Source organism: Cornus florida, unplaced genomic scaffold (genome assembly GCF_030987335.1).
Source record: "Cornus florida cultivar Cherokee Brave unplaced genomic scaffold, ASM3098733v1 CherokeeBrave_3.0.0_Hap2_Chr10, whole genome shotgun sequence".
Taxonomy (NCBI): domain Eukaryota; kingdom Viridiplantae; phylum Streptophyta; class Magnoliopsida; order Cornales; family Cornaceae; genus Cornus; species Cornus florida.
The window spans coordinates 78,833,141-78,905,229 of record NW_026775580.1 but is presented as its reverse complement, the minus strand read 5'-3'; the positions used below and the strand labels follow the sequence as shown (position 1 = coordinate 78,905,229).

At 35.9% G+C, this 72,089-nt stretch overlaps 5 protein-coding genes across 7 annotated transcripts; 2 read left to right on the top strand and 3 right to left on the bottom strand.

Annotated features, from left to right (window-relative positions):
- The first annotated feature begins 17,814 nt into the window (after positions 1–17,814).
- On the top strand, positions 17,815–19,206 carry LOC132277922 (uncharacterized). Its single transcript, XM_059779762.1, has 3 exons — positions 17,815–17,838; positions 18,172–18,848; positions 19,056–19,206. Exons 1-3 carry the CDS (start codon positions 17,815–17,817, stop codon positions 19,204–19,206), a joined length of 852 nt encoding a protein of 283 aa, XP_059635745.1.
- A 1,363-nt stretch (positions 19,207–20,569) lies between these two features.
- LOC132277921 (alanine--tRNA ligase-like) lies at positions 20,570–31,993 on the bottom strand. Its single transcript, XM_059779760.1, has 6 exons — positions 31,938–31,993; positions 31,775–31,871; positions 21,375–21,573; positions 21,000–21,081; positions 20,681–20,801; positions 20,570–20,578 (listed from the first exon to the last, which is right to left on the bottom strand). The coding sequence occupies exons 1-6, from the start codon at positions 31,991–31,993 to the stop codon at positions 20,570–20,572; spliced, it is 564 nt and encodes a 187-aa protein (XP_059635743.1).
- Positions 31,992–38,227, top strand: LOC132277920 (uncharacterized). The gene is made up of 4 exons (XM_059779759.1): positions 31,992–32,151; positions 32,631–32,693; positions 36,304–37,923; positions 38,052–38,227. The coding sequence occupies exons 1-4, from the start codon at positions 31,992–31,994 to the stop codon at positions 38,225–38,227; spliced, it is 2,019 nt and encodes a 672-aa protein (XP_059635742.1).
- A 9,366-nt stretch (positions 38,228–47,593) lies between these two features.
- Positions 47,594–54,255, bottom strand: LOC132279099 (transcription factor IIIB 60 kDa subunit-like). Of its 3 annotated transcripts, XM_059781028.1 has the most exons (8): positions 53,226–54,158; positions 52,786–53,134; positions 52,570–52,688; positions 50,794–50,874; positions 50,554–50,682; positions 48,658–48,747; positions 48,382–48,435; positions 47,594–47,998 (listed from the first exon to the last, which is right to left on the bottom strand). In XM_059781028.1, exons 3-8 carry the CDS (start codon positions 52,621–52,623, stop codon positions 47,798–47,800), a joined length of 609 nt encoding a protein of 202 aa, XP_059637011.1. In that variant the 5' UTR covers positions 52,624–52,688; positions 52,786–53,134; positions 53,226–54,158; the 3' UTR covers positions 47,594–47,797. The 3 variants fall into 3 exon arrangements, with proteins under 3 accessions (XP_059637011.1, XP_059637009.1, XP_059637010.1); XM_059781026.1 differs by lacking the exons at positions 52,786–53,134; positions 53,226–54,158 and adding an exon at positions 54,170–54,255; XM_059781027.1 differs by having other exon boundaries at positions 52,786–54,158.
- A 4,156-nt stretch (positions 54,256–58,411) lies between these two features.
- On the bottom strand, positions 58,412–61,468 carry LOC132277919 (uncharacterized). The gene is made up of 3 exons (XM_059779758.1): positions 61,210–61,468; positions 59,519–61,092; positions 58,412–59,374 (listed from the first exon to the last, which is right to left on the bottom strand). The coding sequence occupies exons 1-3, from the start codon at positions 61,466–61,468 to the stop codon at positions 58,412–58,414; spliced, it is 2,796 nt and encodes a 931-aa protein (XP_059635741.1).
- Positions 61,469–72,089: the final 10,621 nt, after the last annotated feature.

Here is a 72,089-nt window from a genome sequence, read left to right as displayed (position 1 = left end):
TTTTTTTTAATAAACAATACAATCAATCCATTTAATCTTTCTTATGACATAGTTTATCATAGATATGATTTTATTAACTTTTTGTTAGGTTTTAATTATTAGTTGTAATAAATTTATCAATAGTTCCCCTTTGAGATTGAATTAGTTAATTTATTCTCCTTTTTTTTTTTTTTTTTTTTTTTTTTTTTTTAAGTTTTTCAAATCCGGATTCATACTTTCTAATTTCTAACAGACATATTCAACCGTACAATATGGTAAAAATAGTCACAACTCACAAACAAATATACAAATATATGAAAAATATAGATATATACAAATTTATAATAACAAAAGTTAGTTAAACTAAAAATAATTAAAGAAAAAGAACAATATAACCTGATTTAGAAAGTCCTAATTCAATGCTGCTATAAATTATGTAATACAAGAAAATTCATTTGAAGTGATAAATATTGAGTTAGAGAAAAAAAAAAAAAATTTAAGTTGTAATGAGAGAGAATTGAGGAGGGAGATGGATTGTAACTTTTGAGTTTGTTGAGAGAGGAACGTGAGGAATAAGAAATAAATAAAATAAAACAAAAACTAAAAAAATGAGATTATGGAAAGTTTCATTACTTTCCCATACCGCATCTAACATCTTTAATATTTACCGCGTGGTTCAACTTACCGAAAATATATATATATATATATATATATATATATATATATAATACTAGTGTAAAAAACGTTTGTAAAGAAAAGTGTATAAGATAGAAAAAAATGATAATAATAAATAAATAAATTATTATTATTTAAGAATATAAATATTTGGGCTCATATTAAGTTTGTGTATTGAATATTAAGTGTATGTATTGGTTATGGTTTACTAAACAACAGTAAATAAGGCCGAGAGGAATAAATTGTCAGGAAAAAAAAAAATATTTTAGGAAATAAACTTGGTTAAAGTTTAATTAAAGCGTGAATGATGATGAGGGGAGAAAATTTTTTTATTTTAATAAATTTTTTTTTAAAATTATTATTTAATAATATTAGAAAACAATTATAATATAATTTATATAAGAAAATTATACTGTAATATTTTAGGGCCTGCCGCCTAAATCTAAGGCTCAAGCCGCCCCTGCTTGCGACGACCCTAGCTTGCATGTGGTAGGGACCAAACCAGAGACAAAAGTTCCTCTGTCACTAGTCAGTGTTGATGTTTATTTATCCAATGAACAAGTCTACTATAAGGCCTTCTCATTGAGGTCACGAGGTCGCCCACTTACAAGTTACAGCCATTGGATTGAGAGACTTATGACGTCAGCCTCTTCGATCGTCTCACTCATGAAATGAGGGTGCACGCGATTTTGGTGGGAGTGTCTGCATAAAAGGTTTAGCCACTCACAGGCAAGTAAAGTAAAACTACTCATCTCTTATATGGTACAACAACAAAATAGCACATCACATCTTTACATTTAATAATAAAATAATTTACACCTAAAAACACGATATACATTTATTCAATAATTGATTCGAAAAAATAAAAAAAAGTATGAATTATTTTATTATTAAATGTGATGTGCTATTTTATTATTGAATCATATAAGAGGTGAGTAGCTTCACCTTATTCACCAGTGACTAGTTAAGCATTGTTCTTTTTCTTATGCAACACAGTGATTTATAGTTTGCTGATTTTTCATCTATAAAAGGAGGCCTTCCGCTGATTTTCCACATAAACATATCTTTAATTTCTTTGAGGTGTTTACAAGCTTGTGGGCGCAGATGCTGTTTTATATGTTTTAGCACCTATTCTTCATTCTTTTGTGTTAGCATATAACCTCTCTCTCTCTCTCTCTCACACACACACACACACACACAAATTAGGAAGAGCTCTCTTTTTTTTTTTCTTTTTTTTTTTTCTTTTTTATTTAAGTAAAGCAAACACATATAGCAGCATTGAGCCAAAGACCATTGGTGGAAGCTCTCTCTTTTGTCTTACATGATAAATTGTGGAAATTTGGGTGCAAAATATCTCCATAAGTTTATCATATCATATGGGGAAAATTTTTTTTTGCTTATGTAAGAGGAGATACGCATGCTCACGTGCATATATTATTGACATCTCTTGAGTTTTTGACAAATTACACACGGACAGAGTATTTGACCTCCCCTAAAAATGTGAAATGTCTTTCATACATTTATCTAATTTAATAATAGCTTAATGAAAAATCTATCAAACTTTACCTTTTTATTTATTTATTTTTCCATCTTGTAAACACCATATAACATTTTTTTTTTTGAAAAAAACAAATCTAATTAAACCCTAAAAAGAAACATAATCAAATATCATTAACCAAAAAAAAAAAAATGTTTTTATAAAATTTAATAATATAAAATTGGAAAGAAAATTCATATATATTATCTATTTTAATAACATTTCATGATATTTTTGTCATTTCATGTTAATATAACTGATGTTTTTTTAATTTGTATTAATTGTAGGAGAGTCGTTAAGCACACATGCCAATTTTAAATAAAGGTCAAACGATCTATTCGTATTGTATATAATTTACTCAAACTTAAAGAGAGATCAATATAATTTAGCCTAAATTATTTAGCAACTTTCGAAAATGAAATAAGAGGTAGGTCCACCCCCCACCCCCACTTAGATCACACAATTTGAAATGTCTTACTTTCAGACACGATAAATGATTTTTGTAAATTATTTCATGAGCCATGCAATGCTAGAAAGTATAAACACCTCAACAAACTAGGCATTGTGTAATAGGGATGGTGTTAGCTTTTTTTTTTTTTTTTTCGTCTTTTGCTTTTTTATTTTGGGAATCACACACCCACATGTCCCTATATCTATGAAGACTTGAATTTTGACCTTCTATTTAAAAAACCAGAAAGTCATATTGAAATTGATACGTTGGCTTTAAATATTGGTTCTCAATTTTTTTTTTGTTTCTCAGCCTCTTCATGCTATGGCTATCAAAACAACGGTGTGATGATCACGACGGCCAGTGATGTGATATGGGGCAATAGGGCTGCGTGTGGAAGAAATTTCAGAGTTAGATGCACAGGGCCTACAAAGCAAGGTGTGCCACAACCATGGAGGGGTCATAGCATGTCGTTAAAATAGTCGACTACTATCCTGCAAGATGCCAAGGCACCATCGATCTTTCTCAAGAAGCTTTTTCCCAGATTGCCGATCCTAATGCCGACAAAATCAAAATTGAATATAACCAGTAAACTAGCCACATTAATTAATTCATCATTGCCCTTTTTTTTTCTTTTCTTTTTTGCTTTTTAAAATTTTTCTGCAGCACAAATATATACATGCATATATATATATATATATCTATATACTTGCAATTTTTATTCGTGTTGTGACTTGCGGGGTTTGAAGTTCTAGCAAGCTTATATATGGAAGCATTGTGAGGGCAAATTGCTGTTGATAATAATAGTATATAAATAATCATGGCGTTGAAATTTGTATGTGAATATTAATGTGAGCCGAAAATGTAGCTTTATAAGCTACGTACCAAAACATTAATAAAAGATAGAATATTTTAACTTTATCTAATGTATGATGTATTGTATCCAAAACTAGTTCTAAATTATATCAGACCTAATAGAAGGAAACCACACCGGTTGTGTAATGTTGTCTCATTCATTATGAATGGGCAATCTAAGGAATGTTGAATTATTCTATTTGTTGAACTATTCAATTGGCATTCCATTTGCACAGGTTGATAATTAAAAGCCATAACATTGTTTTATAACCAATTTATCACTCCCAACAATGGCATGAGATCATCAAAATTTAAAAAAAACATATTATTGCCTAGATTATTATGACTCTAGGGGGGTGAATAGAGTTTTACGCAAACTCTACCAAATAATCGACTAAGCAAATACAGTTAAGTAAAAGTGAATTGATTGATAATTTAAATAATAAAATTAATCACAGTATAGAGTAGGAAGAGATAGAGATTTGCAAACACTTGACACATGATTTTAGCGAGGTTCGGTAACTCTTACTCTTCTATTCAAGATCCCTCTTGAGAAGAGAACAATACTCTCTTAGTTTTCTTCTGGGTTTATTCAACCCTACAAATGATGGTATGAAAATAAATGAGGCTTATTACAATCTCTCAAAGATGAAATATGAATATCAAAAGCTCACTATTTTATAGCAATGTAAGATACAACAAGGATCTAAGTTCAATAAGATTTTCATAGGTATAAAGAATTGAATAACTGATAGCACACTTTCTTTTCTTTTGTTTCTCTGTTGTAAATTGCTGAATTGTTACCTGCAAAAGATGACATATATATATATATATATATATATATATATATATATAATTCGGATATAGTGGTAGACAATTCCGTTTGAGAAGGATTTTCATATTTAGACAAATCCAATGAGTAGAGGGAGCATGTGAGACAGTCACTCATGAAAGAGTGAGAAGACCTACAAAGCATAAAGAGAAGTGAATGATATATGGTGTTTTAAAAAAAATCTGATTTGCGCAAAGTGAATCTAATCTTGTCGATTAGATAAGTCATCTCATCGGTTAGATGAGATCTAGAAAACCATCTTATCGATTACTTCCTTCATCTAGTCGATTATATTGCCTCATCTTGAGGATTTTATTAAGGATGTAGTGGGTTAGATTTGATCTGGTTTAAAAATATAATTTCTGGAAAAAATCCATCTGATCGATTAGATTGTGTGATCTAGTCGATTACACAAGTTTATCTGATCGAGTACTTGGCTTGATCTAACCGATTAGATTCGCTGGACCAAAACACACTCGCTGAGATCGATAACATGGTTGATCTAGTCGATTAGATCATCTGAAAGAATAACTTTAATGAATGTTATGCATGTGTTCTGGAAAATATTTTTTTAGAGCTTATATCTCCTGTTTGTAAGATAGTTACTTTACATAGATTCTAGTTCTTACCAGTCTAAGTAACCTCATTTATGTTGACATAATATGGCTTGGGTGAAACTTTTGTTTAAACATCTATCCAAATTCTGAGACGTTCCTGTTACTGCAATACTAAGGAGAAAATATTAAATTCCTTTCTTCTTTCTTTGTTATTATCAAAAGAACGAAGGAAAGCCTTTGTGCCGACATGCACAACAATCCAAGGTGTGGTGCATCCAAGGGCCACCAAGGAAGGTTTAAACTCCCCCTACCATTATAACTATACTCCGGGAATCATTAGAATAGGAGGTTTCGTTAGATGGATTACAGACCCATGCCTACTGAGTACGTCCCCGAGAGAAGAAACGACTGTCTTCTTCCATGCGTTCTTCAAGCCACGCTTCATGCTCTTCTACAATCACACGCTACCTTCTCTGAATTCAACAAATCTCTAGAGGCATTTTCAGCCTGATGAAATCTATATATCTGGTCACCCTCATATCATCTCTAGCAATATTATGGATCTTATCAATCTCATACTGGTTAAAATCACCCATGATGTCCTTTGCTGCTAGACCGGCAACGAAGTCCGCCAAACTATTCACTTCTCTGTAGGTGAATTCTATTTGGCATTCCTTGAACTTAGTTTTAAACCGGTTGATCTCACAATAAAATTCGATGTACGGATCATCGTCACAATTCAGTTCTCCGTTGACAGCATCGATCAGGTTCTTACAATCTCCTTCCACTATTAACTTCTTATCTTGATATCCGCACTCGTGGGCCTTGACTAGACTGTTGATACAAAGCCAACATTTCGGCTTCATATGATGAGTTGACATGGTCTAGAGAACCGTAAAAAATCTCTACGATTTTGCCATTCTCATCACGCAACACGCCTGCCCACCCACCACGGCCACTCTCCTCATAGTAGGAAGCATCAAAATTCAGTTTCAAAGAGCCCGGGGGAGGAGACCCCAAGACAATGGGAGTACAGGGTGTTCCAACAGATACTCTAGAGCATTCTCAACTATAAAAATAGACTTTCCACGAACATGCTCGTAAATATCATCTCTAGACCAAGGATTAGTAGCCGTGCGGTACCATCTCATTAAATCAAGGGGAGACAAATAAGTGTCAAACTCTGTAGAGGGCCCCCTTAAAACAGCATGGTAGATTAAATCCATCACAAATTTACCAGTGCTATCTAACCGGACATTGTGACGTTCCGAGAAGAAACAATGTGGAAGATCCTGCAGTTTATAAACAAAATAAATTATCTACCACCTCTATGCTTTAACTTTAAATGAAATGAAAATCAGGAAAAGTGCTTGGCGTATGAGTGCACCTGGGCATATGAGTGCATTACCACCGCACTCTGGGCTGGTATATGCAAGTAACGCCGGCTTTGCATTATTGTCCAATTCTGTGAAGAAATAATAAGGTGAATTGAAGAAGTTTAGTGGTGAAATTTACTACAAACTCTGCATGTAAGACTTTAATGGCAACTCTTTAGTGCAGCAAAGTCAAAAAAAATTTACAGGACAAGTGTAACAACTCAAGAAATTAACCATGATAACTGCCATGATTACACTAATGGCAATCATTGGAAAATTTTCCAGTTAACAAATATAACCACTGAAAAGTGTGTGCGCGTTTTGTGTATATGGTGTTCTGCAATAATATATATCATGCAACAATAAACAAATAATTTGCAGCAGAAAATGAAAATAACAATTCAATCATGATGGGAAGCTCTAAGACTGAATTAGGTCAACTCTAAATCTATATATGAAGTCTTTTTTTTTCTTGATAACAATATAGACAGCATGCTGAAAAACCAAAAGGCCATCAGAAGGGGGAAAATTATTATTCACCTACATAAAAAACTTTAAGATACATTTAGTTCTCTTTTCAAATATTTCCATAGCTTCTAATTGTAGATTCAAAAACCATACTAAATGTCATATTGCAAAGTTTGACGAAGTTATTCTGGTGAGTAAAAAAAAAAAAAAAGGGTTTGCAAAAGCGGGAATTCAGGCCAACATTATACCACCTACGGAACCTTGTTATTAAGTGGCATCTAAGTAACTTAGAAGAGAGTTCTTGCATCGATTAACTGCATAAATGTGTGATTATCTTCTAACAACACAATAAGGACTGAGTTTACTGTTAATCCCTCAATTGGCAAAAATTCAGCAGAAGAGAGTTCCTGCATCCATTAACTCCATCAATGTGTGATTTTTTATTTTTATTTATTTATTTTTTTTGATAAGCTATCAAAAAAATAAAAAAAGTTATCAAAAAAAGTGTGATTATCTTCTCCAACACAGTAAGGACTGGTTTACAATTAATCCCTCAATAGGCAAAAATTTCTTGAACTGTATGCCAAGATTCAGATATCTACATCAGATCTCAACAATGCTCTCTATGCCTCTCGCATGCATTTACCTACATTGATTCTTAAAATGCAAACACAACAATTCAATCCCCCATTTCATCATAAGCCAGTTAAGATGAAGTGGTTAAATTACATAGCAAAAAAGAAAAGAAAAAGAAAACAATGTGGCCACCGCACAATAAAATAAGGCATTTAACCAGCTAGTTGAGTATTATAATAGTAAACTTCCTATGGAGAATTTAAAATTTTGAACCAGAACTAAAAGGATCCAAAAAAATAAAATTATAATTATAACCAGAAAGATGTCAAACTATTGCATTGGCCAACCTAGTTTCAGTAAGGATTGGTCCAGATAGTTGATAGTCCCCCCAAAATTATATTAAGAACAAGAAATTTTATAATGTACTTCAAGGTACTCTGGAAGCATTATAATCCATAAGAGAGATTCAAAACATCAATTTATTTTACAGTGAATAAGTAAAGTAGCACACCTTCTCAAGAAACTCCAGGGCTTGCTCTTGTGTACATACATTATGGCATGCACATTCCTGAAATTGGAGCAACATGGTACATTGATAAAGATAGTACCAAAAAATGTATAAGAGAGATTATAATCTATAAGAGAGATTCAAAACATCAATTTATTTTACAGTGAATAAGTAAAGTCGCACACCTTCTTCTCAAGAAACTCCAGGGCTTGCTCTTGTGTATATACATTATGGCTTGCACATTCCTGAAATTGGAGCAACATGGTACATTGATAAAGATAGTACCAATGTTGGAAAATGAGGCATAAAAAAACCATTGCAAAATAAGAAGGGAGATAAAATAAAAATAAAAAAATCAAAAGTTCCCAAGGGCCGTATCGTAAAAATGACATGAAGTAAAGAAAAAAAATTTAATGATACAAGCAATCAAGAGGGATTCATCATTCATCAAGAGCATAATACAGCAATGCCCCAAAAGAAACTTCAGCAAACAAAAAGAGGGCACGAGTTTATTTTAAAAAAAATACAATACAGCTACAGAAATATTTGACTTCCAAATGGTATAGTTTAAAGTTTTCAATTTCATATGCAAAATAGTAAGTTTTATAATTATCAATTCTTCTAATTTGGACCCACTAAACTTGTATGCAAGTTAAACACTGTTCTGCTGCGAGCCTGCAACACATTTTTTTTTGCCTATTTTCTTAACAAGAAATGGGATAATGGGTGGGAGAAATGATATATTTTTTATTTCGAAAAAACAACAAAAAAAAAAAAAGAAAAAAAACAAAAAACAAACAAACATACACACACAGAGAGAGAAGAGAGAGAAAAGAAAAGGGAAATGGTCTCCTCAAAAAGAAACAAAGATGAAACAGCAGGACAAACACAAATTAGAGCTAAACTTGGAGAGCTTGCTTAAATAGTTGTAACATATCTATGTCCATCTCAATAGAAGCAAGGGCGGAGGGAGGGGTGGGCGAAGGTGGGCTTCAGCCCACCCCAAATTTTTTTTTTTTTTTTTTTGTACTACACTACTTTCATCCCACCCCAAAAAAAAAAAATTTAGCCCACCCAAAATTAGCCCAATCCTAAATTAGCCCACCCCAATCAACAATCCTGGATCCACCCACCCTGGAATAGAAGCCAGCTTGGAGCCATAGTTGGTGATTATTTTATTCATTAAAACTTAATGGAGCCACGTGCAGAGTGTGTCCCTCATCTCATGGTAACCTTGATTCTAGCCATTTAATTATTATTCAGCATTCCAATATAGTTATTTTCACCCAACAGGAAAGAGGTGAGATTGAAAAGGATGGATCAAGTGGATGAGTACTTCTAGTATATCGTATGATAGGGTATATCTTTAAAAAATAAATGTAATTTCATGAAACATCACAACGCCAGCCATACTTTACGGGACAGGCGGTTAAAAATAACAATTTTATAAAATGAGCCTAGGTAACTGTGTATGCCGAAATATAAGTGCAGAGAATAACAAAGGATAAAATTAAAAATGAACAAATTCGTGCTATGGCATGAGTGCGCACCTGTCATAGATAGAATGAGATAGAACAAATCAAGGTCATATAGCAATGTACAAAGAAAACTAAAATTACATCACTCAGGAAAAGTGAATGATCCGCCATAATTGTTAAGGGCACGCCTAGGCTCCAAAGAAGCCCTAGGCTTGTCAAGGCTCAGTTAGAGCGTCTCAACCTAGTACACGTCAAACCCCTTTAGTCAGGCTCACATATAGCCCTCCCACTAACGTTTTTTATTAGGCTCCAGGCTAAAAAAAAAACGTGCCTTGTATTTTTTAATCATTTATTTATATCATTTTTACTTTTATTTAATGACTGCTATATTAAAATGTTCTATATCATATATGGTATTTGTAACGACCCTTAACTGATACCATTTTTTATTTATTTATTTATTTTTATTTTAAAAAAAAATTCGGCATAACCTCCCGAAATATGGACCTACCGCAACCTGTTTAAATGCATTCTTAACCTGTCATGCAACTGATTTCTGAATTCACGGCAACAGTATATGATCATACATAGTCAAATAACACCGATAATTACTTTAACTAAAATTATCATTCCCATTCATCAACAAGGTTACATGCTATCAAATTCCCATCCAAAATACCATCAAATACCTTAGTTACATTACATGACAAAGTTTTGCAAAATATATATATATATATATATACCTTTACACTTTTAGTGCTTTGCAAAAATAATGGGGAATATACAAAAGACACAAAAGTGAGCTTCTAGTATCGCTCAAGCTTGAGGTGGGTTGTCGTTCACCAGTTCTTTTCCAAGACCTGAAAAAAAAATTGTATAAATAGTAGGGTGAGCTATATGCTCAGTAGGTGACACTTAAGACACAAGTCTTGTGTCCTTGTGAATTCAAGCAAAGAATAGGTTAATGGGAAATAGGGATCATTCAACGTAGGGGATCTTATACAACACACAAGTTATTTCCCAATATAATCAATGCAATGCAATGAATGCAAATGCATGCCAATGTCACTCCCCATTTTCATTCTCGAAACCATCACTTTCAAATGTTAATGTAACCCCCTTTGGTAACTCCGCCGCGACGAGAGAAGGATTGGCTACCGTCCCTAGGCCTTTGGTGACTCCGCAGCGCCGTCGAGGGGCCCGAATAGCTCAACCACGCTAGGGTACTCTCCTTAGTTCCCTCTAGGTTACATTAACCTACCGGCCCGTTAGTAACTCCGCAGCGACCGGGTTTATCAAAACCATTTCACAAAAACCATCATCTCCCAAAATTCCCCATTTCATTCCATTGACAAATTCACCCCTTTTTATGCATCCTAATGACATGAGCATGCATGTATGTATATGTGACATGCCTTCAATATTATAACATACAAAATTTTACTCCATAACTTAAACATATAACATGTCAACATATTCGAATGGAGTAACAACACAATTAAGCACAACATAATACATCTAGGCATATATCATGTTCATCATCTTCAATTAAATCAACAACACATTTAACATCACAAAGCTACAATCTAGACATACTTTTTACATGGAACCAATCAAAATGAAAGTCATGAAATTCTCTAGACCACATTTAAGAAATCATCAACACAAAAAAAATCTCAAGTAGATCATGTTAGCACATAAGAGATACATAATTCACAATGGGACAAGAAGTAGATGGATTAAGATGCCCCTACCCCGAAATCAAGCGAAATCTCTAGAAATGGGTTTCAAATTCGCACTCCAATAGGTGCCCAAAGCTGGAAATTGATGGTATGGATGTATAGAGCTTGACACGAGCTTCGTTTTACCTCAAACGGCCCCTCAATCCGATAAGCGATGAGTGAGAAATCAAAATCCAAAGTTTGGTTCACAAGTGAAAAGAAAAAGAAGAGAGAAAATGAGAGAGCAGAAGGGCTTACGGGAAAGAGAGAGTGAGAGAGAGAAATGGGTTTCTCACCCATTTTGTGGGTGGGTGGTGGGGCCCACTTACTTTAATTTTCTTTTCTCTTTTTCTTTTTGCTTAATTTACACCTTATACATATAAAATACTCCTCTAAATAAATGCTACATCATCACACAAATTAAATTCCACAAAATAAAATTGGACCCAACAACAATTCCGGATGATAAGTGAAAAGACGAAAATGCCCTTACGGCGAAAAAAATTCCCAGAAAAAATGAAAAATGCTAAAATTTGGAAGCATCACAATCTACCCTCCTTAAAGAGATTTCGTCCTCGAAATCTATTCTCCTTAAAGAAGAAGCATAACAGTCACCCATCCTCCAAGAATACCCTTCAAAACTCCGAGACTATGAATCCACCTACATTATTACCTTTGACGTCGAACGTCAACAAGCAATCACAATCTGTCGTCAGAAAAACCTAATGATTACCACCCTAGGAGGTACTCACCATTCACAACATTGAATACTAAACCTGCTGAATTCTATACTTGACTTAAAACTAACACTGGTTCTCTCTATACTATTATACAAGGCTCGAAAGAACAATGATCCTAAGACCCCTGGTCATGATCACATCCTATCTCAACTCGCCCATTTAAGGGACAACCCATACCCCAACGAGGATTAGACTTAATCTCAGATCATCACATCATTATCAAACCAACACCTGTCATCAATCATACGGCTATACAACTACATAATCATACGATAACCACCAATCACACTAATCAATAATTATCATACTAATCAACCTCAAGATAATTAAATAATAAATCTCTCAACAAGCATAAAATCGCGAGCCACCGAAATAATAAAATGCACCACCTTGTACTCTGAACACATGTCCTCAAATCGAAATCCTCAATAATCAATGATTGTACCATAAACCTGTTATCAAACACCCAATACCATTTAACACTTCTCGTCACCCAAAATAACTTATGAAAGTCCACACTGTCACATCAGCACCACACACTATACTATACTCTCACTCTCACTAACAAATCGGAACGATCATTGACCTTTGACCCGACATCGTGCCAAGAAAGGATCGATTCAGGAGAAATGGTTGGCCGGGCCATTCTCATCCTCACTCCAATCTTAACACCGATGTCATCCCTGTCCTCAAGTCTAAACCTCAAACACAATCTTCTACAGTTCACAAAACAACACAAGATCGACTCTTGAATCAATCTGTCACTCCACATGACCTCATCAACAATACAATCACATACTAGTTCTAAAAAACCCCAAGATAAATCATGCCTCAATCATATCAAGCCAAAGTAATACATCGCCAATATCTCGATCACCAATCAACCTAAAGCCTTTCAATTTCTTCATATCACCCTCAATCCGTAATCATCATCATAACATTATGCGATTCGATTCTGACCTCTTCAAAACACTCAATACGATCATTTCATGCTAAAAACCTCAAACCAAGGTCAATCGTTCCTATTATTCCTCAATGGAACACCATAATCATTTCCTAACTGCTTAGTATTCAAACAACACCAACACTTGTCCTCAAAGCACCGATCAATTCAGACATTAATAAAAACAGCCAAATACATGAGTCCTATCACATCTCTTAATTTTCCTCAAATTGCAATTCATGACACATCTCTTAGTCACCATCGTTGGTACCGATCATCAAAACATAATCCTTATTTGGCAACCCGTGCCTCACATCCCACCAATCAAGGTCATTCTCAAAACAAACACTACCAAAAACCAAAGACTAAACAATCCTCCTATGGAGGTAAGTCGACCACTTCAGTCAGAACCTCAATTGATGACCCCCAATGAAGCAACACCTGCTCACCAATCCATCTACCCACAACCGCGCACAACTCCTAGTCAGAGACAAGACTCATAACAACTATCGTCCTAGTCAGGACTAAAACAAACGAAAGGAGCTAGTGAGCCTCGAGTTCACAAGAGACTAATGACCCGCACCTGAACGCAACTGACACCCTATCACATGCTACTCATCAATCGTCTAGTTATAGACACCTAATCCCACCCGAGATGAAAAGAACTCCTTACGTACAAGGGAAAGAACTAACTGAAAACACATAAGAGATTGCGAATACAACCTAGGCGACCTCGCCACTAATAGTCTATAAACACACACACGAAGCCTCACATACGACACATCGCAATACTTATACCAACCAAAACCGACTGACAAGAGTACTCACTTTCACGATACACTAACGTTAGAAACAATCACAGCCTTTTGAACGTCAAGCCCCATTCTACTCAGATTCAATCATTCCCAAATGACAACCTTAAGGTTTTAAAATAAGATCTTACTACCTATTCCACCTTCTCCCTTCAAAACGACATTACCTCAAACATCGTGCACACAAGACCCCTGTCCACAGTCATAACAATCCACTGACTCCTCAAAAGAAAGGTGCCTATCCGGTAGCACCACTCCCATTGGTTCTAAAAACTCAATTATCTACAATCACCTCAACTAGTGCACAATTCCATCACCTACCTATCAACACACAACAACAGTTTATAATCTCTCCAATCCATCCGCGGATCATACCTTAAACTATACTGCTTATCCGCACTAAACATCATACCATAACACCATAACACCTCTACTGTCACGCCTTCCATCAACAGTTCAAACCTCTTATCCCATCGGATCATCTAATCACTATTAATGACTTTTCCTCAAACATCCTTAAAACAAATCATCGCAACAAAAGAACAAACATTACTTTCGATACTCCCCATAACGATCGCTATACATCACTAGAAAAGAATCTCCATACGGCAATATCATGCCAACAAATTCTCAAACAAAATGAGCACAAGATCCAGAATGCTCAACACCCACTTGTCTCCTTAGAATCATCAACAATACAATCATTCACAACGCTTAACCGACTACCTAATCCATTCCTTTTAAAGTAGTCGACATGCCTAATCAAGAAAATTTCGTGTCCTAAGTTCAACATCAATGCCACTACCATCACCATCTCCATTACTCGTTAATCCGAACACTCACTAAAAGAAAATACCAATGAAATACTATAAACAATTATAATTACATACCTTCGTCCACAGGAGGTCCCTCTGGTGACTCTCCAAGTTGAACACCAATCTGTGATACTGAAGGTTGAATCAGTTCTTGCCCTGAATTTACCCCGCCAACTGGAATTCCACTTATTTTGGGACAATCCTTCTTCCTATGATCAGACTGGCCACACACAAAATAGACTCCAGAACTGGGCCGATCCCAAGGGCACTTTACTCTCAAATGACCTATCTGCTTACACTTATAACAAGCCTTTTTGACCTTACGGGATGTCTCCAGCGGTGAAGCGAAAGTAGCTGGAGAATGAGGAGAATCACCCTTTAGCATTTTTCGTACATGACTCTTGGATAACATCTCCACCTCTTTAACCCGATTCCACAAGTCTCCATCTCCTGATCCGTCTCTAATCCCTGTCATCCCTGACTGTGTCACCGACCTCTGAGCTTCTATAACTACTGCACGCACAAAGTTTGTCATAGCCTCAACCAAATTCTTAATCAAAAGATCCCAATCAACAAGCTCATCCTGTTCCTCACCATCATCTGTTTCTCTACGTCTCTTTGGAGGCATGATTCTAAAACAGAAAGAAAAAGGATCAAACACAACATAATCATACAACCCTGACTCAAAGCTTTAAACACTCAAAGATAATAAGGGCATTTAGCTATGAATTAAGAACCCCGTTTTACGGTCGTGCTCTAAGCACCGCACAAAACACGATAAGAAGATTAAAATAATTGCACCTAAAATAACTCCTTCCACGAGCTAAAACCTACGCTATTAGTTTGACAAGAACCAACACCCAAACAACCCTGGAGCAACCGAGCTCCTCACCTTCTAAAGTCAAGACTCACTCGTCCCTCGATGCCATGGCAAATACCCCAACATGCTAACAATCACTCTAATGCTTAACCGTATAGCTACATAGGGAAATGGACACATACACGGATGCAAAATAAATGAATCCATGATACTATACGAAATGCCTTTGCATAGGCTCGTTGCTTGTCATACTGACACCAAAATCAGAACTGCACACACTGTGCCTACTACTCCTCGTTATCATAATCCTCATACAATCATTATACTTTTCTTTTCTTTCACCTTTCATTTACGCGGTTAGATTATCTATTATTCCTTATACATGATCATGCAACATAAATCTCAGCATTTAAACACATCAGCATATAGTAATTAAGCATATTCTCAAACTGTAAACATGTAAGCATGTATTTCACGTAAACAAGAAAACATTTAAGCAAATAAACAAGTAGGCATGCCTCTTAAAATGGTAAACACATAAACACAAGTGCACATTCATCACAAGTCAACTTTCTACTCCGTCTAGGTAAGCCACCACCCGTCGTCCTAAGGTTTTTCGAACCATGGCTCTCATATCATTTCTATAACGACCCTTAACTGATACCATTTTTTTTTTTTTTTTTTAAAATTCGGCATAACCTCCCCGAAATATGGACCTACCGCAACCTGTTTAAATGCATTCTTAACATGTCATGCAACTGATTTCTGAATTCACGGCAACAGTATATGATCATACATAGTCAAATAACACCGATAATTACTTTAACTAAAATTATCATTCCCATTCATCAACAAGGTTACATGCTATCAAATTCCCATCCAAAATACCATCAAATACCTTAGTTACATTACATGACAAAGTTTTGCAAAATATATATATATATATATATATATATATATATATATATATATATATACTTTTAGTGCTTTGCAAAAATAATGGGGAATATACAAAAGACACAAAAGTGAGCTTCTAGTATCGCTCAAGCTTGAGGTGGGTTGTCGTCCACCAGTTCTTTTCCAAGACCTGAAAAAAAAAATTGTATAAATAGTAGGGTGAGCTATATGCTCAGTAGGTGACACTTAAGACACAAATCTTGTGTCTTTGTGAATTCAAGCAAAGAATAGGCCAATGGGAAATAGGGATCATTCAACGTAGGGGATCTTATACAACACACAAGTTATTTCCCAATATAATCAATGCAATGCAATGAATGCAAATGCATGCCAATGTCACTCCCCATTTTCATTCTCGAAACTATCACTTTCAAATGTTAATGTAACCCCCTTTGGTAACTCCGCCGCGACGAGAGAAGGATTGGCTACCGTCCCTAGGCCTTTGGTGACTCCGCAGCGCCGTCGAGGGGCCCGAATAGCTCAACCACGCTAGGGTACTCTCCTTAGTTCCCTCTAGGTTACATTAACCTACCGGCCCGTTGGTAACTCCGCAGCGACCGGGTTTATCAAAACCATTTCACAAAAACCATCATCTCCCAAAATTCCCCATTTCATTCCATTGACAAATTCACCCCTTTTTATGCATCCTAATGACATGAGCATGCATGTATGTATATGTGACATGCCTTCAATATTATAACATACAAAATTTTACTCCATAACTTAAACATATAACATGTCAACATATTCGAATGGAGTAACAACACAATTAAGCACAACATAATACATCTAGGCATATATCATGTTCATCATCTTCAGTTAAATCAACAACACATTTAACATCACAAAGCTACAATCTAGACATACTTTTTACATGGAACCAATCAAAATGAAAGTCATGAAATTCTCTAGACCACATTTAAGAAATCATCAACACAAAAAAAATCTCAAGTAGATAATGTTAGCACATAAGAGATACATAATTCACAATGGGACAAGAAGTAGATGGATTAAGATGCCCCTACCCCGAAATCAAGCGAAATCCCTAGAAATGGGTTTCAAATTTGCACTCCAATAGGTGCCCAAAGTTGGAAATTGATGGCATGGATGTATAGAGCTTGACACGAGCTTCGTTTTACCTCAAACGGCCCCTCAATCCGATAAGCGATGAGTGAGAAATCAAAATCCAAAGTTTGGTTCACAGGTGAAAAGAAAAAGAAGAGAGAAAATGAGAGAGCAGAAGGGCTCACGGGAAAGAGAGGGTGAGAGAGAGAAATGGGTTTCTCACCCATTTTGTGGGTGGGTGGTGGGGCCTACTTACTTTAATTTTCTTTTCTTCTTTTCTTTTTGCTTAATTTACACCTCATACACATAAAATACTCCTCTAAATAAATACTACATCATCACACAAATTAAATTCCACAATATAAAATTGGACCCAACAACAATTCCGGACGATAAGTGAAAAGACGAAAATGCCCTTGCGGCGAAAAAAATTCCCAGAAAAAATGAAAAATGCTAACACAGTATTGTTGAACTTTATGAAATATTTGACAAAATTCATAAATTTAGTGCTTCACTACATACATTAACTGCAATTAGTGCTTGATGATTATGAATGTATATAATAATATAAGTTATAATATGCAATATAATTACATGCGTGCCTTGCGCTTAGGCTCCAAAAGGCCTTTGGCGCCTTAAGCCTTTAACAACTATGACAGATGCTAAAGTAGGGAAGGTGAAAAGAAGAACAGTGAACTTTGTTACCAGAACTAGGAAAAAGATACACAAGGAAATCCAAAGTGTATCATCATGATTAGCAAGCAACACAACATTTGGGGTTACATTTGTTTAAACCTATTAGGATAATCCTTACTTGCGGGAAAGAATGACATTCACGGCAATGACGGCATCATATAAACACTCATGTTTCTATTTTTTCCCCAACGAGTTCTGGTGGCATTTGTGAGAAAAGAAGTGAAGCCTGTAAAAGAAAAGGCATTGCCAAAAACAGTGGTGGAATCAACAACCTGCAGTAAAGGATTTAATTGCTGATGTGTGGAAAGTCCAGATTTCTGGGGATCCAATTAAGAAGCTTATCTATAAGTTAAAGCTGGTGAAGCAGGTAGTGAAGAAGTGGAATAAAGATAAATTTGGTTCTGTATTCGAACAGGTTATTGGATGCAGGAATTCTCTCGCAGATACACAGAAATTGTTGTACACTGATCCATTAAATGAAGATTTTATCAAGCAAGAGGAGGAAGGAAGGTGGAAGTTGGAGGCAACTATTTCTAATGAAGCTGTGGCGCTTGCTCAAAAATCTAGAGTTAGATGGCTGAAGGATCAAGATAGGTATTCTAAGTACTTTGTTCAGAAAATCAAGCAACATAGAAATAATAATAATGTCACAGTTTTACATGATGAGGGTGAGGTGATTACGGATACAACTAGGATTAAGGACAAGTTTGTTGAGTATTATAAGTCTGCTTATGCCAATGCTCAACTTGTTTCTTGTGAGCCTGAAGCTAAATACATCAGAAATTCTTTAGTTGCTGAGGAAGTGAATAGATTAGAAGATACTGTTTCAAGGGAGGAAGTGCAAAGCATTGTTTTCTCTATGGGTCCTGATCGAGCTCCTTGTCCTGATGGTTTCGGTGCCAGATTTCTTCAACAATTTTGGAGCATTGTGGGTGATCAATTCTCAGATGCTATCATTCATTTCTTTGATCATATTGAGACGTTATCAAGGTGAATTGCAGATATATAATTGGTAATGGGCAGAATATTAAATTGTTTTTGGACCCTTGGTGTGAAGGTAAGTGCTTAGGTGAGCTATTTAATCATAGAATGTTGAGCTCTTTGAGTAGAAATAAGCAATGTACATTAAATGATTTCATTATAGAGGGTCAGTGGGATGATGAGCTGCTGATGAATATAACTCAAGAACTGATACAGGTTTTTCATTCTTAAAGAATTGCTGGGGGAGAAAATAAACTCAAATGGATGTCTAATTTCAGCTTTAAAGCTGCTTGGGAGGCATGCAGAAGTCCAAATCAAGCGTTCAGGTGAAGGTGTCAACAATGGTGGCGGTGGTGGAAGGCAATGAAGGTGGTATTATAAAGCAATATTTTGCTGATACTGCCCTCAAATTAAGATTCAGTTTAGAAGCATTCAGGGAAAGGTTAATATATATGTAAAAACAAGTATAACATGACCAAGAAAAGTACATAAGAGTAAAGAAGACTAATGGCTGAATGGGTAACCTTCTTTCCTCGTCCAATACAATCACAAAAAACTAAGTGCCAAAGAAAATATAGGCCTCTAAAAGAAGCATCAAGTGATTCAAGTGTGATAATTTTATATTTTGACAAGCAAATTATTAGAACTTTTTTATATCTGTTTCCGACTTTAGGCAAAAACAATGAGACCAAGCACCTTACAATCAAGGCTACACCTGAATTTCAATCAGGTTGCTTGGTTGATGAACAAGGGGAAACGTCTTTCAATGCCTGACGTTCTTCCTTCCCTCTCTCCTTACTGGGCTAGGGTGGGTAACATTGTTGATATTGGTGATTTTACCAATTGGCCTGAGCTAGGCCCTTTACTTATAGAAAGCTTCCCTGCTTCTAAAGAATTATATAATAGGGTGAATTACCCTGACCTCCACCGAGGTTTGTCCGAATTACCCACAAATGACACTATTTCAAATTTTCAATATTCACAGTGACACCCCTGTCAGAGAATCCCGTTAGTTCACTTAACAGCAGTAGTGAAAGTACAATTCTACCCTCACTGAAAAACTTCTGAAGTGCATGTTGTGGCTGATGTCATCAAAAGAGAGCCAAATTAACTTTCTGCCCTCCCAAAGCTAATGTATTCTCTCTGTGTATTACGTGTTTGCTCTACTGCTACTACTACCTGTATATCAACACATCTCAAAGGGCAATTCAAATTCCTCCTCTACCATCAAAGCCACCAAAATGCTTGATCAACTTATACACTGTAGATAGTTGTTTTTTGATGCTGAATATGCCATTGTTGAAAGATGTTCAGAGATAGTTGAAATCTTATCAATTGGAAATATGATTTTGGTAATTAAGAAAGGGATTTTTTTTTTTTTTTTTTTTTTTTTTTTTTCAGTTGGGCATTTTATTGGGTAGTTTGTCAAGATTTGGTTAGTTTTCAATTGATTTCATGTGATGAAGGCTCTTCAACAATCAAAGTGTATAAATTAGAGAGGGAAAGAGGAGAAAACCAGAGAGTCATAGAGAGGATAGGTGAGACTTTCTGCAAATCAGAGAGGAGAAAACCCGAGTACGTTGTGTTAATATAAACCAGGGTAGTCTTGTCCAGATAAAATTAGTTGAAATGGTCATTTGTTATACTAATAAGGTCATTTAAGTCATTATACCTCACTTAAGGGTAGTCTCAACATTTAGAAATTATTCCGTGACTGATTATGTCTGCAACTAAGTTTTCTGAAGCATTTCATTGTTTAACAGCACAGCATATAAGAATACTACTGCCAAGCATAATATATGTATATATATGATAATTTTAGATACAAGGTTCAAGCTTACATAAAGAAAGATCTTGCCAAAACTTGCTTCCTTGTCTTCAATTGTATCCCTGGTGTGCAATTCATGTTGTTTCAGCTCTGGAAAAACATCACCCATCACTTTCACCACAATGTTTACAAGCCTGCTTATAGAAATCAAAATGATGTATGGGTATTAGGAATAACGGATGTAAACTTAAATATCCAAATTGCCCCTAGATAATTTTTTATGCAAGAAAAAGAACACAATTAAAATTACAACACAAAACTATAACAGATACATATAACAGATACATATACAGTGAACAATCACAAGAAGCAGGCAAATTTGTCATTCCTACCCACTGAAAATTTTGATTTTAGTCCCATAACGAACAGCATGGAGAAGAATACACCTCAGAAAATATTCACGCCCCTCATTGCCTACACAGCAAGTACGATGATCAATATTACTAAGCAGGACGACAAAAACGCCTTAAAAAATTATCTCACAATGCCGAGTGACAGCATTGTAGAGAAGTGAAGACAAACCAAGGAGCTAAAATGAGTATATACTTTATATATCAGTATAGGTTGTTGGTACTGAAAGGGAGGAGGGATGGACTGGGCACAAAAGTTACGATATTAATTTCTCAAAGTAATTATACTCAGAACTCAAAAACTCGCATCCTCAAGATTTGCAAAGAAGATACATTTATATACACACACACATATACATATTGGCAAAGCTATAAATTGTCCACATAGAGCACTAACACAAACACCTGGACAAGTTTCTGGCACTCCACCTGGACAAGAACCACCAGCAATAGCAAATGAAAGAGTTATGCGGTCAGCAACAACCCTGTACGCCATGCCAAAATTTTCAACATCACATTCTCCAACTTTACCCGAATATGGTTGAGCTCCGGTTGCCTACCAAAGAAATGAAAAAATATATAAATGTAGAGGGGCATAGAAGTTCATTTAGAAAATTGAAGAGCAATTGGACACATAATTTACTATTTTTCCAACAAAGAGGTGCTTCCAGAACAGAGAAATCTAATGGAAAATGTGATGATTCCAGACAGAACCAAGGTAAGGACCAGTTAAATTTTTTAAGACCGATTCCTTTCTACTGTGTCCATAAAATAAACCTCCATCTGCACTACCTTGATCATCAAACAAGAGTGTGCAAGTGTGAAGCCATCCCTTGGATACAGAAGGGACCAAACTTTGGTTTATTTTTGCTAGAGAGTATGTTCCTGATACAGACAAAAGGGCCAATACTCCCCTTTTATAAGACTCACCCAAGAAAAAAAAATATAAAACAATATTTAGAATTTGGTAACTGAATAAATTCAAAATGAAAATTATCCAATAATAGCTTCTTAATGAATAAGCATTTCTGCACCCTCAAAAGCACACACAATTCAGTACGGCCATACCCCTACGTGCAACATGAAGGTGCAACCCGCCAAACTGGATAAACAAAAATACTAACAGAACCGTCAGCCCAACACTTAATGAGACTCGAAACTTGACGCATAACTCAAGCCACTCAAAACAAAAAAGAAAAACATAAACACACTTGCACCATCAGACAACGAAGAAGGTGATTGGTGATCTCTCTGTAAGCTTTAGATGGCAATTAGTTTTACACTTCCCTCCCCAAATTATCGAGTCAGAATCACCTCCAAGGCAGCAGCACATGCATATGCGCACGCAGACACACACAAAAAGGCAATTATACATTCCTACTACCTTCAGAAAAACCAGGCCTGTGTCATGCAAATAAGAACCGGTAGAACAACCAAACTCCAAAAGGGCCACTGTCGTCTGAAAGCAACTCTTCATTCTAATATTACTCATTAAAAGATATTCATCGCATCATGATCTCACCTGATGGATAGCATCAAAGATGGGTAAGAACACATCATCATTATCATAACTCATCTTGTATCACCAGTTGCTCCACGATCTTTTGTTTAGGTGGTGTGAATGCAACGTCTAGGTTGCAATATGGGCCATGGTTGAAGACGACTGGTGTTCTTGGTAAGTTATGGAGGCCGAATCGTCAAGAAGTCTAGAACACACTCACGGATGCCGGGTCCGATCATGTCCGTACATTGACTACGCTATTTACCCTTTGACTATTGATTTCTAATTTCAAATAAAAGGGAGAGGCCCGGTCTTTACGTCCTATGCATCTTATCTTGTCCCGGAGCACAAGCCATGTATGAATGATTTTGCCCCTTCCCGATTGACTTTTTTGAGACTGGCAGGGAGAAATTTACTGAGATTGGGATATATGGTTAGCGCAAGGCTAGTGGCCAGGGAATCAAGCTTCTATGGGTAATAGGATATGTTGACTAGGAGCTCAGATAAAGTCGCTCAAGTAGTTGTGCCTGTGGTCGACTCTGTTATGAGTTCATTTCTATTCTATGAATGGATGGCAACACCCTAGATGCACTGATTCACGTATCTCTGCTGCACTTTACATGTCTGACAGTATAGGAAGGAAACCCACGAGCGGCTACAAAGCTGTAAGCCCGAAAGAGCTGTACGCTCTAAAGCTGTTTTGCGCTCGAAAGGAAAGGGAAAAAGATTCTAGCTTTCCATGTCAGATTCTTTAGTTGGAGCCTAGCCCGCCCGCCCGCCTACTTAAGATTCCACAATTTAGGTAAGGTTCAACTTGTCGACGGGAATAATGTAAAAGCCCCTTAGGGGAAGGGGCAAAACAAAGAATGCATTCAGATGATATCGACCATTTGGATAAATTCACAACTCTCAAGGTATATTCAAACAATTAGGTTGCTATTCAACGGATACATGTAAGAAATTTCCATATCAGTAAATCCAAAACAATTCAGCACTGAATCATGAAAGAAAGGAGACAATCTAGGTATACCACAACTGTGCATTCTTTGTTTTAAAATGAAAGAAAAAGGCAAATTATTATCCCACGTGTATAAAATGAAAGCATACAAGAATCATGTATAGGTATTTCTTTTATCAAAGACACCAATATAAATTATAAGTTGTAAGTTGTAACCTGGGTACACTTAAAAAACTAACATATGAAATCAATCTTAACATAATATGTTAAACATGAGTTGCATAAATTGACACAATGTTGTCTTGCATCCACTGATACAGATTACAATGATATTTGGGGACCTTTTGCCAGGCTTGAGCATCAAACGAAAAGAGTTGGGAAATCTTAAAGTTCTCCTAAAAGCGTCTCTTCACAAATCAAAAGATGCAACTCAAGCAACAATATGAAACCAACCTTCTTGTTTTTGGGTCAGAATCATTAATTAGATATGAATATCAGCATAACCGCAAGAATGTGTCCATGCATTTAGGCTTGGCTTTATAGGGTTTGCCCGGTTTTCATTATGTTCAATTTGTTGACTTGATCACTCCGAGTGTCCTCAGACACTTCAAGGATTCCTATCTTTTAGGCCTTTTATTGTTGTTTTGCCTTGATAAAGTATTTGCTTCTAATATATATATATAATTCTAAGCATGTGTGAATATTTAATGTACACAAGCAGAACAGACGTTTGCCTGAATATCAATAGTGCCATAGACAGCAAATAAGAGTGAATATGAAAGAGTTCAAAACATTTCATTAATTCAGTCAGTTTTGCGCGGCTATCAATGATGAAACAAAGAGTTCAATAATACAAAATTAAATAAAATTACCTAATGCCATTGCAACTGCATAAGGGTCTTTGGTTGCTAACTCAGATATAATATTCAGAGCATGCTTCACCGCAACTGGATTAGCAAATGAAACCCTAACCATATGTAAATGAACTTAAAAGCGACGAACTGTGGATTGCAGAGAGAGAGAGAGGATTAAAAAGATCTATAATTCTAGATATACCACAACTGTGCAATAAGCTACAAGATTTAGAGCAATGCAAGCAGCTATGAACAAAAAGATCAATGCAGTACTAATGATAAAAATGGTAATATTACAATTTATCCACCTGAATTTAGAGAATTTCTCATATTAGTCTGTGTTAGAACAAACACCATGAATCCAAAATCGCATTCAAGAAATTGACAGAAAACTAAACAAGTGCCACACACAAAGCACAAGGATTTACATGGTTCGGCATAAAGCCAACATCCACAACGACGATCTGGCAAAAAGTTTAACTATGCGAAAAATAGGATATTAAAAGTTTCAGCACTCCAAACCTTAGCTCTCTTTATAAGTCTTTTTCCTGCGGTTATCAGTGTTATCTCTCATACCACACCCCAAAACATAATCACTTATATACTGGACTACAAGAAAGTCCAAATTTGGGCCATAGCTTCATAATCTGTGTAACGACCCAAACCCGAGGGTCCGAATCGCTAACCGGGTCCTTATCCGAACCCGAGGTCAACTAAGGACACTACAGTCCTTTCCTACGTCAATGTATATAATATACATGTCGTCACAGGGTTTTAAAAAAAATAGCAATAGCAATAGCAATAATAATAAAATGAGATCATAGTTACGAAATATGTTAAAACAGTCCACTGACCCATCGAACCCTGTGGAGGAGTGTCGTCCGCCACTTCCCCTCCGTGTCCTGAAAAATGTTAATAATAAAGGGGTGAGCATAAGCTCAGTAGGAAGTGTCTAAGACACACTTCTTATGACCTTGTGAATACACATATAGAATAGAAAATAAGAGAACGGGATCATACTATACAGGAAATGTATACCATAACCACAACATCTAATATAAACACATATACCATCCAAGTCACAATCACGCCATGTATGCCAATAAAGTGCAATGCCATGCTCATGGCACTCCCCATTTTTCGAAACATTTCCGTTTCAACATCCAAACCGTTAGTGTTATCCGACCCATAGCACCTTTAGGGCGTCACGAGGAGAGGGTTGACTAACTATCCACGACCATAAGGCACTTCCAAGGCGTCGCATCCGGCCTAGTTAGCTCAACTATACTCCCCTCTAGACTACACTAACACCACGGACCACTAGGCGCCTCCTAAGCGTCCGGTTTTCACAAACACTTTTCAAAACCTTTACCCAAAATCATTTCATTTGCTTTCAAAACATTTTTCCCATTTTCCTTTCCCAATGGATGCATAAATGCGTCATGCTTCAATTCGTTAATTCAACCATACAACTTTCACACGTACTTTGCAATTTGAATCTCTAAAATAGGTAATCATGCTTCCCTTTAACATACATACAACACATAAGCAACTTGCAAGAATTCAAGTTAATTAGGCATACAAAATACAAATTCCATTACACATAGACATGCTTCTCATAATATCATCAACACATATAGGCATAGATTTTTTAACATAACAATCATGTCATTCTCAAGGCAATCAATTTAAATAGAGCATGTTTTTCATACAATTTTGATTATTTCACATGTTTATATATTTCATCTACACAAATCAAGTTACTTCAAAATACAATCAACATTATTTAGCATGTTAGAACATAATTCAAGTAAAATTAACTCACTAAGGTGCAAGATTGTATGGATTAGAGACCCCTACCTCAAAAGTAGCCAAAATACATCCCCGGCCGGGAAAGTCAACGCCGGTCAACGCGGTCAATGCCGGTCAACAAAAGTCAATGCCAGTCAATGGCGGCGGAACGGAAAATTGTTTAGTGGGAATGTAGCCGTCGACGAGGTGATTCTACTGTTCCAAAGGGTGAGCTCCGGAATCCGACTCTAAGTGGCCCAAAACCCCATCCAAAGCCTTAGATCCACAAATTTAAAAAATTCATAAAATAATCATCACTCCTCTGAAAAATAAACCCTTTGACTATGTGATAGAGAACGATGAGAGGAACGTTTTCCGTCAAGGAACCTAGACTGGAAACCCGACCAATTAGCCGGAACATGGAAGAGAAAATCAAAGTTTCAAGAAAAAGAAAAATGAAAAGAAAATGAGAGGAGAAAGAGAGAGCTGCGTGAGAAAGAGAGATTTGAGACCATTTGTGGTCTCTTTTCCCCTTTAAGGTGGTGGTAGGACCCACCACTAAAAATTAAATTTTCTTTTTGTTTTATCTTTATCTCTTTTTACACCACCCACATACATATACACATTTAATTCACAATCACTTAAAACACATAAAATAAAATGAATATGATGCAAATGGACCCAAGTAAAATCCCCTGATGCAACAACTCCGGTAGCGGGTCCCATACGAGATCGTCCGGCCCGAAAAAAATGAAAAATGTCGAAAATTGGAAATATCACAATCTACCCTCCTTAAAGAGATTTCATCCTCGAAATCTACCCTCCTTATGAAGAGAGCCCACAGCTACACACTTTTCAAGAACGCCTCACAAAACCCTAAAACCATGAACTCACCAACATTATTGCCTTTGACACCGGACGTCACCAAGCAATCACACACCATTGCCACTAAAACCCAATGCGGGTACTCCTCTCTCATTTCATCATAACATAAGACCAACTAAGCTCTACGCCCGACTCAAAACGAATATCAATCTACTCTACACAGTCACAAAAGACTCTAAAGCCCGAGACAAGAACAGTCACCAGACCACCAAGAAGACAATATTTAACCTCAACACATCCTTTAAAAGACACACTGAACCCCAAATAAGGAATCCTGTCCATCACTTAATCAATCTCAATTCTAATCTACACATCCTTGATAGACCAAACAGTTGCTATCTAATACGTAGCCACACCACCACATAACCGTACCAATGACTACTAATCACATTATATGATAATCATTACTCTTAACAACTTCATAATGATTAAACAATGAATCTCCCAATGATGGCATAAACATTAGTCACCGAAATAATAAAGTGCACTATCCCGTACTCAGGACACAATACCTCAAAACAAGATCTTCAATAATCAATTATTGTACCACAAACCCCTTTTTATTGGACACTTGGTCTTACCTAGCACACCTCGTCACCCGAGACAGACTACCTGAATCCACACCACTACACTGACACATTGCGCAATACTGTACTCTCACTGTTCCTGACAAACTAAAACAATCATGGACCTTTGACCCGACATTGTGCATTCTCATCATCGATCCGATCTCAACATAGACGTCGTTCCTGTCCTCGGGTCTAAACCTCAAATACAATCTTACACAGTCCACAAAACAACAATGAGATCCACTCACTATCAACCCATCGCTATACGTAACCTCAACAACCAAGAAATCACCTACCAACTTTAAGAATCTCAATCATGCCTTAATCACACATTTATAACAAGTTAAAAGCAACACGACACTAAACATCACAACCATTAACCCGTACAAAAGATTTCTAGTTTTCTCGTAACACCCCACTAGATAATCAACTTCACAGTATCATTCGATTCAATTCTTACCTCTTTAGAATACACAATACACCTGTCTCATGCCTGAAACCTCAAAACTAAAGTCAATCACTCCTATTATTCCTCAATGAAATCACACATTCTCTCTCTCTAGTTGCTTAGCACTCAAACAATACCAACACTTGTCCTCAAGACACTACTCGAATTAGACGCCTATAAAAACATCCGAGACATGATTCGTATCATATTACCTAACCATCCTCAAACTTACAATTCACGGCACATCCCTAGCCATCACCGCTAGTACCAGACACCGAAAACATACAATCCCTATTCGGCAACCCGCGTCTCACACACCACCTGTCAAAAACACTCTCAGAACAAGCACCATCAAAACCAAAGGCTCCACCTTCCTCCATGGAAGTGAGTCAACCTATTCAACCAAACCTTACCGGTGAATTTTAACAGCGCAACAAACTATACCCAGGTCCGTCTATCCGCAGACGCACACAACACCTAGATGAAAGACAATATATACGAAAAACGACGTCCTTGCTAGGACTAGAATAAATGGGAAGGGTAACGAACCTAACTCTCATAAGAGACGAAGACGAACAACTCGCACCTGAATGAACCAGACACCCTATCACACACTACTCACCAATCGTCCAACCCTGGACACCCAATCTCACCTGAGATAAGACGAACTTCCTAGGCACAAAAATGAGAACCAACTGGAAACACATACAGGACTATGACCTCAATTCTAGGCGGCCTTGCCACTAACGAACCGTCACACACTATTAACACGAAAACCTCGCATATGGCACTCTGCAACACCCATGCTAACCCAAACCAATCAGGTCCACACCACCCCTTCATCAAGTATAAAGATACAACACTAGAAATAATCATAGCCCTTCGGACACTGCGTCCCGTCACTCCCAAATGACAACCCATATGCCATAAAATGACACTTTACCACCCATTCCATCTATTCCTTCTAGATGATACTGCCTCGATCACCATGCACACAAGACTCGTGACCTCAATCGCAACAACCCATTAACTCGTCAAAAGAAAAAGGTGCCGGATCCTCACTAGCTCTAAAAGGCTAAATAGTCCACAATAGCCTCGACTAGCGCACAATCCCAGCACCTACCTGATAACACACAACAAACAACTCACAATCTCTAACCCATTCTTGGATCATACCAGAAACCATTCTGCTCATCGATATTAAACATCATGCCATAACTGTAACGACCAAGCTCCTCATGGATCCGGATCATTATACGGGTCCTAACCCGGCCCAAAAGCATCCAAGGGTAAAAAGGTAATTTCACGTTAAAATTAAATGTCGAGGTCCAAAAAGAGCAAGATGGTAATTTATCATAATTCAATAAATTGAGACTCAAGGGTACAACGGTCATTAACTTGTATCACATAGTAAAAAAAATAAGGTTTGGGGCAATATAGTCCTTTCGGGGGTTAAAATATAATTATCCTACTTTATTGGGTCATAATGTAATTACTTGCAACATCAATTGGGTACCAAGTGTAATTTAAGAACTTAAATTGGCAATTACATAAAAAGACAGAACCGGTCGACGTATATACCTTATACGTCGACTAGTTTGGGTGATGAACAGTGGGAAACCCACTGCCATGATACCGGTCGACGTATGGGGAGCTATACGTCGACTGGTTTGGGATCAGGATACCGGTCGACGTATGGGATGCCATACGTCGACTGGTTTGGGACGTCAACAACTCAAACATATACTGTGAAGATACCGATCGACTGGTTTGGGAAACTGTACGTCGACCGGTTCTAGAAAATCTTCACTCCCACTTTCCACTGTCCTGTGTAACCCCTATACACCAACTTTTGATCGTTCAACCACCCACGTCACAACAGTTATGTGCAAAATTAATACATTTCAACAATAAATTCGAGTACAACAACCACGTTATTAACGTAATTTACCACACGTTACTAAAATACACTAGAGGATTTAGTGTAATTAAAAGTTAATTACATTTTAACATCAAATAAAACTACAACAACCATCAACAACATGAATCACCACACGTTACTTAAATACACAAAAGGCTTATGTTTGAATAAAACTTAATTACATTATCCAATGGCCAACATTTGCAAACTTATTTACATTCTCCAAAAACTATGATTATATATGAAATGGCCGAATACAACATAGCAAAAATCATCTTCTAATAACTTTCAATTTTGAGATGGATTGGCATCCGCCGGTTCTTTTCCAAGACCTGAAAAAAAAGATATATAAAGTAGGGTGAGCTAAATGCTCAGTAGGTGACACTTAAGATATGCGTCTTGGGTCCCCGTGAATCTAATCAAAGCATAGGCCAATGGGAAATAGGGAGCATACAACATAGGGAATTAATACAACATTCCAACCAAATTCGAATACAAAGAATGTAATGCCGTGGAATGCGAATGCATGCCAATGTCACTCCCCATTTTAATTATCAAAATCATCACTTTCAACTGTTAATACAGCCCGCCCTTTGGTGACCCCGCCGCGACACCAGAGGAGGATTGACTAGTATCCCTGACCCTTGGTAACCCCGCGGCGTCATTATGGGGCCCAGCTAGCTTAACCACGCTAGGGCGACTCCCTAGTCTCCTCTAGGCTATATTAACCTCCGGCCCGTTGGTAACCCCGCAGCGACCGGGTTTGCATAAAACCATTTTATCCAAAACACTTCCCCGAAATTCCCAATTTCATTTAAAAACAAATTTCTCCCGTTCATGCAACCCAATGGTACATGTATGCACATATATTTCATACTTTCAATATTATGGCATTTAAAGAATTACAACACCCAATCAAACATATATCATGTTCCACATTTCTAGAAAGGTCATCAACATAATAAACACAACAAAGCATCATCTAGACATACTTTTTACATAGAACAAGTCATATTCAAGATTGTGAAATTCTCTAGACATCACTTACACAACATTAAAACAATTAATTCTCAATTTAAGCATGTTTATTATACAAAGAAGATAAAATTCACAAAAGAGCAAGAACATCATGAATTAAGGGTCCTTACCTCAAGTTTGCACCAAAATCCTAAAGATGGGTCTCAATTTCGAATTCCCTAGGGAGGCTCAAAGCTGGAATTGATGGTACTCACGCGTAGAGCTTGTCGCGTTCTCCGTTTTGCCTCAAACGGCTCTTAAAAACTCCAAGAATTGAAGAAGTTACCAAGATCCAAAGTTTGCTACTCAAATGGAAGGAAGAAAGAAATGGAAATGAGAGAAAGAAGAAAGCTACAGGAGAGAGGAATGAGAATGAAGAAATGTGGTCTCTAGACCACTTTGTGGTTAATGGTGGGTCCCACCAATTTCCAATTTTCTTTTCCACTTTCTTTTTGCTCCAATTTTACACCACATACACACACAAGTGTACCACATGCAAATACTACTTAATCCACATAATTTAAAATGTACACAATGCAAATGGACCTAACCACAATCCTGTACACATAACGTGAAGAGACGAAAATGCCCTTGCGGCGACAAAATTCCGGAAAAAAGAAAAAATGCAGAAAATCGGAAACATTACAATAACGCTTCTACTACCATCATCCTCGAATGACAACTCAAACTCTCGTCTCACCGACTCAACAGGCTACCGCCAAGCGATTTCTCCTCGAGCATTCCTAGGATAATACCATCATAATAAGAGAGTATGCCTCACTCTCGATACTCCCCATAATAACCACTACATACCACTAGGATAGAACCCTTGCATTGTAATGCCATACCGACAGATCCCAAAGAAAATGAATGAGCACAAAAACCAGAATGCTCAACACCCAACTGTTTCCTTAAAACCATCTACAACACAATCAGTCATCAACACTTAATCGGCTTTTCTGACTACCTGTGTTACCTGGACTCGTCGTTTCCGGCGAGGGTGTCCGTGTCAACACGACATGACACCGACATGGACTCGGGATATGCGTCCGACCTTGTATGGTCAAGATCGGACACGGCCGTTGAAGAAAACCCTTGTTTCAGTGGTCGAAAATTATGGTCGGAAATTTTTGGTTTCATCGCATTTTCAGGAAGAGGTTTTGGAAAAGACGAGGGTTCTTCACGCGTTGGTTTTGCATAGAAACCTACCCTATTTGGAGCGTCCCACTCACGCGTAAACTTGACAGCCTGTCATTGTCGAGAAATGTAATAGAGTGTGTGTATATATATATATGGTAGTATATATATATGATTGTAGTATAAATATCTATATATATATAATCATTTAGTGGGTTACCAGTTGTAACCCACTAACCATGTACATGTTGACCGACATAAAAAAAAAACAGGTGTAATTTTACATTTTTGACCTTATAATTTATGATGGAAAAGATTGGGTAGGATTCAGGATTTCTGTTCTTTCTTCCTCTTGTGTGTGACTGTGTGTATACATATATATGAGTTTTTTTTTTTTTTTTTGACAAGAATAACCTAATTTATTACTCTTCTTATATTTGTAAGTTAATACAATTATGTAATTTTGTACTCATGAAAAATCTTTTCCCCGGTTTTATTTTATTTTTTGTTTTTCCCTCTATGTTTTTTTCAGAGTTCATATTGCCGACCAGCAGTGCAAGAAACACTGTGAGATCACCATCGCCCAGGGAGCATTGTAAGAGGGATTCATTGGATTCGGCCGGACTCAATATTTTAATTCTGACTTCTCACCGGAATCCGTGGATTCCGACCGGAATCATTCTTATTAAACATGGAGTAGTAAAATAAACTATGAGAAATTTGAGTTCCATTGATTCCAATTCGAATCCATGATTAATTTAGTTTGATTTTGAAATTATTGAGTTCATAAAATTACAACAATGAAAAAAAAAAAAAAAAAAAAAAACTTTGAAGAGAAAAAAATTATGATTTAATTGACTAAAGGGAAATAGGAATGTAACTTTTTTTTTTTTAAGAAAAAAGGAAATTATAGGAATTTGAAGAGTAAAAGAAGGAAAAAAAAAAAAAAAGGAAATAAGAAATAATTTTAGTAAATGAAGATTTTAGATATAAAGGACCATAAGTAAAAGATCAAATTATGATTTAATTGACGAAAGGGAAATAGGAATGTAACTTTTTTTTTTTTAAGAAAAAAGGAAATTATAGGAAATTGAAGAGTAAAAGAAAGGAAAAAACAAAAAAAAAAGAAAAAGGAAAAAAGAAATAATTTTAGTAAATGAAGATTTTAGATATAAAGGACAATAATTAAAAGATCAAATTATGATTTAATTGACCAAAGGGAAATAGGAATGTAACCTTTTTTTTTTTTTAAGAAAAAAGGAAATTATAGGAATTTGAAGTGTAAAAGAAGAGGAAGAAAAAAAAGGAAATAAGAAATAATTTTAGTAAATGAAGATTTTAGATATAAAGGACAATAATTAAAAGAACAAATTATGATTTAATTGACGAAAGGGAAATAGGAATGTGACACTTTTTTTTTAAGAAAAAAGGAAATTATAGGGATTTGAAGAGTAAAAGAAGGGGAAAAAAAAAAAAAGGAAATAAGAAATAATTTTAGTAAATGAAGATTTTAGATATAAAGGACAATAATTAAAAGATCAGACTTATTTGCTTTGACTTTTCAAAATGGATGACTAATATAGGAAATCTAAAAATAATATTGTCTAAAATAATAAAAGGTTTTTCACATAATTAAATCTCATAAATCCATTAAAAAGGGTAAATAAATACTTAAGCATTTTTTTATATAACTTTCATATAAAAAATATTGAAAGTAAACTAATTTCACATTAATTACTAATCATGTTTGAGGTTTATAAATATTCTAAAAAATATTATATACATTATATTTAAATTAATTAACTTTTTATCCCATATTTAAAGCTCGTATCTTACACACTCACTTATTGCTAAGAAAATTATATAATTTTCTTATTACTCATTAATCATGTTTAAGGGTATAAATATCTTGCAAAAAAATTTAAATTTATATTACTTAAGTTTCTTTTCTATTTAAATCTCACATACCCATTTATTAGTAAGATAATTATATAAATAATTACACATTAAATTATTTATTTTGTTTACAAAAATATTAGAATAAAATTAAGTATTTAACTAAAAAAAAGCTTATATTTAAGTATTTAACTATATAATTCACATTGAATTATATTTGTCCTAATTAAACACATTGAATTAAGGAAGCTTTGGAAAAAAAATTAAAAAATTAAGGAGGTTATAATAGTATAGTAATCCTACATGACTATATAATTAAGGATAATGATAGATGGGCCGATAATTTTGGCAGAATATACATGGCAATCCAGGTAAGCAATTTTAACAATTAAAAAAAGGAAAGAAAATAAAAGGGGAAACAATATATGCATCCGCACATTCATCTTTCCTAGGCTGTCAAATTCTAGGCTAAGTATCTGATAGTTATCAAATCTCTCCCTTTTTGTTTCGTGTCTTCAAACAATATTTCTTACCCTTTTGAAATTAAGAAGGCTACACTAATATAGTGATCCTATTACCTATATAACTATATAATTTAACACGTGTAATTAAAAATCTCACACTAATATAGTGATCTATATATAACTATATAATTAAACGCATTGAATTATGGAGGCTATATATACTAGTATAGTGATTCTAACACATGTAATTATATGATTTATATCTATATAATTATATAATTTAACACATGTAATTATATGATTTATATAATCAAACACATTGAATTAAGGAGGCTATACTATTAGTATAGTGATCCTGTATAACTATATAATTAAACACATTGAATTAAGGAGGCTATATATATATATATAATGATCTATCCTATATAACTATGTAATTAAATAAGGCTTAATTTAATTACTAATTAATTATAATTTAAGTTGTTAATTACATGAATGTAGTTACTTTCATAAGAACTAGTAATTCAATACGAACTAGTAGTTCCATAGCAACTAATTACAACCTTGGGTAGTCACATCATCAAATTGGAGGCTGAGAAGATTTTTTTTGCATACAATGATACAAGTTATGTACAAGTGTACAACTGACAAGGTTTTATATATTGCAAAAAATAACATATTGGAGGCGGGAGTTTCTTTTGCATTTAATGCATACAAGACAAGGGTTTGAAAAGCTGAAATCCAATGTATATGTGGCTGTGGCCCGTGGGTTTGGTGGAGTGCATGGAGATTGGAAACGATGGAGTGTTAGACTCATTATACTCTACCAAACTCTTATTTCTCGGACACCACATCTCTCTTATTTGCCGAAAGTCAGATAGACATTGAGCTTCAACAATAATCTCATCTGCAAATACTCATCTGCAAATACGGAAGAAGAACATGTATATACTCAAATCAAATGGTTGGTTTTTTATTCCTCTAAGTATTTTTTGATTTCAACAATAATCTCATCTTCAAATAGGGAACAAAAACACGTTTATACTCAAATCAGTTGGCTGGTTTTTATTCTTCAAACTTTGAGCTTCAACAAAAATCTCATCTATAAATAGGGAACAAAAACGGCCTGAACAGGTATATACTCAAATCTATTGGCTGGTTTTTATTCCTCAAGTATTTTTTGATTTTAAGTTTCAAAGTAATGGCCGGACTGCCAAGTTGGTGCTGCTAAGTTGTTAACATACATCTTAAGTATTTCGTATTTTCTTATTCTCTTGTTGGTGCTGCTAAGTTGTTGCTCCCTTAATGCATCAGTAATCTACTAACAAATTAAAAATTACATTTAGTGTGTAGAATTATATTTATTGCTTATGTGTACTTTGTTTATTTTTTTTATTACTTTGTATACATTCTTTATTTTCTAGATGTTTGCCAAAGGGAAAGGGAAGGTAAACCTAAGACCATCAAAAGCTCAAAGAACTGAATTTGATGACAAACCACTATGGAATCATGTGACAGTTCTTAGCCTACCAACACGTGGAGGTGGAAATAGAAATTGGTGTTGCAATTATTGCAACAAAAAGGTTATAGGATCATATTCAAAAGTCAAGGGTCATTTATTGAAGATTCCTAATCAAGGGGTTGAAGCTTGCAAGTCTATAACCAATGATGTATTTGAAGCACTAAAGAAGGAACATGTGCAATCTGAAAGCAAAAGGGCATAACATGAATTGAATGTGAGAAAGAAAGAAGAGTATTTATCATTGCTTGAAGGATCATATTTATTGCAATGCAAAAAAAGAAAGGGATTAGCTCCAGGAGCTCTAGAAAATTCATTTAATGTAGCACAAAGAGATGAAGCAGATAAACAGGCTGCCCGCATGTTCTACTCATCTGCCATATCCTTCAACTTCGCAAGGTGCCCTCACTTCAGAAAATATTCACTCACATTAGCCAATAGCAAGTTATCTGGCTATACACCTCCAACATTCGACAGATTACGAACAACATTGCTGGCCCAAGAGAAGGCACATATTAATCGAAAGCTCCAACCGATAAAAGATAGCTGGAAAAAGAAAGGCATGTCCCTTTGTTCAGATGGGTGGTCAGATAGACAAAGGAGGCCACTAATAAATGTAATGGCTGCATCAGTAAGTGGTGCTATGTTCTTGAAGGCAGTCGATGCAAGTGGCAACATAAAAGATGTTGAGTATATAGCAAATTTGTTTATACTAGTGATCAAAGATGTGGGAGAACACAATGTTGTTCAGATCATTACTGATAATGGGAGTAACTTTAAGGCTGCTGGGGGTATAATTGAGAGCACATATCCTCACATCTTTTGGACTCCATGTGTTGTGCATTGCCTAAATTTGGCACTAAGAAGCATTTGTGAACCATCTGAAACCTCACCTCAATATACTCATTGTAAATGGATTATTGATTTGGTGAGTAGTGTTCAAAATATAAGAAATTTCATTGTTAACCATGGCATGGTACTCTCAATTTTCAATACTTACTCGGAATTGGGTTTATTAAGGGTAGCGGAAACAAGATTTGCATCAAGCATAATCATGGCAAAACGTTTGAAAGAAGTGAATGATGCACTTGAGAAGATGGTGATGGATCCAATTTGGAGAAAGCTTCTAAAAGGAGATGGAAAGTTAGCAATTGAAATCAAGGCTAGGGAAGTTAAAAAATGCATTGTGAGTGACAGTTGGTGGGATGACTTGGAATATCTCTTGGAATTTACTGAACCTATTGTTGATTTTTTGAGGTTAGCAGACACTGATGCCCCTGTTCTCCATTTGATTTATGATATGTGGGACACAATGATTGAGAAAGTTAAATTCAGAATATTTGCTCATGATAAACAAGATATGCTGACTGGCCAATCAAATTTCTTTGATGTCATTCACAATATATTGGAAACAAGATGGAATAAAAGTAACAATCCACTGCATTGTATGGCTCAATCATTGGTTCCTAAATACTACACTGAAGCTTGGATTAGAGGTGGAAGTGATGGAGTTCCACGGCTCTCACCACATGATGATCAAGAGGTCTCTTTGAATAGAAGTAAATGTTTCAAACAATTATTTAGCAATCAAGATGATCTTCGGAAAGTTTATATTGAATATGGAACTTTTTCAAGTGGATCCGGTTACTTCAATGAGCCTCATGTTATTGATGCAAAATTGTATGAGGAACTAATTTCATGGTGGGCAAATCATGGTTCTTCGACACCAATGTTACAAGCTTTAGCACTCAAACTTCTTTCACAGCCTGCATCATCATCTTGTTGTGAAAGAAATTGGAGTACATATTCTTTTATTCAAAGCATCAAAATAAATAGATTGACTACAAGTAGAGCTGAGGATTTGGTCTTTGTACATTGCAACATCCGTCTCATGTCAAGAAAGAAGAACGAATACAAAGAAGGGCCGACAAAGTATTGGGACTTATGTAAGTTCACTAACTAAGTTACTAACTACTTTTAAATTTTAATATCTTCAATAAACTTCTAAAAATATTCTTCTTTTGCTTAATGATTTTTTTTTTTTACATCAATGTTAATTTATTTTGTTTAATAGGTGGTGATAAGTTTGATATTGTTGGTAATACTCTTGGGGAACTTGCTGAACTTTCCATCAATGAGCCAGAGTTAGAGCTTATAACATTTGATGATGCATTTGAAGAAGGGCAAGAGGCTGCCTTAGGGGCTGAAGTTGAACCACTTGAAGAATTCCAACAAGGAATGATGGATTGAAGAAAAAGAAATGAATCAGTTCAAAGATAAAAGAACCATACCTTGGCTTTTGAGTTTTGATTTTTGTTTTTCTAGTTTAATTTTTTGAGTTGTTGAACTTAAATGTTGTCTTGTTTCCAAGTTGCCAACTTGTCTGTTACTCTGTTAGTAACTTAGTACTTGGTTCAGTGCTTGGTAATGCTGTAATAGTATACTTTGAATATGTCTATGACTTTATGATATAAATTATATAATTGTAGTTTAAACTTTGAACTTTTAAAGTCTTCAATTTACTCTTAACTTAAGTTCTTAACTTCTCAAGTCTTTAACAGGTGAAAGTGAGTGATATACTCATTTAGGCATTTAGGCTATTTAGCAACCAGCATGTATGCTTCTCTATCCTTATGCTTAACAATTTAGCATTTGTTTATTTTTTTTATTAAGTTCACAACATAAGATAAATTTCAATTTAATATTTCAGGTGCAAACTTGCAAAGTGCGGATTGTGCAAGTGTGATCAATGGTGATATACTGATATGTAATTGAAGGCTAAAGTCACTAAAGTATTATGGTGCAGTGCAACTGTACAAGTGCAAGTGTGGGAATTCAGTATTCACAGAATCACAATAAAGTGATAAACCAATAAGGTACTTATAAGTTATAATTATATAATTTATATCATACTAAATTACTAATATACTGTCATGTATCATGCATTCATGTATGGTTGTATGCCTAACTGCCTATATATATGTCTTTAAACTCTTTAATACTCCAATATACTATTTTCTATGCCGTGTCCAAGTACCCGTGTCCGAGTTTTGGACACTTTTATTCCGTGTCCCCGTGTCCTATAATTTAATAGATAGATGGATCCGACCTCTAGACACGTACCCGAGTCCGACACCCGTATCCGAGTCCGGGTAACATAGCTGACTACACACTCAGTCAAAGAAGCCTTACGCCTTAACGCCAACACCATCACTCTCATTCTTTACCGTTCCTCAAAACACTCTTGGCCCTGACAAAAGTCAAATGGGGCTACCAGCTAAACCTACGAGGTCACCCTTATCCCAAACATTCCAATCGTCAGTCCATAGCTTTCAAATTCAACAAACACTACTTCCTCCTACCCCAGACGCAACATGAAATTCAACTCCAGTCCATAACTTTCAAATTCTAATACATAATCCATTTAGCAACACAATACCTACCATCAATCATTTTATCCACAACAACCAAACATACCAATGACCACATACTACCCACCTTATCGTGCAATCCTATACTACAAAACTAAACTAACCATTATACTCTACCTCGAGACTCTCTAGACAATCGTGCCAACCCAGAACCCCATTCATCGACCGACCCATGCAATCGACCCACCAAAAATCGATTACCTGTAACACACTCCCATAACTTTTCGAAATGAAAAAAATCACCCATCAACCAACCGTAACCAACACACTTTCTTAGACCGCACCAGAACACTCACAGTACACATCTATAACCCATAGACTAAATTCGTGACTCAAACAACTTCTGTCATACCTACCATGACCAGTTCGAAAAGAACCTCTGCACCAAATTGTAACCACTAACCTCCTAAGGTAACACCTTTCTCCCAAGAAACCCTCACTCCGTACACCTGACCTTTCCGGTTGCAAAACCCATGCACTAACACATGAAACCCACATATCTCACCTGGACATTGCACTATGCCATACGCAATCATTCAAAAGCCGTGCCCCAAGCACTACGCTCTAAAAATAACGAGAAAACTGAAGCAACCCTGCACCGAATAGCTCGATCCACGAGCTAAAGACCTACATCATTTGTTCGAGAAGAACCGGCACCCAAACAACCCTAGAGCAACAGAGCTCCTCCCTTACTCAGGTCAAAACCTGTACAACCATCAATGCTGCAATAAGTACTCTACCGTACTAGCAACCACCCCATGCTCGACCGCATAAACACAGAAGAATATATATATATATATATATATACACACACACACACAAAATGAATGAAACCCACCATACCATACGAAACATGTTTGCACTTACCGTGCTCACTATATGCCATATTATCATTAAAACGAAACTGCACACACCGTGCCTACCACTTGTTATCACCACATTTCTTATACTTGTCATTTTATCATAATTAACATGCTTTCATATAACCTGTACACTTCATTTATATTTACGGGCATTTAAACACATAAGCATGTGAACACTTATCGAGAAAGCATGTCTTTCAAAACCGTGAACACATAAACATGTGATCACATAAGCAAATAAGCAAAGAAGTAAGTAAACAAGTAGGCATGTTTCTCAAAAATTTAAACACTTTAATACGTAGCACATAATCATGCAATTCAACTTCCGCATGCAATCCTAAGTAGGCCTTTACCCGTCGTCCTAATGGTATTCGAACCATAGCTCTGATACCAAATTTGTAACGACCCAAACCCGAGGGTCTGAATCGCTAACCGGGTCCTTATCCGAACCCGAGGTCAACTAAGGACATTACCGTTCTTTCCTATGTCAATGTATATAATATACATGTCGTCACAGGGTTTTAAAAAAAATAGCAATAGCAATAATAAAAAAATGAGATTATAGTTACGAAATATGTCAAAACAGTTCACTGACCCATCGAACCCTGTGGAGGAGCGTCGTCCACCACTTCCCTTCCATGTCCTGAAAAATGTTAATAATAAAGGGGTGAGCATAAGCTCAGTAGGAAGTGTCTAAGACACACTTCTTATGACCCCGTGAATCCACATATAAAATAGAAAATAAGAGAACGGGATCATACTATACCGGAAATGTATACCATAACCATAGCATCTAATATAAACACATATACCATCCAAGTCACAATCACGCCATGTATGCCAATAAAGTGCAATGCCATGCTCATATCACTCTTCATTTTTCGAAACATTTCCGTTTCAACATCCAAACCGTTAGTGTTATCCGACCCATAGCACCTCTATGGCGTCACGAGGAGAGGGTTGACTAACTATCCACGACCATAAGGCACCTCCAAGGTGTCGCATCCGGCCTAGTTAGCTCAACTATACTTCCCTCTAGACTACACTAACACCACGGACCACTAGGGGCCTCCTAGGCGTCCGATTTTCACAAACACTTTTCAAAACCTTTACCCAAAATCATTTCATTTGCTTTCAAAACATTTTTCCCATTTTCCTTTCCCAATGGATGCATTTATGCATCATGCTTCAATTCGTTAATTCAACCATACAACTTTCACTCGTACTTTGCAATTCGAATCTCTAAAATAGGTAATCATGTTTCCCTTTAACATACATACAACACATAAGTAACTTGCAAGAATTCAAGTTAATTAGGCATACAAATTACAAATTCCATTACACATAGACATGCTTCTCATAATATCATCAACACACATAGGCATAGATTTTCTAACACAACAATCATGTCATTCTCAAGGCAATCAATTTAAATAGAGCATGTTTTTCATACAGTTTTGATTATTTCACATGTTCATATATTTCATCTACACAAATCAAGTTACTTCAAAATACAATCAACACTATTTAGCATGTTAGAACATAATTCAAGTAAAATTAACTCACTAAGGTGCAAGATTGTATGGATTAGAGACCCCTACCTCAAAAGTAGCCAAAATACATTTCCGGCCAGAAAAGTCAACGCCGGTCAACGTGGTCAACAAAAGTCAACGCCGGTCAACGGTGGCAGAACAGAAAACTGTTCGGTGAGAACGTAGCCGTCGATGAGGTGATTCTACTATTCCAGAGGGTGAGCTTCGAAATCCAACTTTAAGTGGCCCAAAACCCCATCCAAAGCCTTAGATCCACAAATTTCAAAAATTCATAAAATAATCATCGCTCCTCTGAAAAATAAACCCTTTGACTATGTGATAGAGAACGATGAGAGGAACATTTTCCGTCAAGGAACCTAGACCCGAAACCCGACCGATTAGCCGAAACGTGGAAGAGAAAATTGAAGTTTCAAGAAAAAGAAAAATGAAAAGAAAATGAGAGGAGAGAGAGACCTGCGCGAGAAAGAGAGATTTGAGACCATTTGTAGTCGCTTTGCCCCTTTAAGATGGTGGTAGAACCCACCACTAAAAATTAAATTTTCTTTTTGTTTTATCTTTATTTCTTTTTACACCACCCACATACATATACACATTTAATTCACAATCACTTAAAACACATAAAATAAAATGAATATGATGCAAATGGACCCAACTAAAATCCCCTGATGCAACAACTCCGGTAGCGGGTCCCACACGAGACCGTCCGGCCTGAAAAAAATGAAAAATGCCGAAAATTGGAAACATCACAGTCTGCCATCAGCAAACTATAAATCCTTAGAGAAAAGAAAGGTCTACCTCAAAGAAAAGGAAGACAATGGAGGAAATTAAAAACATAATTATAATTCATGATTTAACCTTCACCTGTTCACCACCTGTAAAGACACGGAAAAAATCATCCAATAAAATCAGTGAAGCAATCCTACATGAGTGGCTTAGGAAGGCTCTTGTCATGGGAGATTTGAGTTGCGGTCTTTCTACAACAGATTAGTGGACACTGAGGAGACCTCCTTTCTAAGGAAGGTTATCTGGTGCATCAAAGCACCTTTAAAGGTGACTTTCTTTGGATGGACGGCAGTTCTAGCACCTTTAAAGGTGACTTTCTTTGGATGGACAACAGCTCTAGGGGGGATCCAGATAATGGACAACCTAAGATCTTTGTTAATTGGTGTTGCATGCTCAAGAAGGATAAAGAGTTGGTATCACCAACTCTTGCATTACTTAATAGCTAGGAACTGTTTGGCCATGCTTTATGCCATCTTTGGGATTTGTTAGTTCATGCTAGAATCCACAAAAGAGCTCGCTTGAGGTCTGGAGAGGTTGTTCAGTGGGATCCCAAATCAGAGGCGCTTGGAGAGTTGCCCCCTATGCTTGTGGTTGGATTTGTGGTGAGAGATGCATAGGAGGTCTTTGATGGACCGGGGTAGAGTCTATGTTAGGGGTGTTGAAGTGCTTTATGCTTAGTACTTCATTTTTTAGGGTTCAAAAGAGAAACTCTACATCTATGGAGAATCATTTAGACTTTTGTGGATAGGTTTGAGGAAAAAGTTTTTGTGTAGGTCAAAAATATCAGAAATTTTGCATCTGTGTCATCCTTGAAGAGGGTGATCCTAGAAGATCATATTCATGAATGTCCAAATGGATAGGATTAGTTAAAACAACAGCAATAGTAGCAACATATTGTTAGAAAGATCCTTAACTTAGTTATGATGAACCTTGACTCGCATAGATTAGCTAACATTAAAAAGAAAATTTCTCTAAGAATACCAATATATATATATATATATATATATATAGGAAAAAACTATATATATAGGAAAAAACTGAAGAAATGAATAGAAAAGTTGGGTGACATGTCTACCCTAACAATCTAAATTAATATCATGCAAAACCATTTTGTAATAAAGAGAATTAGTAGAAACACCCAATGGGTCACACCTGTAAAATGATAAGGTTACCTCCTTATCACCACCTTTGGCACCACATATGCCTTTCTTACGTTTCTGATGTGCATCACCAACCTAAAAGACAAAACATAGGCATTAGTTTCATTAACATTGATTCTCCTTTATCATGCAAAAACAAGCTCTATTGCTGCATGTTTACAGTTATAAGATCTAACACTAGGAGGGGATAAGAGTTTTGGGGAGAGATCAGGGTCAATCAGGGTTTTGATTGTTTAACGTTTGGCTTTAAGTAGACGATAGTAGTTAAGAAATTTTAGACTAGAAGTAAGAAGAGAATAAGAATAGGTAAAAGAAAAAAAGAAGGAAAAGGAAAAAAATTCGTCAAAATCTCCCAAAACGTAGCAAGCCATAATTCTCAATTCATCATTCACAGACTTCAAAACAGAGTATTACAATCCCTTCTACAGACTATAAAATCCTAACCCATAAAGCAAACTAATCTGAAAATTAATTAAATACTAAACACAGAAGCCTAAAATTATTTAACTTTATAAAAAAACGAGCAAACAAACAAACAAATTTTGTTGCTGCATTTGGCTGACTTACTTCAAGCGTACTTTATTTCTTTCATTCAATGCATTTCAGTAATTTCCTACACAATTTCATTTCATGCATTGTACAATACCTTTAATTTAAAATACATATATATATATATATATATATATATATATATATATATATATATATATATTAATTTTGTTGGATTTAAAAAGTAAGGGCGAGAAAAAAACAGAGCCATGACAAGAGGCACCAATTCCCAAAAAGAACGCGGATAATATCAGATGGAAGTACAGAACCTTAAAACCAAAGAAAGAGTCAAAATAGGCTATAAAATACTTCAATGGCAAACATCAAACAGCTAAATGTTCATAACCAAAATGAAAAAAACAAATTAAACCCAAAATAAATAAATAAGCAAAAAATGGGAATACCCAAAGCAGATCTAATGAAAAGTTATATACAGAGATGGTATCCCAAAACCCAAATCTCAAAAGTTCATATATGTGTGTGTGTGTGTGTGTGTGTGTGTGTGTGTGTGTGTTAGAGTAAGAGAGTTTCACCTCGATGGCAGGCTTTGTGTATATCCTATGGTACGTCGTACTGCGAAAAACTCTCGAGAACAACATTAGGCCTTGCATTTTCTGCAGCTAAATGTTCATAACCAAAATGAAAATTACAGATTAAACCCAAAATAAATATATAAACAAAAAATGGGTACCCAAAGCAGATCAGATGAAAAGTTATATACAGAGATGGTATCCGAATACCCAAATCTTAAAAGTAAGTTTATATATATATGTGTGTGTGTGTGTGTGTGAGAATAAGAGAGTTTCACCTCGATGGCAGGCTTTGTGTATATCCTATGGTATGTCGCACTGCGAAAAACTCTAGAGAACGTAGACATCAGACCCTGCATTTTCTGGCTCTCTCTCTCAAACCCAATCTAAAATTTTCTCTCAGAGGTCCCTCACTCTCTCTCTAAAACTCTCCCAAACTCTCTCTTAGAGGAAATTAATAAATCCCTTACTTTCTATTTCTAAAATATCCCCTCGCTCTCTCTCCTTTATCACTCACATTCTCTGTCTAAAACTTCCTCAGCTTTCTTTCAAGGTTCCATTCTCTGCGGAAACAAAATTTGCAACCAACAGAATTAAGAGAGAGACAAATTTGCCGTCAATTTCTACTTCACGCGTGTTCGCGTAACTTGTTTATCACTCACATTCTCTCTCCGTTGTCACTCCCATTCTCTCCATAAACTTTCTCTGCTCTGTCTCCTTTACGGACGGTTCCGTTCTCTGCAGAAACAAAAAGTGCAACCAACAGAATTAAAGAAAGAGAGACAAATTTGCTGTCCAATTAGTACTTCGCGTGTGTTCGCGTGACTTGTTTCCCTTTAGAGGGTTATGGGCCGAATAGCCTGATCAAGCCCAAGCTCAAAGTAGCCATGGGTTTGTTAGAGGAGGGAGATCCATGAGTTGAGAAGGGGATTTAAGAGTTTTGTATGGCTTCACTGCTGTAAGCTTTGATTTCCCACAGGCATCTATTCCTGATCAGGTACTTATTTGTCTATAGAACCCATGAGCTGTTGCTGTTTGATGAAATGTGCCATAGATGTTTTAGCATTTCAGCCCTCTTGCTCCTGATCAGGTAGTCGGTTGTCCCATAGAACCCATGAGCTATTGCAGTCTAATAAATTATGTCATAGATGTTTTAGCATTGTAGCCCTATTAAAGGTTTTCAATACTAGGTAGGCCAACTCCACCCACTGATTTGGGCTTGCATACAAAATAGTTTCTGCATATTTTGTTAAATTGATAAACTGGACCAGTATATTTGGACACTAATCAGGATGGATTGGATCAGCTGCAGCCTAAATGTATTTACTTGACCAATGGTCCACGTGATTTTCTAGACCAGAGCAGTTGATCTAGTGGGGGCATATTTTTATTTATACAATGGCATTGAGCTATATATGTTTAGGAGGGAGGATATGAAAAGAAATAGAGAGAAGAATAGAAAGTGGAGGAAGGGAAGTGGTTTTCATATCAAGTCTAAAATTAGATTCTCCTTTTGGGTTGGGAGTGGTTGTACCAATTTTTAGGTTCACTAATGAGAATTGTATAAATGTTATCCAGTGTTTTGAAATTTTCCTACAAAAATTTAAATTCAATTTTGGAATCTGAATTGATTTTTTGAATTGAAATTTGCAATTCAATTTCAATAAAATGAAGGGAAGTCACATTTTGCCCTTTTAATGGCAAGTTAATCATTTAAGTGGTCTAAGATCATTTAATAATTTTTAAGTTCAAGTGTATAAAACACCCCTAATATATACTATGTGTAGCGTTCTCACCCATATCTAAAAAAATGTATTAAAAATACTCCTACTCTTTTAAAATTAAGCAAATCGCACACAAAGCTCTGTGAAAATAAGACATAACAAACATGGATACAAATTGTTGTATAATGGTTAAAAAGGCCATGCTGGGGCCCAATCTGTGGGATACTTCTTTGGCAACATACTAACAAGTAAAACGGTCAACCAATTTATTATTATTTAAAATTTTTAATTTTGACTGTAATGAGGGGATATTACAAGGTAGGAGATTTGTCAGAATAATGGAAGCCATCAAGGTAGATTATCTTTTTAGATCAATCAATTGTCACAAGATTGGTGGTATTCGGATGTGTGGCGACTCATTTTAATGAGACTTATGTGAACCCCACACCTTATAAATCCAAGGGCAATCACTCAGCCCACTTCTTTGGTTGGACCCTTGGGTGTAGAAAACAGATTGTTGTCATAGTGGGCTTAATTGACAAACACGACTCTTAAACTAGGGTATATACATACATACATACATATATATATATATATATATATATATATATATATATATATATATATATTACTTTTTTTCAATTCCCCAATTGATCATACCTATAGTTGCAAATGTCTGAAGCTCTAAATTTAAAAGATGATCTTAAATTAATTTCAGTCAAACTAAAATGATAGTGGTTTTAAACGAAGGAAAATATTGATATAGCATTGGGGTTCACTGCAATATCAGGAGTTGCAGACATTTTTAAAAAATTATAAGAGTTCCTATTTTTGAGAAGAATATGTCTAAACTTTTGTCAACTAAAACTGAAGTACATGACCACCAAAAGGCTCTATCAATTACTGTAACAAATTTTGTATGTTCTGCTATTATTAGTTTTTAAAGGGTTGAAGTGGGATCCTGAAAACAACTAAAAAAAAAAAATGTAGAGGAAGGAAGAAGACAACAGCTAGAGACCAATCGAACTTTCTAAGTCAAGATTCTGCACATAAAAAATTACTATAAACTTCTGTATTCCAAATCCGTATGCCTTCTACAACTGTATTCACTTACCTCTGTATCCTAACTATATTTTTGGATCCACCAATTGGTAAGATATCAATACTCATGCAAATGCCATTGCCGAACGGTTGGGTTGGTACCTTTCCGTGTCTAGAAGCCCGTGTTCACCTTATTCCTTCATAATCACAATCATTAACTTCCGCGCCATAATCACAATCATTAACTTCCATATATTCATCATCCTGTCCCTGATCATCATTATTGGACGTGGTGCCAGATTTAGTTTCTTCCTCGTCAGGTTGTTGCCTGGTGACACTTCTGTCACAATGAGAGTCGGAGCGGTTTCGTTTTGCATCTGAAGCCAGCTGCAAAGATGTTTGGAGAGTGAAATAGAGAATTCAAATTACTCCATACTTACTATAAACTATAAAAAGTATGAACAATTCTACGCATATCAGCACTACACCCGTTTTTGGCTGTTTTATTCATTTGAATCAGCACTGCATATCCATTGGGTTCCTAAAACAGATTTTCAGGTTTTTGACTCGACAAACCCTAATAGGATCTATGCGGATTCTGTCTGAAATCAATCCACTTACTGGTCAATTTAATGGTTATATTACTAGTGTCAAATTCCTTATTGCAATGCTGGAATTCAAACATTGCACTTTCTGAAGCAAAGTATTTCTAAAACCATGAATTTGACAAAAAATTATGAAAACAAAAACCAAACGAAGAATCAACATACATCATCATCAAATAGAGTCTCCAATACATCATAGTTGCTTTTCGAACCCAATCTCTGTGAAGCATAACAAACAGGAATTAGAACAACATTAAAAAATAAATATGGGATGGATTCAAATAAAGATGTGATGGCAGTATTACGAAACAGGATTCATTCAAATGAATCCAAATGATTGGGATAAGGTTAAGTAAAATTCGTTAGTATGTATCGTTGATACTATATGCCTTAATGCTAAACTTGCAACGCTATATTATACCTAATTTTTCAGTTACTTACCTTCTTAGTAAACATGTTGCGGGTCGTTTCTGCAGCAGTTTGAGCAGGACCAGCATTCTTAGCTTCCAAAGCCTGTCTTTGTCTTTGTTTCTGATTTCATTATAAATTGTAGAAAGAGGAGGTAGGAGATTAAGTTAAGAAATAATTCATTCAAATCTCTTCATGTGTAGTGTTGAATCAAACTGGATTTTAAGTTAATAAATTCGAGTTCAAAACATATTTTATATAAATAATAAATTCAAAAAATATGTGAATGCATATCAAACATAATGTTTAAGGAACATTACCCAAAAAATAAAAAAATAAATTGTCATTGATACATAATTCTTTAAAGGAAAAAAAAAAATATCGCATTTATTTTCAGTTCCAATTTTGATACACACTATGAGAAATTGAATAATAGAATGTAACCATATAAGATTGTTCATGAACACTTGGCTCATAGCTTGTTCAGGGAAGAGAATGAGTTAAGCTAGATTTGGTTCTCAGTTCTCAGGCTCATTTGTTTTATAAGCCAAGCACATGATGACAACAACTCCTTTCATATGATCTGAACAGAACACCATGCATTGGAACAAATGACTATGAAAAGGCGAATAGGTGAAGTCAAGCCAATTAGCCCCGCAACTTTTGGCAGTGTGTCAATGTTCAAATGAAGCATCTAGCCAAAATTTCCAATACTTGAGAGAAGCAGTAAACTCCTTTCGTTCTTTATTCCACTAGAGTTCGAGAGTTTTTGGACAATGTACCAAAACCTTCAACTCTAGAACTTCTTTCCTCTTCAGCCCGCTTTTTACATTTTCTTTTCTTTGGGTTCCATTTCCTGCTCATCATTATAGGTGAAGTCCACTACAGACTTAAGATTTGATCCATATGCTGTTTATTACATTTTCTTCAGGATAACCAAGAGGTGCAAATCCAGACTCTCTTTCTCTCCACAGATTTTTTATTTGTTTTTGGCTGGACGGTGGACCATTTCTTTTCATTTTACTCTCTCATTGAAGCAAAACCTTTTCTACTGATTCTAGGTCGAAACTGGTGGACCATCAACTTGAGAACAATCATGGAAAGCAAACCAAGCTTAGCAGAGCCAGATCTTGGTTGAAAATTGTTGACCCAAGTTTGAACTAGGTCAGCCAATCTTGACTTGAGATTAAACCAAGATCAAATTCACCACCATTGAACTGAGCAAAGTTCAGACAGTCACTACTGGATTCGCCTCGATTTGTTTTGAGCCCTATGTCTAATATAATCAGAAAGGACATCCGTTTGTCTCTTTCTCTCCAGCGCAACTTTAAAAACATATATAATTCAAAGTTTTGGAAGTACTTCCAAGGGAGGATCAATGTCTCTTGGACTAGAGAATAAGGTGATGCAAGAAAAGAATATTCGCCAAAAAGGAAATCTCTAAGGAATAACCCAATAAAAGCTTCTCGAAACTTAAAGAAAATGATGAAGAAAAACCTATAATCAAGCGAGCTTCACCTTTGGTTCACGAAAAGAGGTTAGTATTACGAACCATAGCGTGCTTAGTTATGTCAGTTTATATTCTTTATTTTGTATTCACCAAGCTTCATCTATCAAGGTTATTATTGAAAATATGAATAAAGTCTAGAACAGGGACAGCTAACAATTTATTTATTTATTTCTGTTGATAATATTTTTTTTTGATAAGTAAAAAATAAATCAATTAATACTATTTATTTCTCTTGATAATGGATCTTTATTTACTTGCAAAAGGTTGGACCTACTTAATTCAGGGGCACACCCGAATCCACTTTATCTCCAAGTAACTCCTCTCTTTCATTTCTTTATCATTTATTTCAGAACTTTGAAAGCATCATACAAGTCGCACCACATAAAGAAAACGATGAATAATGACAAATGACCATGCACCTCTTCTCTTGATTTTGCAACAGCAGCAGCGGCAGCAGAAGCAAGTTCGCATGCAGCACGAAAATCACCTGAAGCCGCACTAAAATCCTTAATAGCAGCAACAGCTGCCGCTTCCTTGGCTGCTTGTTCCTGCAAAACCATAAGTTAAGCATACATTATATCTACCCGGATTAAGTACATTGCCAAAAAATTGTGCATTTCATGGAAAGATCTACGCAGATGAGTCAAGAAATATATCACCTGAAGATATTCTTCGTTCATTTCTTCCCCGATGACCTTTTTGTACCGACTCTTCTCCTCACTGTTAAGGTAGCCATTGACCTATGCCGCAAAAATTCAATAATGCAAACATGAAAATTCAGATGAGTTCATCAATGGAATATTGGTAAATCACAGTTGGCCGAACAAACTCTCAAACACAAAACAAGTTCAGAGAGCCAAGAGAACAAACACAATTGGGGAAAGTAGTGTTGCCCCCTTAGCCCCCATGGTTCCAGAAGTACCTTTTAATTTATCATCTTCCGTAGAATTATAAATTCATAATTAACACTACTTCACCACATTATAACTTCCTATAAAGTCCCTCGGCATGGCCACTTGAAACAAGTATTAGTAGCCGAGCTAAAAATATTGTTTTCCAATATTTTTTCAATAATTTAGGAGAATAATTATAAATAAGACTCCTTTAAAGGGAAAACTCTCAGAGATATTCTTTTAAAACTCTTACCCTCTGTCTAATATATTTGGATTGAAAAGAATGATAGATTTTTCATCTCCGCCGTATATCAACAGATTATGTTTTTGAGGGTCATCCACATAGTTGCAAAGATGTCAATTATCTCCAAAATCTCCAATGCTGTGAGATTTAGGATTTCACCTTTGAATGGGTTTCATGCTACTGCTGCTAATAAGCACATTCAATTAGTTTGGAATCTACCAGACTATATTTGACAAATGGCTCAGTGGTTCATGCCTTCCTGATGGCTTTCTCTCTGCTTGGTTCTCTCAAATTTGCTGGAGCTTTTACTGGAATGTGATTTCTGGTTCTGTGTTTAGTTTCATATTGCTCATACTGGGCAGAAATTTGATTTTCATCTGTTGTTGCTATGGCAGTTGTTTAGCTTTCTTTTCTTAATGCTGGTTTGAGCTCTAGTTTGGTGGTTGCACTCTCATAGGCTGTGGTTGTAAGTTTGTTTAGTTACTTTTGTTGTACTCTGTTGGCCTAGCTAGGCCTTGTTGATTCTTCAATAATATGTTTATAAAATTAGAACAATGGTAGCGGCATTTGATGCGCAGGTAATTTCATTAATGATGATAGTTAACATCCAGATGTTCTAGACAAAACAAAAAGGAAACTCTCTCATTCAAGTGCTCCAGGATAAGAGCCGGAAGTCATGCAAATGCAAGTTATGAATATTGTGTCACTGTAAACACTCAACCCATGACTCAACCAATTGCCACTCATTCATACAAAAATTTCATAGAATTAAAATTGAGCCTTCAATATTTCCATAAAAGAGGGAAAAAAAAATGGAAACAAGCTGGGACAAGGGCTTCGATGAACTAAGTTGTCTTTCATATTTATTCAGAATTGGACAAGAAAGCATATGTTCCAGGTGTTCACAATTGCTTGGAATATTGGTGGAGAACTTTGTTGGGTTGATAAGGAGAAGAAAGGACAACAGGTAGCAACTTTGATAAGACAAGTAATTTTTGTGTGGCTGATGTGGAGAAGAAAGGACAACAGGTAGCAACTTGGATCAGACAAGAGAGTAGAAAAAATTACAACCCAACAGAAGTATGTGGATGAATATTAAATGTAATGGCATAAAAGGATCCATGTCTAATGCCAAATAGTTAGAATGACCAAAAATAATGCACCAGCTTTCTTCTGGCAGGCAGGCCCCTGCTACAACTCTAAAGAGGAAAACAAAAAGAAGGTAGGATATGCACATAATGCAACGTTACATGAAAATTAGAGATAACAATATATGCTAATGCAAACAAGCCACACACCTCAGTATCATCAATATCAGAAAGGCTTTCTGTTTCATCAGCAGCACTACTCATATCCTTAAAATTATGGTACGTGGCAAAAGCACCATCAGTTGTGAACTCACCACCAATGACAGGCACTGAAACAGAACATAACATGCTCAGAATTACTCAGAATAAAAGTATAAGCCTCAAACCTTTATTAGGCATCTCTTTGTAAAATTAAAATAAACTTACAATCCACAAATTTTGGCTGGCTGTAGCAAACGGGTCAGTTATGCGGTGGTTCAGGTGTGCTAAAAGATAAAGGACTCAAAAAGATTCGGCTATTTGGGCTCCCTTTACACCTCTGGCGCCAGGCCCTCTTTGTTGAAGTAGGGGAGTTATGCGGTGGTTTTGTGTGTGCCGAAGCAGATGAAACGAGGGATGCGGAGAGCGTTCGAATCACGGTGAAACTGGGCTCTGACTGTCCGAAAGAAGTGTTCATTCATGATGATCGTCTTTGTTAGAGAGAATCAATCTGGGAGGAGATTTCACCAGAACTGGTGCCCACGACGGAAAGTCTTGAAGGAAGCCATGGGGCTTTCTTAATGAAGGAGGAAGAGTGGAACAAGATTCTTAGCAAAGGGGTGAAAGGAGATATTGAAATTCAAGAGTGGCTAAAGGAGAGAGCGTACCAGAGATCAGTGAAGTATGTGTGAGGAAGAAGAAGGGGAGGACACGCGCCGGAAATGAGGGTGAAAGAAGATAAGAGACCGACCGCGCGTGGCGCACTGAGATGTGACCGTTCAGAATTCAGATCGCGCTAAATCTGCTGGTCCCTCGGGAGTGTCACCCGCGTGCTGTAGGATTCAGCTAAAGCTGGGGTAGCACGCGGGATTGTGTGCGGGTCTGACCCATCTTATTGTGGACGTCATCGGCAAGAAAGGTTGGAGAGTAATAATGGGCGCAGAGACAGACCCGGGATTCTCGCTTTGTTACCGAAGCTGCTAGCCCACGTGATTTAAAGAGAAATTTCATGGGACTGAGGAATGAACTTAAGGTTGGACCGGAATGTGAGACTGGCCCATCATGCCTTGGACCTGACGAGGAAGGATGGAGAGACACAATGGGCTGAATCTTTCTGATCCATCTAGAAGAATGGGTGTCGAGGTTTACACACGAGGCAAAGGGAGAAGAGGGAGGCACAGGGAGGTTCAAGGAGCTACTCAGACAAAAGAGGGGGAGGAATGGGATTTAAAGTTTCATTCTTATTTTGATATACTGTAGTCAATAAAACAAACCTCTCTCCCACTCAGGGTTCTTAGTTGAGGTGAATTATAGATTTAAAGATAAATTTCTAATTTCCCCGCCCAAACGTACAGTCGAGAAAACTCCACTTCCTATGGACTGTCGAATTCTAATAATTTTCAGTCTACAGTTGCAAATCTTTGATCCGATGGAAAGAATGTTTAGTCTTTCAACCATATGTTGTATTATGACAAAGATAGTAAACCTAGGATGATTCCATTAAAAAATAATCGAAGTTTCTTCGATTCCAACAGTGATGAATGGTTGGTTAACCAATTCAGTAGTAGCATAAAGAACTCAAAGATCCAGAGAAAGAGAGAGAGAAACTGACTCTGAGTTTAGATGCAGAGTCGCTTGATTTCGAGACCATGGGGCTCTGTTCCTATTCTTGAGAGAGAGAGAGAGAGAGAGAGAGAGAGAGAGAGAGGAGTCGTCAGACGTGGCCGAAACGGAAAGGAGGATAAAAATCTGGTGCTCTTTATAGTCGGTGGGGAAAAGAAAAATGTGAGTCCCGCAGCGATTGTTTGGCACGTGGCAAAATCCTAACGGAAGATTTACTAATTACCATGTACTATCTTCTTGATCTTGGATCGCTCGATTTTTGTAGCGGTTAATTGTGAAAATCGAAAAGTTAACGGCAAAAGTCTGCAAAGACGGCACTCGTCCTCTATCAGTTGATCCGAGTCTGAACCTACCAACTGGTGCAACCCCGAGGATTGGAGGCTTAAACTGGATGTACGAAATCTTTAACCTTAATCTAATTCAATTTAAATTTTTTTTTTTGTTTTTTTTTTTTTTTTTAATTTTTTAAACTCCGATTGAATTTGGAGTTGTTATTCCCAATTAGAATTCGAGTTGCTATAAAAATAAATAAATAAATAATTTTAACTATTTTATAATTGAAATAACAAATGCATCAAAAGTTAATAAGTTAAAAACATCAAATAACTAAACACATCCAAATCATAATACATATTAAATATGTTGGGTTCATAAATTGAATTTGTCAAGTTTTATAATTTAGGACGGGTTGGAATTGAATTATGAATTTTCCGACAGCTGTCTACAATGTGTGAAAAGTAACATTTTAAAAGAATTCAAGAGAAGGAAAGTTAAGATGAAAAACCCAATAAAATGACTCCGCGTGACTTTTCAAAAAAAAAAAAAAAAACCTATAAAATGACTCCGCATGACTTATTACACGACACTACCAAGATTAAAAATATTTTTTCCGTCCCAAAATAAATGTCTACTTTAAAAACTATGACTCATCTTTAAAGTGAGTATCTATTATGAGACGGAGAGAATAATAATTTGTTGCCTAGTACAGTATACCCTTGCCGTATACAAAATAATCTTATATTAAATTAATGCACTCAAGCCGAACAAGAAAGATTGCAACAGCTAGTTACAGAATGTAAAAACAGGAATTAGCTTGTGCCTATTATATTACTACTTTCAAGAAAGTAGTTTGGAGAGCCCATTCTCTTTTATCACCCATCAACAATAAAGTCTGACAATCGACTAATATGTCAGTAACTTTACAACTGGAGTAGGCTTGCATGTGTGTAGTTGGGAAAAGGCTTTGATTTGAGAACTTTCCTTAAAATGTTGATAATCATTCGAAAGGAAGAGGAATATGAGCAAAAAGATCAGCTGTTTCTACCTTTCTTCATAATGTCATAGCCCCTGAAATTTGTCATCCTCAAATCACATGAAGAAGAAACACAGCCCTTAGCAAGGCTTGAAGGTTCTTTTCTAAATTATTCGCATTTCTTTCAGGGCCACAATTGTATCAAAAGAGTCCCAAAGTCTTTCAGCCGAATTCCATTACGTTTGAAACAAAGATATCTTGGCTGGAATTAATTGTGTCACTTTATGTTCGCGCGGTTTTTGTTCCCTACACCGGTCGATGGACTCTTCGCGGGCGTGCCAAAGTATTTGTACAAAATACCCAAAATATGTAATTGAACACCAGCCTATCCCTTTTTCCGATGGCTGACTCTCAGGCGATTGTGTGGGAGAGAGACTAGTAAGAACTCCCAGCAAGGTTCTTTTATGCCTTGTTTGTAGTAAGGACTTTTTAGAGTGTCTAAAGAAATGCAACGGCTGATGAATGTTTGAATGGATGGAATGGCCGAGTGAAGACAGGCGGCAAGAACTTAATCGATCGCCGGCCGAACGTGATGGCGAGAAATTAATCAATCGCCATCAGCCAAACACAATGGCAAGAATTTAATCGATCGCCACTGAAACGTGATAGCAAGAATTTAATCAATTGCCATCAGCCAAGTAATGACAATAATTCAATCAATTGTCACTACGATTCAATGGCAAGAATTTAATCAATTGCCATTGAATTGATAGCCTAACTAAAATTGCGTAATTAAAATTGGCATAATTGAAATTGAAAGAAAGTAAATGGCTGAATCGAAATAGTTGACAATGATCTAATCAATTGCCATTAAATTGAAATAAAGAAATTGATAGGAAAATGACGTAGAGTCAATTGAAAACATTTTTAGTTGAAATGCATGTTTTGTGGTGGTACTGGACGGATTGGAAATGGAATACAATACTTCTATTTATAGAAGTTCTATCTCAACTTATTTTCCTAATTAATTGCTAGAAAATCTCTTTGCTCCTTGATTTTCTTCACTTTATTACTCAAACTAAACCACGTTCCAGTATCTTTTGCGTCTCTTCTCTTCTTGTTTCAATAGGAAAGTCCTTGCTGAAATCTCTCCTTGATCCAGTCAAATGCAAGTTGTCGAATTGTTGCTGAAAAGTTGCTAAAGAAGTTACTGGAAAGTTGCTAATTTTTAGCAACTTCTTTCCTTATACTTGGTCACCGTTTCTTCCCTTAAATTGCCCAAAAGCCATTTATCGCTTTTATATTCATGACGCGGCTGCCTTTTGCATTTTTCCTTGTTCCATCCAACTAGAATTCCTATAAAATAGGAATTCAGTTGTCTGATTTCCTTAAAACTTTAGTCTTTCCTTTCCTGTTGATAACCCAACTTGAATAAAGTCAAATGTTTGTTGCTATATTTTAGCAACTGCCTTGTTAATGAAGTGGCTGAGTAACTTTCTCCAATACTTGCTCCTGATATTTCTTAACTGGCTGATTCCCTTGACGCCATGTTAAAAATACTTATCACCTTTTCATTGGTCCACGTCATCGCTGAGATGGCTGCCAAGTTTTGGTGCCAACAAATGCCCCCCAAATTTCAAATGTCTTATCGGCCACTCAAGCCGATTAGATTTTTGGAATTTTTATAACATGAAAGAAACTTGCAGCCAACGAGCTTCTAGACTTTATTTCTTCCGGACCACCTCTAAGTTGCTCTTTATTTTGCGTCAGCCAGGACTGGCCTATCCTAGTTCTTCTATTATTCCCACAAAGCTAGCTGATACTTCTCAAAATATTGGCCATTTATAAATCCATGATAGACTTCACCATCGAAGTTTCCCAACTCTACTAGTAAGGCATGATCATGATCGGCTAAGATCAGGTTGTTATGTAATGTTATTTGGGCCGATCTAACTGGCTTTTCTATTGAAAGAACAAAATTCTACCAGTTTGGAGCTTTTCTGATGGCTGACTCTCTTGAATTTTTAAACTCTCATGGAGCTTCTAAAAGTACGCCATCCCATGTTTTTGAATAGTCATTTTCTTTGATGACTTCAGCTATATCAGCCAAAAATACCAAGAATAATATTTCTTTTGTGGCCGATTTTTTATCTGCCGGGGTAAGCTTTTAGAATGCCAGCGGCTATGGCCTGTCTCGTCCTTGATTTTTTTATTTGGCACCTCAACAGCTGGCCGATGAAACATTATCTTCAGCCAAAATACCTTTCTGACTAACCTTTTAGAGTTAATATCAGCTAGACTTCTTTTCATTATAGCCGATATTGGTCGCCCCATTTTATTTTCTTCATGTAGCACTGCATCGGCCATGCAAAATTTTGCATTAATTGGCCGATTCATTTTCTTCCGCGAATTTCTTCTCCACTTAACCCTTTTTAATTTCCATCCCCGCTTTCTTTTCTTGAAATTCGGTTGAGAACGACAGGCTAAAAAAATTCTCTTAGCCAATGATGATTCTGGCTGAGGATTAGATACCACTCTCGGCCAAGTATTCTGGTAATCTAGCCGATTTAATTCTAAAATTCTTTTACCTTTCCATTCAGGGCAATAATCGTGTTGTATGAGAGCCTTGACATTCGGAATGGCTGATGGTGTACTCTCGGTAACCTTAGGCTGATTCCCTTCATCAACCTTCCTTTTGGGAGCCTGGCCGATCACATGACTACTTGGTATGAAAATATCATTGTCGACCTCCATGACTTCATCATCTGCTCCCTTTTTGGAAGATATGGTAGATGTTTGAGTGTCGGATGTGGCTGATTTTGGCTTTTTGTACATTGGTCGACCTATTCGCTTAAAGCCATTACCATATTCTTGCTTAATAGGATCAGCCAACTGAACCTTATCGACCGTCGTTGGCTGATTAAGATAATCAATGACCGGTCGATCTTGATTTACCACCAGCGGCTGATTATAATCCGGCTAACCTTCTGGCTGATTATAATTCAGCCAGCCTTCTGGCTTATCTTTGATCATTTTTTCAATGATCTCTATTAAAATTTTGTTTGAAGATTCGGCTTGGCCATTTGCTTGAGCATAGTATGGCGTAGAGGCTGACATATGAATATTCATGTTGTGGCCGAATTGTAGTACATCAGTTGCCCTAAATACTATTGCATTGTCTGAAACAAGTGTTTCTGGAATCCCAAATCTGTGGATAATGTTTTGTTCCATGAAATTAATCACTGTTTGCTGATCAACCGCTTTGCAAGCCTTGGCCTCAACCCATTTAGTAAAATAATATGTGGCAACAATCACCCAGTGATGGCCTTCGCTTGATGGTGGATTAATTTTACCAATAAGGTCAAGGCCCCAACTTCTGAATGGCCAAAGTTTGATTATAGGCTGTAATTCTTTTGCTGGTACATTTTGAATCGGCCCGTGTCTTTGACAAGCTTGACAACCTTTTGAGTAATCTATGCAATCTTTTCTCATTCTCAGCCAATAATATCCATACCTGCGAATCAGCCATCTCATTTTAATCCCAGCTTGGTGAGCCCCACAGCTGCCCTCATGTACCTCGGCCATAACCTGAAGTGATTCCTCCTTACTTATGCATTGTAGTAGGAGCCCATCTTCTAACCCTTTTCTGTATAGATCCCCATCTAGAAGCACAAAGTTGATCGCTTTTCTTTTAATACTTCTATCAGCCTTGATGTTTGGATTTTGAAGAAACATTATAAATGGTAACCTCCAGTCATCGTCGGCCAAATCTTCTACATCAATTGTCCAAGTATCAAACAACATAGTATTTCTCAATTCGGCCGATGGCAAAGATCTTCGTGTTATCTTTATCAACTGATCTTCTATTCCGGCTGGTACTCTTATTCCAGAGGCTGCTTGGGCCATGCTGTTGGCCTCCTTATTCTGCCCTCTCGGCCAGAACTTAAGTTGAACATTATCAAATTGATTAATTAATGAAGTGGCCAGAGAATGAAACGGCCTTAATTGCCAACTTAGGCACTTAAAATCTTCAGAAATTTGGCTAAGGACTAAGTTTGAATCTCCCAAAATCTTTACATCTCTAACAGCCATTTCAATTAAAATCTCCAGGCCGATTATAAGCGCTTCATATTCGGCCTGATTATTTGAACATTTAAAATCTAAAAAGAAAGAGAATGAAGCCTTTCTGCCAGCTGGCGAAATAATAACAATACCTGCTCCTGCTCCATCAACCGTGCTTGATCCATCAAACATCAAGATCCAAGGAGTTAAGAATATAGCTGATGACTCCAATTCATCATAAACCCATGGATCAATATCAGTTGAAGGATGATCGGCCAAAAAAGCAGCCAGAACACTTCCTTTTACTGATTTTTGTGGGACGTAAATAAAATTGAATTCCATCAAAGCCAAAGCCCACTTACCTATTCGGCCAGTGATCAATGGCCTTGATAGCATATACTTGATCACGTTAGTCTGACAAAGAATGTAAACATCAACAGGCCGCATGTATACTCTCAACTTCATGGCCGAATAGTACAAAGATAAACAAAGCTTCTCAATTGAGGAATATCTGCATTCTACATCAGTTAGGACTCTACTCAGGTAGTAGACAGCTTGCTCCTTTCCATGTTCATTGTCTTGTGCGAGCATACTACCAATTGATTCTTCTGCGGCCGATAAATAAAGCTTTAACGGCCACTTCTTTCTTGGAGGCATTACAACCGGGGGGTTTGCCAAATATTCTTTTATTTTATCAAAGGCCTTCTGATGGGATTCGTCCCAATGAAATTTCTCATGTGACTTTAATTTTACTAAAGTCGAAAAGACATGCACTCGGCCAGTATGGTTAGAAATAAATCTTCTAAGAAAACCTACCTGGCCGAGAAACCTTTGCACTTGTTTTTTGTTGGCTGGGGCCCTAGCATTTATAATAGCTTTGACCTTGTTCCGATCAACTTCAATACCTCGTTTGTGTACCAAGAACCCCAAGAAATTCCCGGCTGAAACTCCAAATGCACACTTCAATGGGTTCATTTTCAATTTGTGAATCTTCATCCTTTCAAAGGCCCTTTTCAAGTGTTCCAAATGCTGTCTCTTGGCCGATGATTTCACAACTACATCATCTATATAAATTTCCATGAATCGGCCAATCATATCATGAAAGATAGAATTCATTGCCCTTTGATAAGTAGCCCCGGCATTTTTTAGGCCAAATGGCATCACAATCCACTCAAAAGTACCAATTGACCCAGGACATCTAAAAGTCGTTTTATGAACATCCTCCTCGGCTAAATAGATTTGATTATAACCTGAATGGCCTTCCATAAAAGACAATATTTCATGCTTAGCGGCCGAATCAATAAGTTGATCGGCCACAGGCATTGGATATTCATCTTTTGGAGTGGCATTATTTAAATTGCGAAAATCCACACAAACTCTAAGTTTGCCATTCTTCTTCATTACAGGAACAACATTAGACAACCATTCAACATACCTAACTGTTCGAATAAATCCTGCCTTAAGAAGTCTCTCAATTTCTTCTTTAATTTTGAGCATTACTTCCGAAGACATCCTTCTTGGTGGTTGTTTATATGGCTGAAAATCTTTCTTGATCGGTAATCTATGTTTTACCAATTTTCTAGACAGGCCAGACATCTCTTCATAACTCGAAGCAAAGCAATCCTTATATTCATTTAATAATTTAATCAAATCGGCCTGGAATTTAGGCTCAAGCAAAGCACTAACAAATAATGGCCGATTGTCTTTTTTGGTACCAACATTTATTTCCAATAAAGGATCTTGCACCTCTGCTTTATTATCTTCCATCCTGGAAGGGGCTGACTCCAAATCTTCAAGTTGGATTGCATCCAGTTTTTCGAAACTTTCTTCAATTATATCGGCCGTGCTGGCCGATACCTCTTCATATAGTTGTTCTTCTTTGGCCAGTCTCTTCTCAGTCAGATATGCTTTCAGTCTTATGCAAGCAGCCCTGAAAGCTTGCCGCTTCTTTTCTTCATTGGTTTTGTGATCCATCAGTAACATCTTCAATGTCCTTGATGGTCGACCTGAAAATATCAATTTTCGGCCGAGCTGCTTCTGACAATAATTCTTTAATATCAGCATTAATTAAATTCTTCTTCATTGTTGCCGCTGCTGGTCGTCCCATCCTGTTAATGCCAACAAATTTTATAGGTACAACAGTTTCATCATAAAGTGCAGCCTCAGCCGAATACACCCTAGTTATAAAGGGTTTGTTATCGGCCTCAACAATTTTTACCTCATTTCCATCCCAAAAAATCAACATTTGATGCAAGGTTGATGGGATACACATGTTACGATGAATCCAATCTCGGCCTAAAAGGAGATTATAGGCCGCGGTTGAATCAATGATAAAGAAAGCCGTAAAGGATGTCTTACCGCCAATAGTAATTTCCAAAGGTAGAATACCTTTGGTGTTACTAGATCCTCCATTAAAACCACTGATGGCCACGTCGGTTGGAACTACATCGTCCATGGTTTTACCCAATTTCTTCAAAGTAATTGTTGGAATGACATTCACCACCGAACCATTGTCAACCAAAACCATATTGATTGGCTGACCCTCAATTCATACTTTAACATACAACGGCCTTAACTGCTGTGTCATGGACAAAGGTGGTTTTTCGAAAATGATTTTATCGGCCTTAGATGGCTGATCCTGAGAGATCAATCCTATCCCGGCCGATGAACTTGTCAAATCGTTCTTAATTTCTGAAGATTTAGCCTTTTCCTCCTGCTTGGCTGACTCAACATCCCTGTTCACCGTTGGTTCTATCCTTGCTTCAAACACAGAAGGCAAAACAAATACCATGTTACAATTTACCTTATCCGGGAGAGAACCAAAACGAATTCTGTACTTGGCCGCATGCTTTGGATCCTGGTCGGGCTGATCATCTTTTTCTTCATAAAAGCATGCCTTATTCTCAAATGATGTAGCGACCTCCATGTCTTCAGCCACCACTGGTTCATTTTTTCTTTCTAGTTAATCATGGTCGATCTTGTCTTCTTTCCTTTTGAGTTCTGCATTTTTCCTTTGTATCCTCCTTTTTTGGGTACGTGTAGGAGGCTGCTTAGGAAACTTTGGGTGACTTACTCGAGTCCATCTGCCATGGTTAACCAAAGGAGGTCTAACCGTTCTTACACGGCTAGATTCTTTTCCTTTTTGAACCCATATTTCTGACTGAATTGTTGGTTTCCTTTTGAAACTAGGATAAAAATGTTGTTCTGGCAAGACTCTATCGGCCACCGATGACTGAATGATTCTCACTGCCCTCGGCCCATTTTCTCTAAAGATTTCTTCGTGATTCTGTCTAGGCTGATGGCCTAACCTTTCATGGACACTGCGCTTTCTGGTTGATTGGAAATAGCCCCTCTTGTCCGAGTCATTCCTTCGGCCTTTGCAATTTGGACAACAACCATGGTTGATGAGGGCAATTTGAGCTTCTCTTAACTGAATTTCCAAGTCCTTAACTTTCTGCTCATCATTACTGGCCGATGAACTACCAAGAACTTTTGGTAATCTTTCCTGTCTACCATTATCAGCGGCTTTTTCAGTTGCCAGGCTGATTACATTGGTACTGACAATATTAGGAAATGGATCGCCATCGACCCCCATTACATCTGGCTTCTTTTCAGGGAATTTCAATACACCTTCATCGATAGATTTCTGCAATACATTTCTAAATACATAACAATTGTTAGTAGTATGATTCCATGAATTATGAAATTTGCAGAACTCTCTTCCTTTCAAATCATTGGTCGATGGTATATTGTGTCCTTTTGGCAAAACGATTTGTTTGTCGGCCAACAAATGATCAAAAATTTGTTCTGTTTTGGCCAAATCAAACGTATAAACCTTACCAGTATCAGCCATACCCTTCCTGGCCGATGAAGTCGATGGCTGAGTACCACTGGTGGATACATTTGATTTTGTTAAAGCGTCACATACATAAGGCTTCTTTAGAATGACTTCGGCTAAATTAGCTTCAAAATCTTCCTCTTCAACCACATCAGTTGAATAAACTTCATAGTTGGGGTCCCTATAGTACGTACCTTTAGAGGAATTTTTTCGTTCTTTCTCCTCTTTGAGAACCAACTTATACCTAGTAGCTTTCTCGGCCAGGTCATACATGTCACGAAATGGAACTCCTTCAAACCTCTTCCAAAGTTCAAAATCAAGGCCGTTCAAAGCCAAACAAATGTACTCCTGTTCTGGAAGAGGTACATGACATCTTAATCTTGCTCTCCTGAATCTTGTAATGAATGTCTCGACCGATTCACTAGGCAATTGACTTAGCCTGGATAAATCGGCCAGAGTAGGTTCTGTCTCCGTACGGTAGAACTGATTATGGAATAATTCCTCCATCTGTGGCCAATTAAAAACAGAGTTAGGAGGTAGACGAATATACCATGAAAAAGCTGCGCCTGTCAAAGAGTTAGGAAAAAGTCTCAATTTCAACCACGGGCTAACATTGGCCTCTCCACATTGAACCGTGAATCGGCCAATGTGTTCCACAGTCGATTGATTCCCCTCTCCACTAAAGGTTACAAAGTCAGGGACTTTATATCCTCTAGGGAACTCAACTTGGTCTACCACTTCTGGATAAGGAGTTCTATAAATTGGTCGGCCGGCACCTCTAAGTTCCAGGCCATATTCTTCTGTGAGTAAATCAGCTAATTGTCTTCTATCTAACATGACTTGAGGTGGCTGATTTAATATTGGTGGTACCTGATTAAAAACTGGCGGCTGATTAGCCGCTGGTTGATAGCAATTCGGCCAATCATGTGGCTGATTAGCCATATTCTGCCCCCCGAGCCCTACCTGTGGCGGCACATGAGTATACAGTGGGTTCGGTGGCCTCCACCTGATCTGATTGCTCCCCGAGTTCAAAGGCATCCGAGGAGGGTTTGGTGGAATTACCTGTGGCTGCGAACCTACTACTGGTGGCTGATTAGAACCTGCCAACGTAGGCTGAGGATAGCTTTCTGCCCAGGTGAGTAACGCATGAACCGGCTGACTTGATGTTGCACCTGGTTGGAGTGTCACTACTGGCGGCCATGGTTGTGATGTTTCAACGGCCCTCTCTGGCCGAGCAGCTTGTGATAGATTCGGCTGAGAAGCCGATTCCTGATTGTTGGAACTGCTAGCTTGAGTCGGCTTGTTCAAAATAAAGGCTGAGAGTTGGGACATATTTTCATGCAAGTCGTTGTAGTGTGCTTCCATCCTTCCCATTGCATCTACCAAGGAGCTAACCTGTGCCTGAAGTATGGCTAACTCATCAGTAGGACCTGCTGCAGAGTTCTCAGCCTGTGCCAGCTGATCGCCTTCCTCCAAATCTTCATCAGTAGCCACGGCCTTAGAATTTTTTGTGGGCCGCGGCATATTTGCCTCTTTTATAACACTCTATAGTGGTCCCACCGGGCGTGCCAAAACGTGTTCGCGCGGTTTTTGTTCCCTACGCCGGTCGATGGACTCTTCGCGGGCGTGCCAGAGTATTTGTACAAAATACCCAAAATATGTAATTGAACACCAGCCTATCCCTTTTTCCGATGGCTGACTCTCAGGCGATTGTGTGGGAGAGAGACTAGTAAGAACTCCCAGCAAGGTTCTTTTATGCCTTGTTTGTAGCAAGGACTTTTTAGAGTGTCTAAAGAAATGCAACGGCTGATGAATGTTTGAATGGATGGAATGGCCGAGTGAAGACAGGCGGCAAGAACTTAATCGATCGCCGGCCAAACGTGATGGCGAGAACTTAATCAATCGCCATCAGCCAAACACAATGGCAAGAATTTAATCGATCGCCACTGAAACGTGATAGCAAGAATTTAATCAATTGCCATCAGCCAAGTAATGACAAGAATTCAATCAATTGTCACTACGATTCAATGGCAAGAATTTAATCAATTGCCATTGAATTGAAAGCCTAACTAAAATTGCATAATTAAAATTGGCATAATTGAAATTGAAAGAAAGTAAATGGCTGAATCGAAATAGTTGACAATGATCTAATCAATTGCCATTAAATTGAAATAAAGAAATTGATAGGAAAATGACGTAGAGTCAATTGAAAACATTTTTAGTTGAAATGCATATTTTGTGGTGGTGCTGGACGGATTGGAAATGGAATACAATACTTCTATTTATAGAAGTTCTATCTCAACTTATTTTCCTAATTAATTGCTAGAAAATCTCTTTGCTCCTTGATTTTCTTCACTTTATTACTCAAACTAAACCACGTTCCAGTATCTTTTGCGTCTCTTCTCTTCTTGTTTCAATAGGAAAGTCCTTGCTGAAATCTCTCCTTGATCCAGTCAAATGCAAGTTGTCGAATTGTTGCTGAAAAGTTGCTAAAGAAGTTACTGGAAAGTTGCTAATTTTTAGCAACTTCTTTCCTTATACTTGGTCACCGTTTCTTCCCTTAAATTGCCCAAAAGCCATTTATCGCTTTTATATTCATGACGCGGCTGCCTTTTGCATTTTTCCTTGTTCCATCCGACTAGAATTCCTATAAAATAGGAATTCAGTTGTCTGATTTCCTTAAAACTTTAGTCTTTCCTTTCCTGTTGATAACCCAACTTGAATAAAGTCAAATGTTTGTTGCTATATTTTAGCAACTGCCTTGTTAATGAAGTGGCTGAGTAACTTTCTCCAATACTTGCTCCTGATATTTCTTAACTGGCTGATTCCCTTGACGCCATGTTAAAAATACTTATCAGCTTTTCATTGATCCACGTCATCGCTGAGATGGCTGCCAAGTTTTGGTGCCAACACTTAAATTCCCAAAAAAAATTCAGACTTTACTTTCTCCTTTTTTAATTTTTTTTGTTTCCTTTTCAAAGGAACTTGGAGAGGAAATATCAGAGACTATATTTGGTACCTGTTGGTAGCCGCTCTATGAATTTTCTGGTTATTTTCGTGCTTGTGCATTGTAAAATCATCTTATTATACTAATTTTGGTATAAGAGCCATCCTGCAACATCATTTTGGTATTAGATTTATCTCAACATTTCACAAAAATGATTGTATATGTTCCAAATATTAGCCTGATCAATATCGCTATCCAATCTCAAAAGGTATGTGTTGAGTTCAACTTGCAAATGGGAAGCGAGTTGATGTTACTTATGACACAAAAGAAAAATAAAAAGGTTCAGTAGAAGAATGGCATTTAATACAAAAGCAATTAATCCACACACATGGTCGAATCCTTCCTACTACATTCCATAAAATTATTGTCGCTGCATAAAATCCCACACTTCTCCATATTTATACAGTATTTGTGTGCAAGACAAAGCTAGACAAACTTGTTTGAGAATTTTACATGCTTTTACATTCCTTAATCCAGACAGCATAATCAGACACCGATCAGAACTTTCATTGCCGCAATAAAATTACTTTATCCGCCAGTCACTAAAGTGTTTCCTGTTAAAGTGGAGAGAATTTTTTATATTTTTTTCAATAGTTCAAACAAGCGCATGCACAATCATTATATTACCCCCTAACAGGGCTCATGCAGTCAACCAGAGGAGATGTCATACCATCTGAACTAATGCCCATTGGTACAAGTGGGGGAAATTTAGGTACATCGGGTATAAAAAATATTCTTACATGTATACTCATCTCAAGTCTCAACAAACCAAAACATTCAAATAATAAAAGAAAAATTAAGAATTTTATATCAATTATTCAAAAGAAATTTAAATGAACTAAATTCAGAAAATGAGAAACAACAGTATGGATGGAAAAGATACAAAGCACTACTATATACCATTCTCTAGTTCTGTTTGGTTAGACAGAAAATTTGATGGAAAATGAAAGTGAAAGAAAGTGAAGTGAAAAAAAAAAACCAAGTTTTTATCATGCATGTGGTTAACAGTAAATATTTTGAAGAAAGTTGTAAGAAAATATTATTTTATTAGTTTGGATAGCATGAAAATAATTCTACTTACCGAAAATACCCTTATAATTTTAAATAGTAAAAAAAAAAAAAAATTATGTTTGATAAATATTATTTATACTTCTAAAGGACTCAGAATACTGAGATAGAACACTATACATATTGGCTCTGCATGTGTATTAAAACTGATCATTATCATGAAAAAAATGTGACAAGCAAAAAGTATTATTTGGTTCCTGTGATCCTACAGGGGGCTTACATAATTCAATGATTGAGATTGTACAATTGCAATTGCACAGTGGAACTGACATGATCCAATGACTGAGATTGCACAATGGTGGATGTATACCGGTGCTTAGAACTCCCCTCCTTCTATTTTGCTCTATGAACTACAATAGCAATTTCATTTTCTAATTTAAATAGCTGGTCTCAAACTAAAGTCATCGCCTCACCTGATACCTCTAGTAGTTCAAAAAATGTCAACAGAATGATAGAAACACAAAAACAAACCTCTCCTTCAGGGACTTTGACAAATGTTGGCTCCTCGGTGAAGTCATCAGAGTAAACAACTTTTGCATATCCCATACAAGTTCTAAGAGGAAGGCACAAATGGCAAAAATTAGAAACATTTCAGCAGTGGACAACAACACAGCAACTTGTGGTTAAATAAAAATAGGTAGATGTAACTAAAAATAATTTAGTTTTTTTATTATTATTAGGTAAAAATAACTAATAATTAAGTTGTTTCAACACAAAAACTAATGGAAAATAGAACAATCAGACACTTGCATGTAGGAACCATCACGCCCTGTAGGACAATCAGACTGGCAGGAAGGGCACCAAACCATCTCTTTAACGTTATGAATATTAACAATCAAACTGAATGAAATTTAGTATTAGTAGTCCTTAAAAGCAATAAAAAGAAAACAAAAGGAAAAAGACAAAATTCTTTCCACCATTTCATTTACAGTGTGGTGTTGGTTATCAAACTTATTTTTATTTTTAGGTAGTGACAGTGAGACCAGAATTCTCTCAGGTGACACTGATTTTCGCTTGTGCATTGTAAACAGTTTTGTGTCATATCAATAATAAGGTAATAATGATTGTAGATGCACAAGCAGTCGGCAATAAGTAAAGAACCAGTGAGGATATGATCCAGTGATATTATGACACTACTCTAGAAGAAAGATAATTGCAAAAAAAAAAAAAAAAAAAAAAAGGATTAGAGAAGACTAGTCTAAAGTAATGTAATTTAATTATGAAAGAATAAAAAAGAACTGACTTAAAAGAGTTGGACGAATACAATCGGTAAAACTATAACATTTGTGTGAGTCACGTGACAATGAGGGTACGGTATAATTGTTGGATGTGATGTGATGGTGAGCCGTATCACGTACAAGGTCCTGTCCCGGGTACCAGACAATGAAATAATTTTACTGTGGTGCCAAATATTAAAAAACAAAAAACATTGCATTGAAACAAGGAAAAACCAAATACCAAGTATAAAAAACCCTAGTTTTCCGATTGGTACGGATACACCGTACTTTATGGAACAGATGGAGAGGGAGAGAGAGCAATCATCGGTGCGAGTCTATGAAACAGGACTCGAGAGGCCTTTGGATGGAAGCGTAGAATCAAAATCTCCAAGAGATGGTACATAAGGTCAGATATACGGGTATGTAGTCTCTCTCTCGGATAAGGATTCTCTCTATCTGACTAAATTTTTTGGGACAGCTGTCCGCACCTCATTGGACCATGTCACATTCCGTATCTCGGGACCCAAGTTCTAACCCTAATAACTTTCAAAAAAAAAAAAAAAAAAAAAAAATTCCAACCCTATTTTTATAATTGAATAAGGACAGCAAATCCATTTATAGCAACCCCTCTTTTCAAAGGAACCACCATCTGCCATCTCTCTCTTATGCCCACACCTAACTAACGAACTCATTTTTAAAAAACAAATTTAAAAAAACAAAACAACAACAACAACAAATCTTTGTTCTCCCTCACATTCCCTCCGAAACATCTTTTCCTTCAAACTTGATTTAAACCCAAAATCTTTATCAGATTTGAGGAAAGGGAAGCTAGTAGCATAATTTCATAACAACAATAGAATTATATTTTATGAATAAAAAGATGATATACAGTAATTTTGCATGTCCACGTCAGATTTTCATAAAATTTTTTCTATGTCCCGTTAGACTTTCATAAAATTTCATTAATTTGGAAAACTTGGTTTTAACTTTATTCGTTTTTCCTTTGACCACAAAACTCCATTTTTATAGAATTATCCCTATATAATTTTCTTTCTTTTTTATTGCTAAAACAAATAATATTATGGGAATTGATTATTTATTTTTTTTTTAAAATTATATATTATATATATATATATATATATATATATATATATATATGCTATATATCAATATATGGTCTATGGATTCACGTTCAATTCCTATAAAGCAAATAGTAAAATAACTTACCAATTAAAATTAAATAGAAAATTATTTCATTGAAATTCTTTATTCTATTTGTTTCAAATTATTTATAAATAAAAAAATAAAATAATTTACAGAATAATAAAATAAGTTACCAATTAAAAAAAATCTTATAAATTACCAATTAAAATAAATTCTATTATGCTCCGATTCTTCAAGTTAAAACAACTTTACTTTTTATATTTTATTATATTTATATCTCTTTCCTAAATATAAAAATAGATTTAAATCTTTCCAAATACTAAAATAAATTACCAATTAAAATTAGGTAATTGTTTAATTAAAAATTTATTTAATGATTTAAAACATCTTGATAAAATAAATGAGAATTGATAAATTATCAATCAATATGTTAAGATGTTTCAAATCATTTATAGATAAAATAATAAAATAATTTACCAAATAATAAAATAAGTTACCCATTAATATAAATCCGATAAGTTACCAAACAAAATAAATTATCAATTAAAATTAGGTAATTGTTTAAATAGATAATTGTTTATTTGAAATTCAATCAAGATGTTTCAAATCATTTATAAACAAAATAATAAAATAATTTACCAAATAATAAAATGAGTTACTAATTAAAATAAATCCTATAAGTTACCTATTAAAATAATTCCTATTATGCTCAGAGTCTTGAAGATTAAAACAACTTTACTTCTTCTATTTTATTCTATTTCAAACTCTTTCCTAAATATAAATATAGATCTAATTATTTTCAAATAATAAAATAAATTGCCAATTAAAATTAGGTAATTGTTTAAATGAAAGATTTATTTAATGATTTGAAACATTTTGAAAAAATAAAAGAAGATTAATAAATTACCAATCAAGATGTTTCAAATCATTTATAAATAAAATAATAAAATAATTTACGAAATAATAAAATAAGTTACAAATGAAAATAAATCCAATAAGTTACCAATTAAAATAAAAAGTTACCAAATAAAATTAAATAAGTATTTGTTGAATTGAAATTCAATCAAGATGTTTCAAATCATTAAATAAATTACAAATTAAAATGAAATAGGTAATTGTTTAATTGAAATTCAATCAGAATATATGTTTCAAAACATTTATAGATAAAATAATAAAATAATTTACCAAATAATAAAATAAGTTACCAATTAAAATAAATCATATAAGTTACCAATTAAAATAATTCCTATTATGCTCGGAATTCTTCAAGGTTTAAACAATTTTACTTTTTCTATTTTATTCTATTTCTAACTTTTTCCTAAATAATAAATTAAAATAAGAGAGTTTTTATAAAACTATTAGAACAACTAAAACAAGTTATGTATATTAAAATAATAAAATAACTTACCAAATAATAAAATAAGTTACCAATTAAAATAAATTCGATAAGTTACCAATTAAAATAAAATAGGTAATTATTTAATAAAATAATTTACAAAATAATAAAATAAATTACCAATTAAAATTAAATAGTTAATTGTTTAATTAAAATTGAATCAAGATGTTTCGAATTATTAAATAGATTATAAATTAAAATTAAATAAGTAATTATTTAATTGAATTTCAATCAAGATGTTTCAAATTATTTATAGATAAAATAATAAAATAATTTACTAAATAATAAAATAAGTTAGCAATTAAAATAAATCCTTCAAGTTACCAAAATAATTTCTAAGATGATACTTTTTATTATGAGGTCCCTGCTATCCTTATATAACTTTCCATAATAGATTTACTGCTCTTTACTTTTATCCTGTTATATTGATATATACTGCCTCTTTATACCTGTGTAGCGCATATGACATTCAGTTTTTTAATTTACAACTACGAACAGAAAATTAAAAAAGAAGATATATAAAACTTACAACAGAAAGAAACAATGATAAGTTTGAATATTATCGTTGAATTAGTAATGGGATTCCCATTCTGTTGATTTTAGCTTTTAAATTAGCAACGGCAGCTTTATTGAATAAAACCCAACTTATTGAATAAAACCCACTTTCGTAGTTGCTGCACAATTTTCCGAACTTGCAATTAATTGTACCTCATGCCATAACAAAAAGAACAAATTTGAGACGTTGAAGGGAATCGATTCCACAGCATGCATCGGTTTTGTTACTAACTTATGATCCTTTTTCATTTCCATCACAATTGTAATTGGCATATATTTTTCTCTCTCTCTTTCTCTTTCATCTTAGGTGGGATTTAACTGATTTGTCAGTAGCATTCTTATTGTCGTGT

Excerpts from the sequence above, each read along its gene's own strand:
- LOC132277922 (XM_059779762.1), top strand. The coding sequence starts at position 17,815 with ATGACAGATGCTAAAGTAGGGAAG. Across the intron at positions 17,839-18,171 it reads CAGATGCTAAAGTAGGGAAG|ATTTCTGGGGATCCAATTAA; the intron begins GTGAAAAGAAGA and ends TGGAAAGTCCAG. Across the intron at positions 18,849-19,055 it reads CATATTGAGACGTTATCAAG|GTTTTTCATTCTTAAAGAAT; the intron begins GTGAATTGCAGA and ends GAACTGATACAG.
- LOC132277920 (XM_059779759.1), top strand. The coding sequence starts at position 31,992 with ATGGACTCGGGATATGCGTCCGACCTTGTATGGTCAAGATCGGACACG. Across the intron at positions 32,152-32,630 it reads CGAGGGTTCTTCACGCGTTG|AGTTCATATTGCCGACCAGC; the intron begins GTTTTGCATAGA and ends TGTTTTTTTCAG. Across the intron at positions 37,924-38,051 it reads GACAAAGTATTGGGACTTAT|GTGGTGATAAGTTTGATATT; the intron begins GTAAGTTCACTA and ends TTTGTTTAATAG.
- LOC132277921 (XM_059779760.1), bottom strand. The coding sequence starts at position 31,993 with ATGTCGGTGTCATGTCGTGTTGACACGGACACCCTCGCCGGAAACGAC. Across the intron at positions 21,082-21,374 it reads ATTTATAGCTTTGCCAATAT|GCAATGAGGGGCGTGAATAT; the intron begins GTATATGTGTGT and ends CTTGCTGTGTAG. Across the intron at positions 20,802-20,999 it reads AAAATCAAAATTTTCAGTGG|GCTTGTAAACATTGTGGTGA; the intron begins GTAGGAATGACA and ends TTCTATAAGCAG.
- LOC132279099 (XM_059781026.1), bottom strand. Across the intron at positions 50,875-52,569 it reads CTGATATTGATGATACTGAG|GTCAATGGCTACCTTAACAG; the intron begins GTGTGTGGCTTG and ends TTTGCGGCATAG. Across the intron at positions 47,999-48,381 it reads AGACTCTATTTGATGATGAT|CTGGCTTCAGATGCAAAACG; the intron begins GTATGTTGATTC and ends ACATCTTTGCAG.
- LOC132277919 (XM_059779758.1), bottom strand. The coding sequence starts at position 61,468 with ATGGATCACAAAACCAATGAAGAAAAGAAGCGGCAAGCTTTCAGGGCT. Across the intron at positions 61,093-61,209 it reads TTTATTGGAAATAAATGTTG|AGATGTCTGGCCTGTCTAGA; the intron begins GTACCAAAAAAG and ends CGAGTTATGAAG. Across the intron at positions 59,375-59,518 it reads AGATTTTAATTGAAATGGCT|TTCTGGCCGAGAGGGCAGAA; the intron begins GTTAGAGATGTA and ends GTTCAACTTAAG.